This window comes from Triticum urartu, chromosome 7A (genome assembly GCF_056163025.1).
Source record: "Triticum urartu cultivar PI428250 chromosome 7A, HENAU_Tu73, whole genome shotgun sequence".
Taxonomy (NCBI): Eukaryota; Viridiplantae; Streptophyta; class Magnoliopsida; order Poales; family Poaceae; genus Triticum; species Triticum urartu.
Window position 1 is genome coordinate 492,128,850 of NC_141879.1, and position 72,089 is coordinate 492,200,938.

Below are 72,089 nucleotides of genomic sequence, written 5' to 3' on the forward strand. Positions count from 1 at the left end.
CCTAATTCCACCGCCTCAACTTTCTGTATCCACGAGATCCCATCTTGGGGCCTGTTCCAGAGCTCCGCCGGAAGAGGGCCGTCATCACGAAGGCTTCTACATTATCATAGCCTCTCCGATGAAGTGTGAGTAGTTTACCTCAGACCTTCGGGTCCATAGTTAGTAGCTAGATGGCTTCTTCTCTCTCTTTGAATCTCAATACAAAGTTCTCCCCCTCTCTTGTGGAGATCTATTCGATGTAATCTTCTTTTTGCGGTGTGTTTGTTGAGACTGATGAATTGTAGGTTTATGATCAAGTCTATCTATGAATAATATTTGAATCTTCTCTGAATTCTTTTATGCATGATTGGTTATCTTTGCAAGTCTCTTCGAATTATCCGTTTGGTTTGGCCAACTAGATTGGTAGTTCTTGCCATGGGAGAAGTGCTTAGCTTTGGGTTCGATCTTGCGGTGTCCTTTCCCAGTGACAGAAGGGGCAGCAAGGCACGTATTGCATCGTTGCCATCGAGGATAACAAGATGGGGTTTATTTCATATTGCATGAATTTATCTCTCTACATCATGTCATCTTGCTTAAGGCGTTACTCTGTTTTTACCTTAATACTCTAGATGCATGCTGGATAGCGGTCGTTGAGTGGAGTAATAGTAGTAGATGCAGAATCGTTTCGGTCTACTTGTCACGGACGTGATGCCTATATACATGATCATGCCTAGATATTCTCATAACTATGCTCAATTCTGTCAATTGATCAACAGTAATTTGTTCACCCACCGTAGAATACTTATGCTCTTGAGAGAAGCCACTAGTGAAACCTATGGCCCCCGGGTCTATTCTCATCATATCAATTTCCATCACTTTAATCTTGCTTTGCTTTTTTACTTTGCCTTTGCTTTTTACTTTGCATCTTTATACCAAAAATACCAAAAAAATTATATCTATCAGATCTCACTCTCGTAAGTGACCGTGAAGGGATTGACAACCCCTAATCGCGTTGGTTGCGAGTAGCTATCATTTTGTGCAGGTACGAGGGACTTGAGCGTGGCCTCCTACTGGATTGATACCTTGGTTCTCAAAAACTGAGGGAAATACTTACGCTACTCTGCTGCATCATCCCTTCCTCTTCGGGGAAAACTAACGCAAGCTCAAGACGTAGCACCTTACACTTATTCCATGAATCAATACAATTTTTAGGCAAGGATGAAAACCAAGTTTTAGCACGATCTCGTAGTGAGAATGGAAATAACATCAATTTGACAATATCATTATCCACATATTTTTTCTTTTGCATATCACACAATTCAACAAAAATATTAAGATGGGAAGCAACATCTTCATTAGGACTACCAGGAAATTGTTCTTTCATAACAAGATTCAACAAAGCGGCATTAATTTCATAAGATTCCGCACTAGTGGTGGGAGCAATTAGAGTACTAATAAAATCATTATTATTAGTGTTGGAAAAATCACACAACTTAGTATTTTCTTGAGACATCGTGACAAAGAAAGCAATCTAGCACACAAGCAAATGAAAAGGCAAACAGAAAGAAGGTAAATATTTTTGTATTTTTCTGAAAATGTTTTTGAAGTGGAGGAGAGGAAAACGAGAGGAAAATGGAAAATAATGTAAATACAAGATATGATAGTTTATGATGGGTACTTGGTAGGCTTGATGTAGATCATCCTCGGCAACGGCGCCAGAAATTCTTCTTGCTACTTCTTGAGCTTGCGTTGGTTTTTCCCTTGAAGAGGAAAGGGTGATGCAACAAAGTAGAGATAAGTATTTCCCTCATTTGAGAACCAAGGTATCAATCAAGTGGAAGGAACACACAAGTCTCCAATAATTGCACCTACACAAACAAACCAATACTTCCACCCAACGCGATAAAGGGGTTGCCAATCCCTTCACGATTACTTGCAAGGATGAGATCTGATAGTGATGGATATAAAAGATAAGTAAAAGTGCGAAATAAAATAAGAGTAAACAAATTGCAGCAAGATATTTTTGGGTTTTTTATTTTTTAGATATGAAAATAATATGATAAAAGATAGACCCGGGGCCATATTTTTCACTAGAGTCTTCTCTCTTGAAAGAAAACATGTGGTGGGTAAAGAAATTACTGTTGAGCAATTGATAGAAAAGCGCATAGTTATGAAGATATCCAAGGCAATGATCATGTATATAGGCCTCATGTCCGAGACAAGTAGACCGACTCCTGCCTGCATCTACTACTATTACTCCACACATCGACCGATATCCAGCATGCATCTAGTGTATTAAGTTAACAAGAACGGAGTAACGCCTTAAGCAAGATGACATGATGTAGAGGGATAGATCCAATGAATATGAATAAAACCCATGTTTTTATCCTTAATGGCAACAATACAAATACGTGTCATGTCCCTTTCTGTCACTGGGATTGAGCACCGCAAGATTGAACCCATTACAAAGCACCTCTCCCATTGCAAGAAAAATCAATCTAGTTGGCCAAACCAAATCAATAGATCGGAGAGAAATACAAAGCTATATAAATCATGCATAAAAGAGTTTAGAGAAGACTCAAATAGTATTCATAGATAATCTGATCATAAATCCACAATTCATCGGGTCTCAACAAACACACCAGGACAGAAGATTACATCGAATAGATCTCCAAGAACATCGAGGAGAACATTGTATTTAAGATCAAAGAGAGAGAAGAAGCCATCTAGCTACTAGGTATGGACCCATAGGTCTGTGGTAAACTACTCACACATCATCGGTAGGGCAACAAGGTTGATGTAGAAGCCCTCCGTGATCGAATCCCCCTCCGGCAGAGTACCAGAAAAGGTCCCCAGATGGGATCTCACGAAGACATAAACTTGTGGCGGTGGAAAAGTTTTTTTGGTGTGCCCTCTATGAAGGAAATATGCCCTAGAGGCAATAATAAAGTTATTATTTATTTCCTTATTTCATGATAAATGTTTATTATTCATGCTAGAATTGTATTAACCGGAAACATAATACATGTGTGAATACATAGACAAACAGAGTGTCACTAGTATGCCTCTACTTGACTAGCTCATTGAATCAAAGATGGTTAAGTTTCCTAGCCATAGACATGAATTGTCATTTGATTAACGGGGTCACATCATTAGAGAATGATGTGATTGACTTGACCCATTTCGTTAGCATAGCACTTGATCGTTTAGTTTGTTGCTATTGCTTTCTTCATGACTTATACATGTTCCTATGACTATGAGATTATGCAACTCCCGTTTACCGGAGGAACACTTTGTGTGCTACCAAACGTCACAACATAACTGGGTGATTATAAAGGTGCTCTACGGGTGTCTCCAAAGGTACATGTTGGGTTGGCGTATTTCGAGATTAAGATTTGTCACTCCGATTGTCGGAGAGGTATCTATGGGCCCTCTCGGTAATGCACATCACTTAAAGCCTTGCAAGCATTGCAACTAATGAGTTAGTTGCGGGATGATGTATTAAGGAACGATTAAAGAGACTTGCCGGTAACGAGATTGAACTAGGTATTGAGATACCGAGGATCGAATCTCGGGCAAGTAACATACCGATGACAAAGGGAACAACGTATGTTGTTATGCGGTCTGACCGATAAATATCTTCGTAGAATATGTAGGAGCCAATATGAGCATCCAGGTTCCGCTATTGGTTATTGACCGGAGACGTGTCTCGGTCATGTCTACATTGTTCTCGAACCCGCAGGGTCCACATGCTTAACGTTATGATGACAGTTTCATTATGAGTTTATATATTTTTGATGTACCGAAGGTTGTTCGGAGTCCAGGATGTGATCACGGACTTGACGAGGAGTCTTGAAATGGTCGAGACATAAAAATCGATATATTGGACGACTATATTTGGACACCGGAAAGGTTCCGGGTAAGATTGGGACAATACCGGATCACCGGGAGGTTATCGGAACCCCCCAGAGGTATATGGGCCTTATTGGGCCTTAGTGGAAAGGAGGGGAAAGGAGTAAGGGAGGGGCGTGCCCCCCCCCCAAGCCCAATCCGAATTGGGAGGGCCCCCCCCTTTCCTTCCTCCCTCCTTCCTCTTCCTTCCCTCTCCTACTCCTAATAGGAAAAAGGGGAGTCCTACTCCCGGTGGGAGTTGGACTCCCCCCCCTTGGGCGCGCCACCCTCCTTGGCCGGCCCCCTCCTCCACTCCTTTATATACGGGGGCAGGGGGGCACCCCAGAGACCCAACAATTGATCATTGATCTCTTAGCCGTGTGCGGTGCCCCCCTCCACCATAATCCTGACAATATTGTAGTGGTGCTTAAGCGAAGCCCTGCGACGGTAGAACATCAAGATCGTCACCACGCCATCGTGCTGATGGAACTCATCCCCAACACTTTGCTGGATCAGAGTCCGGGGATCGTCATCGAGCTGAACGTGTGCAAAAACTCGGAGGTGCCATAGTTTCGGTGCTTGATCGGTCGGGCCGTGAAGACGTACGACTACATCAACCACGTTGTTATAACGCTTCCGCTTCCGGTCTACGAGAGTACGTAGACAACACTCTCCCCTCTCGTTGCTGTGCATCACCATGATCTTGCGTGTGCGTAGGATTTTTTTTGAAATTACTACGTTCCCCAATAATGGTATCAGAGCCTAGGTTTTATGTGTTGATGTTATATGCACGAGTAGAACACAAGTGAGTTGTGGGCGATATAAGTCATACTTCTTACCAGCATGTCATACTTTGGTTCGGCGGTATTGTTGGATGAAGCGGCCCGGACCGACATTACACGTACGCTTACGCGAGACTGGTTCTACCGACATGCTTTGCACACAGGTGGCTGGCAGGTGTCAGTTTCTCCAACTTTAGTTGAACCGAGTGTGGCTACGCCCGGTCCTTGCGAAGGTTAAAACAGGACCAACTTGACAAATTATCATTGTGGTTTTTGATGTGTAGGTAAGATTGGTTCTTGCTAAGCCCGTAGCAGCCATGTAAAACTTGCAACAAACAAAGTAGAGAACGTCCACCTTGTTTTTGCAGGGCATGTTGTGATGTGATATGGTCAAGGCATGATGCTAAATTTTATTCTGTGAGATGATCATGTTTTGTAACCAAGTTATCGGCAACTGGCAGGAGCCATATGGTTGTCGCTTTATTGTATGCAATGCAATCGCCCTGTAATGCTTTACTTTATCACTAAGCGGTAGCGGTAGTCGTAGAAGCATAAGATTGGCGAGACGATAACGATGCTACGATGGAGATCAAGGTGTCGCGCCGGTGACGATGGTGATCATGACGATGCTTCGGAGATGGAGATCACAAGCACAAGATGATGATGGCCATATCATATCACTTATATTGATTGCATGTGATGTTTATCTTTTATGCATCTTATCTTGCTTTGATAGACAGTAGCATTATAAGATGATCTCTCACTAAATTTCAAGATAAAAGTGTTCTCCCTGAGTATGGACCGTTGCCAAAGTTCGTCGTGCCCAGACACCACGTGATGATCGGGTGTGATAAGCTCTACGTCCATCTACAACGGGTGCAAGCCAGTTTTTGCACACGCAGAATACTCAGGTTAAACTTGACGAGCCTAGCATATGCAGATATGGCCTCGGAACACTAAGACCGAAAGGTCAAGCGTGAATCATATAGTAGATATGATCAACATAGTGATGTTCACCATTGAAAACTACTCCATTTCACGTGATGATCGGTTTTGGTTTAGTTGATTTGGATCACGTGATCACTTAGAATATTAGAGGGATGTCTTTCTAAGTGGGAGTTCTTAAGTAATATGATTAATTGAACATAAATTTATCATGAACTTAGTACCTGATAGTATCTTGCTTGTTTATGTTTGATTGTAGATAGATGGCCCGTGTTGTTGTTCCATTGAATTTTAATGCGTTCCTTGAGAAAGCAAAGTTGAAAGATGATGGTAGCAATTATACGGACTGGGTCCGTAACTTGAGGATTATCCTCATTGCTGCACAGAAGAATTACGTCCTGGAAGCACCGCTGGGTGCCAGGCCTGCTGCTGATGCAACTGGAGATGTTAAGAACGTCTGGCAGAGCAAAGCTGGTGACTACTCGATAGTTCAATGTGCCATGCTTTACGGCTTAGAACCGGGTCTTCAACGATGTTTTGAACGTCATGGAGCATATGAGATGTTCCAGGAGTTGAAGCTAATATTTCAAGCAAATGCCCGGATTGAGAGATATGAAGTCTCCAATAAGTTCTATAGCTGCAAGATGGAGGAGAACAGTTCTGTCAGTGAGCATATACTCAAAATGTCTGGGTATAATAATCACTTGATTCAACTGGGAGTTAATCTTCCGGATGATTGCGTCATTGACAGAATTCTCATCACTTCCACCTAGCTACAAGAGCTTCGTGATGAACTATAATATGCAAGGGATGGATAAGACAATTCCCGAGCTCTTCGCAATGCTAAAAGCTGCGGAGGTAGAAATCAAGAAGGAGCATCAAGTGTTGATGGTCAACAAGACCACTAGTTTCAAGAAAAAGGGCAAGGGGAAGAAGAAGGGGAACTTCAAGAAGAACAGCAAGGAAGTTGCTGCTCAGGAGAAGAAACCCAAGTCTGGACCTAAGCCTGAAACTGAGTGCTTCTACTACAAGCAGACTGGTCACTGGAAGCGGAACTGCCCCAAGTATTTGGCGGATAAGAAGGATGGCAAGGTGAACAAAGGTATATGTGATATACATGTTATTGATGTGTACCTTACTAGAGCTCGCAGTAGCACCTGGGTATTTGATACTGGTTCTGTTGCTAATATTTGCAACTCGAAACAGGGACTATGGATTAAGCGAACACTGGCAAAGGACGAGGTGACGATGCGCGTGGGAAATGGTTCCAAAGTCGATGTGATCGCGGTCGGCACACTACCTCTACATCTACCATCGGGATTAGTATTAGACCTAAATAATTGTTATTTGGTGCCAGCGTTGAGCATGAACATTATATCTGGATCTTGTTTGATGCGAGACGGTTATTCATTTAAATCAGAGAATAATGGTTGTTCTATTTATATGAGTAATATCTTTTATGGTCATGCACCCTTGAAGAGTGGTCTATTTTTTATGAATCTCGATAGTAGTGATACACATATTCATAATGTTGAAGCCAAAAGATGCAGAGTTGATAATGATAGTGCAACTTATTTGTGGCACTGCCGTTTAGGTCATATCGATGTAAAGCGCATGAAGAAACTCCATACTGATGGACTTTTGGAACCACTTGATTATGAATCACTTGGTACTTGCGAACCGTGCCTCATGGGCAAGATGATTAAAACGCCGTTCTCCGGTACTATGGAGAGAGCAACAGATTTGTTGGAAATCATACATACAGATGTATGTGGTCCAATGAATGTTGAAGCTCGTGGCGGATATCGTTATTTTCTCACCTTCACAGATGATTTAAGCAGATATGGGTATATCTACTTAATGAAACATAAGTCTGAAACATTTGAAAAGTTCAAAGAATTTCAGAGTGAAGTTGAAAATCATCGTAACAAGAAAAAAAGTTCCTACGATCTGATCGTGAAGGAGAATATTTGAGTTACGAGTTTGGTTTACATTTGAAACAATGCAGAATAGTTTCGCAACTCACGCCACCCGGAACACCACAGCGTAATGGTGTGTCCGAACGTCGTAATCGTACTTTACTTGATATGGTGCGATCTATGATGTCTCTTACAGATTTACCGCTATCATTTTGGGGTCATGCTTTAGAGACGGCCGCATTCATGTTAAATAGGGCACCATCAAAATCCGTTGACACGACGCCTTATGAACTATGGTTTGGCAAGAAACCAAAGTTGTCGTTTCTGAAAGTTTGGGGCTGCGAAGCTTATGTGAAAAAGCTTCAACCTGATAAGCTCGAACCCAAATCGGAGAAATGTGTCTTCATAGGATACCCGAAGGAGACTGTTGGTTACACCTTCTATCACAGATCCGAAGGCAAGACATTTGTTGCTAAGAATGGATCATTTCTAGAGAAGGAGTTTCTCTCGAAAGAAGTGAGTGGGAGGAAAGTAGAACTTGATGAGGTAACTATACCTGCTCCCTTATTGGAAAGTAGTACATCACAGAAACCGGTTTCTGTGACACCTACACCAATTAGTGAGAAAGCTAATGATGATGATCATGAAACTTCACAACAAGTTACTACTGAACCTCGTAGATCAACCAGAGTAAGATCCGCACCAGAGTGGTACGGTAATCCTGTTTTGGAAGTCATGCTACTAGATCATGATGAACCTACGAACTATGAAGAAGCAATGGTGAGCCCAGATTCTGCAAAATGGCTTGAAGCCATGAAGTCTGAGATGGGATCCATGTATGAGAACAAAGTTTGGACTTTGGTTGACTTGCCCAATGATCGGCAAGCAATTGAAAATAAATGGATCTTCAAGAAGAAGACTAACACTGACAAAGCTCGACTTGTCGCAAAAGGTTTTCGACAAGTTCAAGGAATTGACTACGATGAGACCTTCTCACCCGTAGCGATGCTTAAGTCTGTCCGAATCATGTTAGCAATTGCCGCATTTTATGATTATGAAATTTGGCAGATGGATGTCAAAACTGCATTCCTGAATGGATTTCTGGAAGAAGAGTTGTATATGGTGCAGCCGAAAGGTTTTGTCGATCCAAAAGGAGATAACAAAGTGTGCAAGCTCCAGCGATCCATTTATGGACTGGTGCAAGCATCTCGGAGTTGGAATAAACGCTTTGATAGTGTGATCAAAGCATTTGGTTTTGTACAGACTTTTGGAGAATCATGTATTTACAAGAAAGTGAGTGGGAGCTCTGTAGCATTTCTGATATTATATGTGGATGACATATTGCTAATCGGAAATGATACAGAATTTCTGGATAGCATAAAGGGATACTTGAATAAGAGTTTTTCAATGAAAGACCTCGGTGAAGCTGCTTACATATTGGGCATTAAGATCTATAGAGATAGATCAAGACACTTAATTGGACTTTCACAAAGCACATACCTTGACAAAGTTTTGAAGAAGTACAAAATGGATCAAGCAAAGAAAGGATTCTTGCCTGTGTTACAAGGTGTGAAGTTGAGTAAGACTCAATGCCCGACCACTGCAGAAGATAGAGAGAAAATGAAAGATGTTCCCTATGCGTCAGCCATAGGCTCTATTATGTATGCAATGCTGTGTACCAGACCTGATGTGTGCCTTGCTATAAGTCTAGTAGGGAGGTACCAAAGTAATCCAGGAGTGGATCACTGGACAGCGGTCAAGAACATCCTGAAATACCTGAAAGGGACTAAGGATATGTTTCTCGTATATGGAGGTGACAAAGAGCTCATCGTAAATGGTTACGTTGATGCAAGCTTTGACACTGACCCGGACGATTCTAAATCGCAAACCGGATACGTATTTACATTAAACGGTGGAGCTGTCAGTTGGTGCAGTTCTAAACAAAGCGTCGTGGCAGGATCTACATGTGAAGTGGAGTACATAGCTGCTTCGGAAGCAGCAAACGAAGGAGTCTGGATGAAGGAGTTCATATCCGATCTAGGTGTCATACCTAGTGCATCGGGTCCAATGAAAATCTTTTGTGACAATACTGGTGCAATTTCCTTGGCAAAGGAATCCAGATTTCACAAGAGAACCAAACACATCAAGAGACGCTTCAATTCCATCCGGGATCTAGTCCAGGTGGGAGACATAGAGATTTGCAAGATACATACGGATCTGAATGTAGCAGACCCATTGACTAAGCCTCTTCCACGAGCAAAACATGATCAGCACCAAGGCTCCATGGGTGTTAGAATCATTACTGTGTAATCTAGATTATTGACTCTAGTGCAAGTGGGAGACTGAAGGAAATATGCCCTAGAGGCAATAATAAAGTTATTATTTATTTCCTTATATCATGATAAATGTTTATTATTCATGCTAGAATTGTATTAACCGGAAACATAATACATGTGTGAATACATAGACAAACAGAGTGTCACTAGTATGCCTCTACTTGACTAGCTCGTTGATCAAAGATTGTTATGTTTCCTAACCATAGACATGAGTTGTCATTTGATTAATGGGATCACATCATTAGGAGAATGATGTGATTGACTTGACCCATTCCGTTAGCTTAGCACTTGATCGTTTAGTTTGTTGCTATTGCTTTCTTCATGACTTATACATGTTCCTATGACTATGAGATTATGCAACTCCCGTTTATCGGAGGAACACTTTGTGTGCTACCAAACGTCACAACGTAACTGGGTGATTATAAAGGTGCTCTACAGGTGTCTCCAAAGGTACTTGTTGGGTTGGCGTATTTCAAGATTAGGATTTGTCACTCCGATTGTCGGAGAGGTATCTCTGGGCCCTCTCGGTAATGCACATCACTATAAGCCTTGCAAGCATTGCAAATAATGAGTTAGTTGCGGGATGATGTATTACGGAACGAGTAAAGAGACTTGCCGATAATGAGATTGAACTAGGTATTGAGATACCAACGATCGAATCTCGGGAAAGTAACATACCGATGACAAAGGGAACAACGTATGTTGTTATGCGGTCTGATCGATAAAGATCTTCGTAGAATATTTAGGAGACAATATGGGCATCCAGGTCCCGCTATTGGTTATTGACCGGAGAGGTGTCTCGGTCATGTCTACATAGTTCTCGAACCCGTAGGGTCCGCACGCTTAACGTTACGATGACAGTTTCATTATGAGTTTATATATTTTTGATGTACCGAAGGTTGTTCTGAGTCCTGGATGTGATCACGAACTTGACGAGGAGTCTCGAAATGGTCGATACATAAAGATCGATATATTGGACGACTATATTTGGACACCGAAAAGGTTTCGGGTAAGATTGGGACAATACCGGATCACCGGGAGGTTATCGGAACCCCCCGGGAGGTATATGGGCCTTATTGGGCCTTAGTGGAAAGGAGGGGAAAGGAGCAAGGGAGGGGGCACCCCCCCCCCAAGCCCAATCCGAATTGGGAGGGGGGTCGGCCCCCCTTTCCTTCCTCCCTCCTTCCTCTTCCTTCCCTCTCCTACTCCTAATAGGAACAAGGGGAGTCCTACTCCCAGTGGGAGTTGGACTCCCCCCCTTGGGCGCGCCACCCTCCTTGGCCGGCCCCCTCCTCCACTCCTTTATATACGGGGGCAGGGGGCACCCCAGAGACACAACAATTGATCATTGATCTCTTAGCCGTGTGCGGTGCCCCCCTCCACCATAAACCTCGATAATATTGTAGCGGTGCTTAGGCGAAGCCCTGCGACGGTAGAACATCAAGATCGTCACCACGCCGTCGTGCTGACGAAACTCATCCCCGACACTTTGCTGGATCGGAGTCCGGGGATCGTCATCGAGCTGAACGTGTGCAAAAACTCGGAGGTGTCGTAGTTTCGGTGCTTGATCGGTCGGGCCATGAAGACGTACGACTACATCAACCGCGTTGTTATAACGCTTCCGCTTCCGGTCTATGAGGGTACGTAGACAACACTCTCCCCTCTCGTTTTTGTGCATCACCATGATCTTGCGTGTGCGTAGGAATTTTTTTTGAAATTACTACGTTCCCCAACACTCTGGTCTACAGGGAATATTTAGGTATTTATAGAAGACAAATTTGGGTTGGAAGTGCCACGGGGGGACCACAAGCTTGGGGGATGCCCCCTAGGGTGAAGGAAATATGCCCTAGAGGCAATAATAAAGTTGTTATTTATATTTCCTTATACCATGATAAATGTTTATTATTCATGCTAGAATTGTATTAACCGGAAACTTAGTACATGTGTGAATACATAGACAAACAGAGTGTCACTAGTATGCCTCTACCTAACTAGCTCGTTGATCAAAGATGGTTAAGTTTCCTAGCCATGGACCAAGAGTTGTCATTTGATAAACATGATCACATCATTAGAGAATGATGTGATTGACTTGACCCATCCAATAGCTTAGCACATTTATCTTTTTAGTTTACTGCTATTGCTTTCTCCATAACTTATACATGTTCCTATGACTATGAGATTATGCAACTCCCAAATACCTGAGGAACACTTAGTGTGCTATCAAACGTCACAACGTAAATGGGTGACTATAAAGATGCTCTACAGGTGTCTCCGATGGTGTTTGTTGAGTTGTCATAGATCGAGATTTGGATTTGTCACTCCGTGTATCCGAGAGGTATCTCTGGGCCCTCTCGGTAGTGCACATCACTATAAGCCTTGCGAGCAATGTGACTAATGATTTAGTTATGGGATGTTGAATTACGGAACGAGTAAATAGACTTGACGGTAACAGGATTGAACTAGGTATTTGAGATACCGATGATCGAATCTCGGGTAAGTAACATACCGATGACAAAGGGAACAACGTATGTTGTTATGCGGTTTGACTGATAAAGATCTTCGTAGAATATGTAGGAACCAATATGAGCATCCAGGTTCCGCTATTGGTTATTGACCAGAGATGAGTCTTGGTCATGTCTACATAGTTCTCGAACCCGTAGGGTCCGCACGCTTAACGTTCGGTGATGATCGGTATTATGAGTTTATGTGTTTTGATGTACCGAAGGTAGTTCGGAGTCTCGGATATGATCACGGACATGACGAGGAGTCTCGGAATGGTCGCCATGGCTGGGGCGACCCCCTTGTCAGCTAGCTCGCCACGGCTGGGATGACCCCCTCCGCGTGTCGTGGCGCCGCTCCGACAGTGGGCTGCGACAAGGGACGTGTCGTGCTTGCGTGGACGGCCACGCCCGCGCTTGGGCGCCAGTGAGCCGGGCCCCTCGCGAGGGGCCTTCCCCTTCTCAGCGGCGAAGAACTTCCTTCATGTCGCCATTGGTGGCACATCGAGCAATGGAGCGAGGAAGAAGACGGGTTCAAGGCAGGAAGAGATGGGCAACAGGGGCTCCGCCCCCCTCCCCATTTATAGCGAGAGAAGGCCAACCGGCACCTCCGACGATCGAAGGTAATGATGGTTTTCCTTGCATGTCGCAGGGACTCGTCAAGTCGTGCAGTTGCCGAGGCAGCATGGGGAAGTGGAGACGCCCACGTCCAATCAACCACCACGCGTCAACCGAGGCCGCAGGCTTTTGGGGCCCGCGCTGCTCCATACTTGGCCCTTGGCTTCGCCGCGAAGCCAAGCCCGAGCGCGCCTTGGGCCCGGGGGCTACTGTCGGTGTCCTGGAACGGAGGTCCCCAGGCTTGCCTGCCTGCGGCCCGCGGCGTGTCTAAGCTAGCAGGTCGTACGGCCCATCTTCATCAACAAGGCATCCAAGACCCTCGCGAGGGGCCAAGCCTCGCGAGGCAGATGACACAAGACCTCCTCTGGAGTGGCCTAGTCGGACAGGCTCACGAGGAGCGGAGATGTCGAGGCGAGGCAAACCTCACGAGGCTCTCGTGAGGTGAGCCATGACAGTCGACACCAGATGGGCGCCAGCGCGCACAGCATCCTTGTTTCCTCTTTGGTGCTAAGGAAATCCGCAGGCGAGGAGTATCGAGGCATCAGGCAAAGGTTGCCATTTTGGTGCAACAAGACCAAGACCAGAAGGACGGCAAGACGGAGGTCATCGTGGAGCCCAAGACGACGTCACCACCAGAGCCTTTGGCAGGCGAAGACCACTTTTGTCAGGATAGCTTGTACTAGTTGTCCCCCTTCAAATTTGCCCGCCATTGTTGGCTCCCTTCCCGCTCAAGATTTGGGAAGAGGACCAGGACCTCTATAAGTAGGACTAGCCACCATAGGCAGAGACGACATCTTAGATCATCCCCAGCCACACAAGTTGGCCAAGCACAAGAACACCTCAACCTCAGGAGGCTGTTCTTCCCATTGTATTGTTCATCATCAGCCCAAGAGGCAATCCACCACCACCACACTGGAGTAGGGTATTACACCACAACGGTGGCCCGAACCAGTATAAATCTTGTGTCTTTCAGTGTTGCGAGTTGGTCGAGTTCGTCCGCGAGATCTTAGTGAGTTAGGGCGTAGATCGGTGGGAGGAAAAGACTTCGCGCGCACCCCAGTGTTCGAACCTTAAGGGTTTGCTGGAACCCCACATCCGACAGGCCGGCCCTCCACTCCTTTATATACGGGGGAGGGGGCACCCCATAGACACACAAGTTGATCTCTTAGCCGTGTGCGGTGTCCCCCTCCACAGATTTCCACCTCGGTCATATCATTGTAGTGCTTAGGCGAAGCCCTGCGTCGGTAACTTCATCATCACCGTCATCACGCCGTCGTCCTGACGAAGCTCTTCCCCGACACTCAGCCGGATCTAGAGTTCGTGGGACGTCACCGAGCTGAGCGTGTGCAGATCACGGAGGTGTCGTACCTTCGGTGCTAGGATCAGTCGAATCGTGAAGACGTACGACTACATCAACCGCGTTGTCATAACGCTTCCGCTTACGGTCTACGAGGGTACATAGACAACACCCTCCCCTCTTGTTGCTATGCATCACCTAGATGGATCTTGCGTGTGCGTAGGAATTTTTTTGAAATTACTACGTTCCCCAACAGTGGCATCCGAGCCAGGTCTATGCGTAGATGTTATATGCACGAGTAGAACACAAAGGAGTTGTGGGCGTGGGTTTATACATAGTGCTTGCCGTCACTAGTTGATTCTTGATTCAACGGTATTGTTGGATGAAGCGGCTCAGACCGACATTACGTGTACGCTTACGCCAGACTGGTTCTACCGACGTGCTTCACACACAGGTGGCTGGTGGGTGTTAGTTTCTCCAACTTTAGTTGAATCGGATTCAATGAACAGGGTTCTTTCTGAAGATCAAAAAGCAATCACTATACCGTGTTGTGGTTTTTGATGCGTAGGTAAGAACGGTTCTTGCTCAGCCCGTAGCAGCCACGTAAAACTTGCAACAACAAAGTAGAGGACGTCTAACTTGTTTTTGCAGGGCATGTTGTGATGTGATATGGTCAAGACATGATGCTAAATTTTATTATATGATATGATCATGTTTTTAATAGAGTTATCGGCAACTGGCAGGAGCCATATGGTTGTTGCTTTATTGTATGAAATGCAATCGCCATGTAATTGCTTTACTTTATCACTACGCGGTAGCGATAGTCGTAGAAGCAATAGTTGGCGAGACGACAACGATACTACGATGGAGATCAAGGTGTCAAGCCGGTGACGATGGTGATCATGACGGTGCTTTGGAGATGGAGATCAAAGGCACAAGATGATGATGGCCATATCATATCACTTATATTGATTGCATGTGATGTTTATCCTTTATGCATCTTATTTTGCTTAGTTCGGCGGTAGCATTATAAGATGATCTCTCACTAAATTTCAAGGTATAAGTGTTCTCCCTGAGTATGCACCATTGCTATAGTTCGTCGTGCCGAGACACCACGTGATGATCGGGTGTGATAAGCTCTACGTTCACATACAACGGGTGCAAGTCAGTTTTGCACATGCGGAATACTCGGGTTAAACTTGACGAGCCTAGCATATGCAGATATGGCCTCGGAACACTGAGACTGAAAGGTCGAGCGTGAATCATATAGTAGGTATGATCAACATAGTGATATTCACCATTGAAAACTACTCCATCTCACGTGATGATCGGACATGGTTTAGTTGATTTGGATCACGTGATCACTTAGATGATTAAGAGGGATGTCTATCTAAGTGGGAGTTCTTTAGTAATTTGATTAATTGAACTTTAATTTATCATGAACTTAGTGCCTGATAGTGTTTTGCATGTCTATGTTGTTGTAGATAGAAGGCCCGTGCTGTTGTTCCGTTGAATTTTAATGCGTTCCTAGAGAAAGCTAAGTTGAAAGATGATGGTAGCAATTACACAAACTTGGTCCGTAACTTGAGGATTATCCTCATTGCTACACAGAAGAATTACGTCCTGGAAGCACCGCTAGGTGACAAACCTGCTGCAGGAGCAACACCAGATGTTATGAACGTCTGGCTGAGCAAAGCTGATGACTACTCGATAGTTCAGTGTGCCATGCTTTATGGCTTAGAACCGAGACTTCAACGACGTTTTGAACGTCATGGAGCATGTGAGATGTTCCAGGAGTTGAAGTTAATATTTCAAGCAAATACCCGAATTGAGAGATATGAAGTCTCCAATAAGTTCTACAGCTACAAAATGGAGGAGAATAGTTCTGTCAGTGAATATATACTCAGAATGTCTGGGTACCACAATGACTTGACTTAGCTGGGAGTTAATCTTCCTGATGATAGTGTCATTGACAGAGTTCTTCAATCACTGCCACCAAGCTAAAAGAGCTTCGTGATGAACTATAATATGCAAGGGATGGATAACACAATTCCCGAGCTCTTCGCAATGCTAAAGGCTGCGGAGGTAGAAATCAAGAAGGAGCATCAAGTGTTGATGGTCAACAAGACCACCAGTTTCAAGAAAAAGGGTAAAGGGAAGAAGGAGAACTTCAAGAAGAACGGCAAGCAAGTTGGTGCTCAAGTGAAGAAGCCCAAGTCTGGACCTAAGCCTGAGACTGAGTGCTTCTACTGCAAAGGGACTGGTCACTGGAAGCGAAATTGTCCCAAGTATTTTGCGGATAAGAAGGATGGCAAAGTGAAAGGTATATTTGATATACATGTTATTGATGTGTACCTTACTAATGCTCGTGGTAGCGCCTGGGTATTTGATACTGGTTCTGTTGCTAATATTTGCAACTCGAAATATGGGCTACGGTTAAGCGAAGATTGGCTAAGGACGAGGTGACGATGCGTGTGGGAAATGGTTCCAAAGTCGATGTGATTGCCGTCAGCACGCTACCTCTACATCTACCTTCGGGATTAGTTTTAGACCTAAATAATTGTTATTTGGTGCCAGCGTTGAGCATGAACATTATATCTAGATCTTCTTTGATGCGAGATGGTTATTCATTTAAATCAGAGAATAATGGTTGCTCTATTTATATGAGTAATATCTTTTATGGTTATGCACCCTTGATGAGTGGTCTATTTTTACTAAATCTTGATAGTAGTGATACACATGTTCATAGTATTGAAGCCAAAAGATATAAGTTTAATAATGATAGTGCAACTTATTTGTGGCACTGCCGTTTAGGTCATATTGGTGTAAAGCGCATGAAGAAACTCCATGCTGATGGACTTTTGGAATCACTTGATTATGAATCACTTGATGCTTGCGAACCATGCCTCATGGGCAAGATGACTAAGATTTCGTTCTCCGGAACAATGGAGAGAGCAACAGACTTGTTGGAAATAATACATACCGATGTATGCGGTCCGATGAGTGTTGATGCTCGCAGCGGGTACCGTTATTTTCTTACCTTCACAGATGATTTGAGCAGATATAGGTATATCTACTTGATGAAACATAAGTCTGAAACATTTGAAAAGTCAAAGAATTTCAGAGTGAAGTGGAAAATCATCGTAACAAGAAAATTAAGTTTCTACGATTTGATCGTGGAGGAGAATATTTGAGTTACGAGTTTGGTCTTCATTTGAAACAATGCGGAATAGTTTCGCAACTCACGCCACCTGGAACACCACAGCGTAATGGTGTGTCCGAATGTCGTAACCGCACTTTATGAGATATGGTGCGATCTATGATGTCTCTTATTGATTTACCGCTATCATTTTGGGGTTATCCTTTAGAGACAGCTGCATTCACGTTAAATAGGGCACCATCAAAATCCGTTGAGTCGACACCTTATGAACTGTGGTTTGGAAAGAAACCAAAGTTGTCATTTCTTAAAGTTTGGGGATGCGGTGCTTATGTGCAAAAGCTTCAACCTGATAAGCTCGATCCCAAATCAGACAAATGTGTCTTCATAGGACACCCAAAAGAGACTGTTGGGTACACCTTCTATCACGGATCCGAAGGCAAGATATTCGTTGCTAAGAATGGATCCTTTCTAGAGAAGGAGTTTCTCTCGAAAGAAGTGAGTGGGAGGAAAGTAGAACTTGACAAGGTAATTGTACATACTCCCTTATTGGAAAGTAGTTCATCACATAAATCAGTTCCAGTGATTCCTACACCAGTAAGTGAGGAAGCTAATGATGATGATCATGAAACTTCTGATCAAGTTACTACCGAACCTCGTAGGTTAACCAGAGTAAGATCCGCACCAGAGTGGTATGGTAATCCTGTTCTGGAGGTCATGTTACTTGACCATGACGAACCTACGAACTATGAGGAAGCGATGATGAGCTCAGATTTCGCAAAATGGCTTGAGGCCATGAAATCTGAGATGGGATCCATGTATGAGAACCTCTAATGGAAAAGGAAGTGCCTAGGAGGCGCTTAGGCACGCCTAGGCACTAGGCAATGGCCAAACGCCTCGCCTAGGGCATAAATGGAGGTCTAGGCAAGGCAAGCAAGGAATTGCCTACCCAAGCAAGAAATCATGCCACATATTGCATTGATGTGCCAAATGGGTTATATGCAATGGCAGTAGATGGTAATTAACTTATTTATATGCCCTAAACTAATATAAGCACCCATATAATAATCACAAATACACTGTGAGTAAATACTATATTACCGCCTAGGCCGCGCCTAGCGCGCTTAGGCACTAGGCGAAGACCAACCGCCTCGCTTATGCCTACCGCTTTTTCCAACCTTGATGAGAACAAAGTGTGGACTTTGGTTGACTTTCCCGATGATCGGCAAGCCATAGAGAATAAATGGATCTTCAAGAAGAAGATTGACGTTGACGGTAATGTTACTGTCTACAAAGCTCGACTTGTTGCAAAAGGTTTTCGACAAGTTCAAGGAGTTGACTACGATGAGACCTTCTCACCCGTAGTGATGCTTAAGTCTGTCCGAAGCATGTTAGCAATTGCCACATTTTATGATTATGAAATTTGGCAAATGGATGTCAAAACTGCATTCCTTAATGGATATCTTAAAGAAGAGTTGTATATGATGCAACCAGAAGGTTTTGTCAATCCAAAAGGTGCTAACAAAGTGTGCAAGCTCCAGTGATCCATTTATGGACTGGTGCAAGCCTCTCGAAGTTGGAATATATGCTTTGATAGTGTGATCAAAGCATATGGTTTTATACAGACTTTTAGAGAAGCATGTATTTACAAGAAAGTGAGTGGGAGCTCTATAGCATTTCTGATATTATATGTAGATGACATATTGTTGATCGGAAATGATACTGAATTTCTGAATAGCATAAAAGGATACTTGAATAAGAATTTTTCAATGAAAGACCTCGATGAAGCTGCTTATATATTGGGCATCAAGATCTATAGAGATAGATCAAGACGCTTAATTGGACTTTCACAAAGCACATACCTTGATAAAGTTTTGAAGAAGTTCAAAATGGATCAAGCAAACAAAAGGGTTCTTGCATGTGTTACAAGGTGTGAAGTTGAGTCAGACTCAATGCCCGACCACTGCAGAAGATAGAGAGAAAATAAAAGTCATTCCCTATGATTCAGCCATAGGTTATATCATGTATGCAATGTTGTGTACCAGACCTGATGTGTACCTTGCTATCAGTTTAGCAGGGAGGTACCAAAGTAATCCATGAGTGGATCACTAGACAGCGGTCAAGAACATCCTAAAATACCTGAAAAGGACTAAGGATGTGTTTCTCGTTTATGGAGGTGACAAAGAGCTCGTCGTAAACGGTTACATTGATGCTAGCTTTGACACTGATCCGGATGACTCTAAGTCACAAACCGGATACGTATTTTTATTGAATGGTGGAGCTGTTAGTTGGTGCAGTTCCAAGCAGAGCGTCATGGCGGGATCTACGTGTGAAGCGGAGTACATAGCTGCTTCGAAAGCAACAAATGAAGGAGTCTGGATGAAGGAGTTCATATACGATCTAGGTGTCATACCTAGTGCATCGGGTCCAATGAAAATCATTTGTGACAATACTGGTGCAATTGCCTTGGCAAAGGAATCCAGATTTCACAAGAGAACCAAGCACATCAAGAGACGCTTCAATTCCATCCGCGATCAAGTCAAGGAGGGAGACATAGAGATTTGCAAGATACATACAGATCTGAATGATGCAGACCCATTGACTAAGTCTCTCTCACGAGCAAAACATGATCAACACCAAGAATCCATGGGTGTTAGAATCATTACAATGTAATCTAGATTATTGACTCTAGTGCAAGTGGAGACTGAAGGAAATATGCCCTAGAGGCAATAATAAAGTTGTTATTTATATTTCCTTATATCATGATAAATGTTTATTATTCATGCTAGAATTGTATTAACCGGAAACTTAGTACATGTGTGAATACATAGACAAAAAGAGTGTCACTAGTATGCCTCTACCTAACTAGCCCGTTTACCAAAGATGGTTAAGTTTCCTAGCCATGGACAAAGAGTTGTCATTTGATAAACGGGATCACATCATTAGAGAATGATGTGATTGACTTGACCCATCTGTTAGCTTAGCACTTTGATCATTTAGTTTACTGCTATTGCTTTCTCCATAACTTATACATGTTCCTATGACTATGAGATTATGCAACTCCCGAATGCCGGAGGAACACTTAGTGTGGTATCAAACATCACAACGTAACTGGGTGACTATAAAGATGCTCTATAGGTTTCTCCGATGGTGTTTGTTGATTTGGCATAGATCGAGATTAGGATTTGTCACTCTGTGTATCGGAGAGGTATCTCTGGGCCCTCTCGGTAATGCACATCACTATAAGCCTTGCAAGCAATGTGACTAATGAGTTAGTTACGGGATGTTGCATTAAGGAACGAGTAAAGAGACTTGCCGGTAATGAGATTGAACTAGGTATTGAGATACCGACGATGGAATCTCGGGCAAGTAACATACCGATGACAAAGGGAACAACGTATGTTGTTATGCAGTTTGACCGATAAAGATCTTCGTAGAATATGTAGGAACCAATATGAGCATCCAGGTTCCGCTGTTGGTTATTAATCGGCGATGAGTCTCGGTCATGTCTACATAGTTCTCGAACCCGTAGGGTCCGCACGCTTAACGTTCGGTGATGATCAATATTATGAGTTTATGTGTTTTGATGTACCGAAGGTAGTTCGTAGTCCCGTATATGATCGCGGACATGACGAGGAGTCTTGGAATGGTTGAGACAAGATCGATATATTGCAAGCCTATGTTTGGACATCGAAATGGTTCCGGGTGAGTTCGGGCATTTACCGGAGTAGCGGGGGGTTATCGGAACCCCCCGGGGAGTATATGGGCCTTATTGGGCCTTAGTGGAATAGAGGAGAGGAAGGCCAAGGAGGAGGGCGCCCCCCTAGCCCAATCCGAATTGGGTGGGGGTCGGGCCCCCTTCCTTCCTTCTCTCTCCCCTTCCTTCTCTCGTACTCCTACTAGGGAAAGGGGGGAATCCTCTCCCGGTGGGAGCAGGACTCCCCCTAGGGTGCGCCATAGAGAGGGCTGACCCTCCCCTCCTCCACTACTTTATATACGGGGGAGGGGAACCCCATAGACACACAAGTTGATCTCTTAGCCGTGTGCGGTGCCCCCCTCCATAGATTTCCACCTCGGTCATATCGTTGTAGTGCTTAGGCGAAGCCCTGCGTCGGTAACTTCATCATCACCGTCATCACGCCATCATGCAGACTTAGCTCTTCCCCGACACTCAGCTGGATCTAGAGTTCGTGGGACGTCATCGAGTTGAACGTGTGCAGATCGCAGAGGTGTCGTACCTTCGGTGCTAGGATCGGTCAGATCGTGAAGACGTACGACTACATCAACCGCGTTGTCATAACGCTTCCACTTACAGTCTATGAGGGTACGTAGACAACACTCTTCCCTCTCGTTGCTATGCATCACCTAGATGGATCTTGCGTGTGCGTAGGATTTTTTTTTGAAATTTCTACGTTCCCCAACATAGGGTGCCCCCTCCAAGCTTGTGTCCATCTCGTGGCTCTTCTGGCCTCCTCCCAAAGCTTCCAGGGTGTCTTGTGGTCCAAGAAAAAACATCAAAAAGTTTCGTTCCATTTGGACTCCGCTTGGTATTATTTTTTGTAAAGATAAAAATAAGGAAAAAACAACAGCTGGCTCTGAGCACTAGGTTAATAAGTTAGTCCCAAAAAATGATATATAATAGCATAATAATGCATATAAAACATCCAAGGTTGATAATATAATATCATGGAACAATAAAAAATTATAGATATGTTGGAGACGTATCACTCGGCCCACATCATCAAGACCGAGCACATTAACTAGTTAAGTCGCTTTCATGCTCAACTTTTTTCAATTTTTAATTTCTGTGCGGTTCAACCAAGCATTATATTTGTGTTAAACAAAGAGTTATTTGTCAAAATCTTAGTTTGTTAAAAACACTTCCTTTACCCAATTTAACTGGGGGCTCTTAATTTATATGAGCCGTTTTATAATAAATGTTTTCTGTTAGTTGTTGCAAAGCCTTTTTCTACTACTCCTTTTTCCGACGCGAGTGTGTGGTCAATAGCTGGATAGCCTGGTTTCTCTCTAAAGACGCTCGCATTTAGTTCACTAAACTGGCATAATGAGAAGCACTCCGCCTTCGGGAAAGGAGGTTAAAGCTGAAGGCTGCCTCACTTGAAGTCTAGAGATCGGATGTTTCATGTTAAAGCACGACGGAAGTGCAAACTAGTTTTAAGACCAATTTTTTGGATTGGCACCAAAAAGACTTGATCTAATTCAGACGTAAAGTGTTTTACACAAGTTTTCTGGTTATTCGAACTGATGACACCTTTAACCTATTTTATGTTTCTCTTTCAGGAGGAGGGACATCCTCTTGACCAAGGTGCCATGCTTAATAATTCAGCTTGGGAAATCTTTTCTGACCCGCAGCTCGGCATCTTTCCTACTGACCTACACCTCGGTGATGACAACACTCAAACACCGACTGAACAAGTTCCCAAGGAGATATGATCTTAGGGTCATCCATGTGCCCAACCCAAGTCTTGGGGGCTACTGCATTGTTGATTCAATGCAAAAAAGTCAATGTGCAAAATAGTTTTTGAGGAGATTATGATCCTCAAGTTGGTCGCACACACCCAACCTAAGTCTTGGGAGCTATTGCACACCATATTTCTGTTCCTGAACTATGTTGTCGAGCAAGGACTTGATCCTTAGGACGATTTCGCGAATCGACCTGAGTCTCAGGGGCTACTAGGATCAGTGGTTTTGTTTTATCCTTCAGGCGCATCCCGGATTTTAGGTTGACACGCACCTGGAGGGATACTGGTTATACACCTCAGTAGAGAATAATTTGCACCAATTGGAAAAAATCCACAAAAATCAGCCCACGGGCGAGGTGGTGCACCACCTCGGAAGCAGTCGAATATAAATCTCGGATGCAATTGGCTGGCTCCATAGAGGGCATTTCCGGCATTAAGCTCGGCTGAACTCCTTCAACTTTTTCAAACCAAGGTGATCCATGACACCTCAAATGCAGACCGTCATTGGAGCTCGGCTGCAAAAGGACACCTCAAATGCAGTCCGGCGTTGGAGCTCGGATGCAAGAGGACAGTGTCATACGCAAAAAACTTCAAACCCGAGGTGTGGAGTAAAGATAACAAGGCAGTGATAAAGGCCGAGAACTTAAAGGGCTCCTCGGATACCCGACGTGTAAACTCTTCGGATTCACCTCGGCGATCCTCAAGATCGAAGATGGGAAGATTTGTTGAACCAGTTTTCAAGACCAACGACCGAAAACAAAGAACAGTTCGGAAGAACTGAGGAGCGTCCCCAACTTGAATAGCGGTTCAGGGGGCTACTGACGGTGTCCTAGACTAGGGGTACTCACCACATCATCTCCCAACTAGGTGGGTCGAGACGAGGACCCCCATGGCGGCTCACTAATGGGCCACTTGGGGCAGCCCATGACATATACGAGGAAGATTCCACAAGACTTGGTAATCAAGACAAGGACTCCTCTCCACCTACGTATTCGACTAGGACTCTTGTTATCCTTGGCCTCCGGTACATTATATAAGCCGAGGCCAGGCTAGTCGACAGAGGAGATCCATCCATCCCAAACACAATTACATTCTCCTAGCCTTAGAGTTGGGTCTCTCCTTATGATCTCGAGGTAGATCAATCTTGTACTCAATACATCATCATCAATACAATCAAAGCAGGATGTAGGGTACCTCTTCGAGAGGGCCCGGACCTGGGTAAATACTATCTCCTTCGTCCCTGTTACCACCGATCCGAGATCCGCAGCTTGGGACCCCCTACCCTGAGGTCTGCCGGTTTTATCGCTGACACTATGCCAAAAGACTCGATAGGTTTCGATACTAAGAATACAAAATGCATCAAAAACATATGGAGGAAACATTGTCAGCAACTCTTGTAGCCGAATACCCACTACAAGGTCGTAATGAAAGATAACACAAACACAAGCACAAGCAATCAAGTGAGGAAAAAACTACCCCAAGCAGAAGACATAAGGCCCGAGAATAGGGACAACCACAAACACATGTAGTAAAAAACATGAAAAAAGACCACTGTGAGCAAGAAGGCTGATCAAGCATGGGTAAGAGGCATAACAATCCTAAGACTCAGGCGGTGCACGGAGGAAAGGAGATGAATAGCCAGAACCGACACAGAAAACAACTAGCGCAAATGCCTGCAAACACGAAGAGGAGAGGAGCGACACAATGAGCAAAGGCATCATTGTTGGGGAACGTAGCATGCAATTTCAAAAATTATCCTACGATCACGCAAGATCTATCTAGGAGATGCATAGCAACGAGAGGGGGAGAGTGTGTCCACGTACCCTCGTAGACCAAAAGCGGAAGCGTTAGGTTAACGCGGTTGATGTAGTAGAACGTCTTCGCGATCCAACCGATCAAGTACGGAACGTACGACACCTCCGAGTTCAGCACACGTTCAGCTCGATGACGTCCCTCGAACTCTTGATCCAGCAAAGTGTCGAGGGAGAGTTTCTCAGCACGACGGCGTGGTGACGATGATGGTGATGTGATCCATGCAGGGCTTCGCCTAAGCACTACGGAAATATGACCGGAGGAGTAAACTGTGGAGGGGGCACTGCACACGGCTAAGAACAATTGATGTGCTTTGGGGTGCCCCTGCCCCCGTATATAAAGGAGGAGAGGGAGGAGGCCGGCCACAGGGGGCGCGCCATGGGGGGGGGCGACTAGGACTCCTAGTAAAAGTCGGCCCCCCTTCCTTCTTTCGAAGGGGGAAAGGGGGAAGGAGAGGGAGAGGGGGAAGGAAAGGGGGCCACGCCCCCTTCCCCTTGTCCAATTCAGACAACCCATGGGGGAGGGGTGCCACCCCTTGTGGGCTCCCCTCTTTTTCCCCTATGGCCCATGTAGGCCCATTACTTCCCCGAGGGGTTCCGGTAACCTCCCGGTACTCCGAAAAATACCCGAAACGCTCGGGAACCATTCCGGTGTCCGAATACCATCGTCCAATATAATAATCTTTACCTCTCGACCATTTCGAGACTCCTCATCATGTCCGTGATCTCATCCGGGACTCCGAACAAACTGTTGGAAATATGCCCTAGAGGCAATAATAAATTGGTTATTATTATATTTCCTTGTTCATGATAATCGTTTATTATCCATGCTAGAATTGTATTGATAGGAAACTCAGATACATGTGTGGATACATAGACAGCACCATGTCCCTAGTAAGCCTCTAGTTGACTAGCTCGTTGATCAATAGATGGTTACGGTTTCCTGACCATGGACATTGGATGTCGTTGATAACGGGATCACATCATTAGGAGAATGATGTGATGGACAAGACCCAATCCTAAGCCTAGCACAAAGATCGTGTAGTTCGTATGCTAAAGCTTTTCTAATGTCAAGTATCATTTCCTTAGACCATGAGATTGTGCAACTCCCGGATACCGTAGGAATGCTTTGGGTGTACCAAACGTCACAACGTAACTGGGTGGCTATAAAGGTTCACTACAGGTATCTCCGAAAGTGTCTGTTGGGTTGGCACGAATCGAGACTGGGATTTGTCACTCCATGTAAACGCAGAGGTATCTCTGGGCCCACTCGGTAGGACATCATCATAATGTGCACAATGTGACCAAGGAGTTGATCACGGGATGATGTGTTACGGAACGAGTAAAGAGACTTGCTGGTAACGAGATTGAACAAGGTATCGGATACCGACGATCGAATCTCGGGCAAGTACAATACCGCTGGACAAAGGGAATTGTATACGGGATTGATTGAATCCTCGACATCGTGGTTCATCCGATGAGATCATCGTGGAACATGTGGGAGCCAACATGGGTATCCAGATCCCGCTGTTGGTTATTGGCCGGAAAGTTATCTCGGTCATGTCTGCATGGTTCCCGAACCCGTAGGGTCTACACACTTAAGGTTCGATGACGCTAGAGTTGTTATGGGAAATAGTATGTGGTTACCGAAGGTTGTTTGGAGTCCCGGATGAGATCTCGGACATGACGAGGAGCTCCGGAATGGTCCGGAGGTGAAGATCGGTATATTGGACGAAGGGTATTGGAGTCCGGAATTGTTCCGGGGGTACCAGGTGATGACCAGCGTGTCCGAAAGGGGTTTCGGAGGCCCCGGCAAGCGTTGGGGAGCCTTATGGGCCAAGGGGAGAGGGCACATCAGCCCACTAAGGGGCTGAGCGCCCCTCCCACCCCATCTCACGTAACCAGGAGAGGTGGGGGCGCCACCCCTAGGGCAGCCGCCCCTCCCGGCTTGGGGGGCAAGTTTCCTAGGGGGTGGGGCACCCAAACCCATCTAGGGTTTCCCCTGTGGCCGCCGCCCCTCCCCTAGGGAACCCTAGGGCGCCTCCCCCCTCCCTTTCCCCTATATATAGTGAAGGAGAGAGAGGGCAGCCGCACCCTTCCCCTGGCGCAACCCTCTTCCTCCTCCAACACCTCATCCTCCTCTGTAGTGCTTGGCGAAGCCCTGCCGGAGAACCACGAGCTCCATCACCACCACGCCGTCGTGCTGTCGGAGTTTTCCCTCAACTTCTCCTCTCACCTTGCTGGATCAAGAAGGAGGAGACGTCTCCCAACCGTACGTGTGTTGAATGCGGAGGTGCCGTCCGTTCGGCGCTAGGATCATCGGTGATTTGGATCACGACGAGTACGACTCCATCAACCCCGTTCACTTGAACGCTTCCGCTTAGCGATCTACAAGGGTATGTAGATGCACTCTCCTTCCCCTCGTTGCTAGATTACTCCATAGATTGATCTTGGTGATGCGTAGAAAATTTTGAATTTCTGTTACGATCCCCAACAGTGGCATCATGAGCTAGGTCTATGCGTAGTTTCTATGCACGAGTAGAACACAAGTTGTTGTGGGCGTCGATTTTGTCAATTTACTTGCCGTTACTAGTCTTATCTTGATTCGGCGGCATCGTGGGATGAAGCGGCCCGGACCGACCTTACACGTACGCTTACGTGAGACTGGTTCCACCGACTGACATGCACTAGTTGCATAAGGTGGCTAGCGGGTGTCTGTCTCTCCCACTTTAGTCGGATCGGATTTGATGAAAATGGTCCTTATGAAGGGTAAATAGAAATTGGCATATCACGTTGTGGTTTTGGCGTAGGTAAGAAACGTTCTTGCTAGAAACCTATAGCAGCCACGTAAAAACTTGCAACAACAATTAGAGGACGTCTAACTTGTTTTTGCAGCAGATGCCTTGTGATGTGATAGGGCCAAAAGGATGTGATGAATGATATATGTGATGTATGAGATTGATCATGTTCTTGTAATAGGAATCACGACTTGCATGTTGATGAGTATGACAACCGGCAGGAGCCATAGGAGTTGTCTTAATTTATTTATGACCTGCGTGTCAACTTAAATGTCATGTAATTACTTTACTTTATTGCTAAAGTGTTAGCCATAGTAGTAGAAGTAATAGATGACGAGACAACTTCAAGAAGACACGATGATGGAGATCATGGTGTCATGCTGGTGACAACGATGATCATGGAGCCCCAAAGATGGAGATCAAAAGGAGCAAATGATATTGGCCATATCATGTCACTATTTGATTGCATGTGATGTTTATCATGTTTTACATCTTATTTGCTTAGCACGACGGTAGCTTAAATAAGATGATCCCTCGTAATAATTTCAAGAAAGTGTTCCCCCTAACTGTGCACCGTTGCGAAGGTTCGTTGTTTCGAAGCACCACGTGATGATCGGGTGTGATAGATTCTAACGTTCGAATACAATGGGTGTAAGCCAGATTTACACACGCAATACACTTAGGTTGACTTGACGAGCCTAGCATGTACGGACATGGCCTCGGAACACGGAAGACCGAAAGGTCGAGCATGAGTCGTATAGAAGATACGATCAACATGAAGATGTTCATCGATGTTGACTAGTCCGTCTCACGTGATGATCGGACACGGCCTAGTTGACTCGGATCATGTTTCACTTAGATGACTAGAGGGATGTCTATCTCAGTGGGAGTTCATTGAATAATTTGATTAGATGAATTTAATTATCATGAACATAGTCTAAATTGTCTTTGCAAATATGTTGTAGATAAATAGCTCACGTTGTAGCTCCCTGTTTCAATACGTTCCTAGAGAAAGATTAAGTTGAAAGATATTGTAAGCAATGATGCGGACTAGGTCCGTAGTCCGAGGAGTGTCCTCACTGCTACATAGAAGGCTTACGTCTTTGATGCACCGCTCGATGTGCAAACCCCTACAACGTCGTCTGTGGATGTTGTGAACACCTGACAGACACATCCTGATGACTACTTGATAGTTTAGTGCACCATACTTTACAGCTTAGAATCGGGATTCCAATGACGTCATAGAACATATGAGATGTTCCAAGAGCTGAAATTGGGATTTCAGGCTCATGCCCGTGTTGAGAGGTGTGAGACCTCTGACAAGTTCTTTTGCCAACAAGATGGAGGAGAATAACTCAGCTAGTGAGCATGTGCTCAGAATGTCTGGGTGCTACAATCACTTAAATCAAGTGGGAGTTAAACTTCTGGATAAGATAGTGATTGATAGAGTTCTCTAGCCACTATCACTAAGATACTAGATCTTCGTGATGAACTATGACATGTAAGGGATGGAGTTGATCCCGGAGCTGTTCGCGGTGCTTAAGACCGCAAAAGGTAGAAATCAAGAAGGAGCATCAAGTGTTGATGGTTTAACAAGACCACTGGTTTCAAGAAGGGCAAGGGCTAGAAGGGAAACTTCATGGATGGAAAACCAGTTGCCGCTCCAGTGAAGGAACCCAAGGTTGAACCCAAACCCGAGACTAAGTGCTTCTATTGTAAGGGGAACGGCCACTGGTAGCGGAATTACCCCAAATGCATGGTAGATAAGAAGGCTGGCAACTTCAAAGTATATACGTGTTATTAATGTGTACCTCACTAGTACTCCTGGTAGCACCTGGGTATTGGATACCGGTTCAGTTACTATTATTGGTGACTTGAAGCAAAAGCTACAGACTAAACGGAGACTGGCTAAGGGCGAGGTGACGATGTGTGTTGGAAGTGTTTCCAAAGTTGATGAGATCACCATCGCACGCTCCATCTGCCTTCGGGGTTAGTATTGAACCTAGATAAATGTTATCAGGTGTCTACGTTGAGCATGAATATGATTAGATCATGTTCATTGCAATACGGTCATTCATTTGAGTTAGAGAATAATGGTTATTCTGTTTACATGAATGATACCTTTCATGGTCATGCACCCTATGTGAATGGTTCATTGAATCTCAGTCGTGGTAATACACGTGTTCACGCCAAAAGATGTAGAGTTAATAATGATAGTACCACTCTCTCGTGGCACTGCCGCTTAGGTCATATTGGCGTAAGATGCATGAAGAAACTCCATGTCGATGGATGTTTGGAGTCACTTGATTTTGAATCACTTGACACATGCGAGCCATGCCTCATGGGCAGGATGACTAAGACCCTGTTTTCAGGTACAATGAAATGGGCAAGTGACTTGTTGGAAATCATGCATGCTGATACGTGTGATCCAATGAGAATTGAAGCGTGCAGTGGATATCGCTATTTTCTCATCTTCACTGACGATTTGGGTAGATATAGGTATATTTACTTAATGAAGCACAAGTCTGAAACGTTTGAAAAGTTCAAGCGATTTCAGAGTGAAGTTAAGAATCATCATAACAAGAAGATCATGTTCCCACAATCTGATAAAAAAGGGGATTTTCTAAGTTATGAGTTTGGCAAACACTTAAGACATTGTGGAATTGTTTCACAGTTGAAGCCACCTGGAACACCACTGGGTTATGGTGTGTCCGGATGTCGTAATCGAACCTTATGAGATATGGTGCGATCTATGATGTCTCTTACCGATCTACCGTTTTCATTTTGAGGATATGCGTTAGAGACAGCTGCATTCACTTTATATAGGACACCATATAAGTCCGTTGAGACGATGTCGTATGAACATTGGTTTGGCGAGAAACCAAAGTTGTCGTTTCTTAATGTTTGGGGCTGCGATGCTTAAGGCTTCAGCCGGAGAAGCTCGAACCCAAAGCGGACAAACACATCTTCATAGGATACCCAAAGGTGACAGTTGGGTATACCTCCTATCTCAGATCCGAGGGCAAATTGTTTGTCGCTAAGAACGGGTCCTTTCCCGAGAAGGAGTTTCTCTCGAAAGAATTGAGTGGGAGGAAGATAGAACTTGATGAGGTTGTCGAACCTTTACTTCAACCAGAGAGTGATGCAACATAGAAAGATGTTTTTGTGGAGCCTACGTCTGTTGAATAGGAAGTTAATGATAGTGATCATGAAGCTTCGGATCAAGTTGCTATCGAACCTCGTAGGTCGACAAGGATATGTACTACTCCTGAGTGGTACGGTAATCCTGTCTTAGATATCATGTTGTTAGACAACAATGAACCTATGAGCTATGGAGAAGCGATGGTGGGCCTGTATTCTGACAAATGGTTAGAAGCCATGAAATCCGAGATAGGATCCATGTATCAGAACAAAGTATGGACTTTGGTGGACTTGCCCGATGATCGGCAAGCCATTGAGATAAATGGATCTTTAAGAAGAAGACGGACGTGGGCGGTAATGTTATCATCTATGAAGCTCGACTTGTGGGAAAGAGTCTTTTCACAAGTTCAAGGAGTTGACTACGATGAGAATTTCTCACCCGTAGCGATGCTTAAGTCCGTCGGAATCATGTTAGCATTAGCTGTATTTTTTGATTATGAAATCTGACAGATGGATGTCAAAACAAGTTTTCTTACCAGTTTTCGTAAGAAAAGGTTGTATGTGATACAATAAAAGGTTTTGTCGATCCTAAGGATGCTAAAAGGTATGCTAGCCCCAGCGATCCATCTATGGACTAGAGCGAGCATCTTGGAGTCGGAATATATGCTTTGATGGAGTGATCGAAGCTTTTAGGTTTATACAATGTTTGCTAGAAACTTGTATTTACAAGAAAGTGAGTGGGAGCACTACAACATTTCTGATAAGTATATGTGGATGACATATTGTTGATCCGAAATAATGTAGAATTTCTGGAAAGCATAAACGGTTGTTTGAAGAGTATTTTTCAAAGGAAGACCTGGATAAAGCTGCTTACAAATTGGGCATCAAGATCTATAGAGATAGATCAAAACGCCTGATGATACTTTCAAAGAACGCACACCTTGACATGTTTTTGAAGGAGTTCAAAATAGATCAGTCAAAGAAGGGGTTCTTACCTGAGTTGTAAGGTGTGAAGTTGAGTAAGACTCAAAAATTGACCACGGCAGAAGAAAGAGGAAGGACGAATGTCGTCCCCTATGCTCTTGTCATAGGCTCTATACGGTATGCCATGCTGAGTACCGCACCTGATGTGTGCCTTGCCACATGTCTGGCAAGAGGGTACAAAGGTGATCTAGGAGTAGATCACTAGATAGCAGTCAAAAATTATCCTTAGAGGAATAAGGAAATGTTTCTCGGTTATGGAGGTGATAAAGAGTTCGACATAAAGAGTTACGTCGATGCAAGATTAACACCTATCTGGATAGCTCTGAGTAGAGATGACCGGATACGTATAATGGAGCAACAATTTGGAATAGCTCCAAGTGGAACGTGGCAGCAGCATCTACGATATAAAGTTTTGCGAAATACATAGGGATCTGAATATGGCAAGACCCGTTGACTACAACCTCTCTCACAAGCATAACATGATCAAACCCAAAACTCATTGAGTATTAATCACATAGTGATGTGAACTAGATTAGTGACTCTAGTAAACTCTTGGATGTTGGTCACCTGGCGATGTGACCTGTGAGTGTTAATCACATGGTGATGAGAACTAGATTATTGACTCTAGTGCAAGTGGGAGACTGTTGGAAATATGCCCTAGAGGCAATAATAAATTGGTTATTATTATATTTCCTTGTTCATGATAATCGTTTATTATCCATGATAGAATTGTATTGATAGGAAACTCAGATACATGTGTGGATACATAGACAGCACCATGTCCCTAGTAAGCCTCTAGTTGACTAGCTCGTTGATCAATAGATGGTTACGGTTTCCTGACCATGGACATTGGATGTCGTTGATAACGGGATCACATCATTAGGAGAATGATGTGATGGACAAGACCCAATCCTAAGCCTAGCACAAAGATCGTGTAGTTCGTATGCTAAAGCTTTTCTAATGTCAAGTATCATTTCCTTAGACCATGAGATTGTGCAACTCCCGGATACCGTAGGAATGCTTTGGGTGCACCAAACGTCACAATGTAACTGGGTGGCTATAAAGGTTCACTACAGGTATCTCCAAAAGTGTCTGTTGGGTTGGCACGAATCGAGACTGGGATTTGTCACTCCATGTAAACGCAGAGGTATCTCTGGGCCCACTCGGTAGGACATCATCATAATGTGCACAATGTGACCAAGGAGTTGATCACGGGATGATGTGTTACGGAACGAGTAAAGAGACTTGCCGGTAACGAGATTGAACAAGGTATCGGATACCGACAATCGAATCTCGGGCAAGTACAATACCGCTGGACAAAGGGAATTGTATACGGGATTGATTGAATCCTCGACATCGTGGTTCATCCGATGAGATCATCGTGGAACATGTGGGAGCCAACATGGGTATCCAGATCCCGCTGTTGGTTATTGGCCGGAAAGTTGTCTCGGTCATGTCTGCATGGTTCCCGAACCCGTAGGGTCTACACACTTAAGGTTCGGTGACGCTAGAGTTGTTATGGGAAATAGTATGTGGTTACCGAAGGTTGTTCGGAGTTCGGATGAGATCCCGGACATGACGAGGAGCTCCGGAATGGTCCGGAGGTGAAGATCGGTATATTGGACGAAGGGTATTGGAGTCCGGAATTGTTCCGGGGGTATCAGGTGATGACCAGCGTGTCCAAAAGGGGTTTTGGAGGCCCCGGCAAGCGTTGGCGGGCCTTATGGGCCAAGGGGAGAGGGCACATCAGCCCACTAAGGGGCTGAGCGCCCCTCCCACCCCATCTCACGTAACCAGGAGAGGTGGGGGCGCCACCCCTAGGGCAGTCGCCCCTCCCGGCTTGGGGGGCAAGTTTCCTAGGGGGTGGGGCACCCAAACCCATCTAGGGTTTCCCCTGTGGCCGCCGCCCCTCCCCTAGGGAACCCTAGGGCGCCTCCCCCTCCTCCCTTTCCCCTATATATAGTGAAGGAGAGAGAGGGCAGCCGCACCCTTCCCCTGGCGCATCCCTCTTCCTCCTCCAACACCTCATCCTCCTCCGTAGTGCTTGGCGAAGCCCTGCCGGAGAACCACGAGCTCCATCACCACCACGCCGTCGTGCTGTCGGAGTTTTCCCTCAACTTCTCCTCTCACCTTGCTGGATCAAGAAGGAGACGTCTCCCAACCGTACGTGTGTTGAACGCGGAGGTGCCGTCCGTTCGGCGCTAGGATCATCGGTGATTTGGATCACGACGAGTACGACTCCATCAACCCCGTTCACTTGAACGCTTTCGCTTAGCGATCTACAAGGGTATGTAGATGCACTCTCCTTCCCTTCGTTGCTAGATTACTCCATAGATTGATCTTGGTGATGCGTAGAAAATTTTGAATTTCTGCTACGATCCCCAACACAAACTTTGGTCACCAAAACACATAACTCATAATACAAATCGTCATCGAACGTTAAGCGTGCGGACCCTACGGGTTCGAGAACTATGTAGACATGACTAAGACACATCTCTGATCAATAACCAACAGCGGAACCTGGATGCTCATATTGGTTCCTACATATTCTATGAAGATCTTTATCGGTCAAACCGCAATGACAACATACGTTATTCCCTTTGTCATCGGTATGTTACTTGCCAGAGATTCGATCGTCGATATCTCCATACCTAGTTCAATCTCATTATCGGCAAGTCTCTTTACTCGTTCCATAATGCATCATCTCATAACTAACTCATTAGTGACATTGCTTGCAAGGCTTATCATGATGTGCATTACCGAGAGGGCCTAGAGATACCTCTCCAATACTCGGAGTGACAAATCCTAATCTCGATCTATGCCAACCCAACAAACACCTTCGGAGACACCTGTAGAGCATCTTTATAATCACCCAATTATGTTGTGACGTTTGATAGCACACAAGGTGTTCCTCCGGTATTCGGGAGTTGCATAATCTCATAGTCAAATGAATATGTATAAGTCATGAAGAAAGCAATAGAAATAAAACTTAACGATCATTATGCTAAGCTAACAGATGGGTCTTGTCCATCACATCATTCTCCTAATGTTGTGATCCCGTTCATCAAATGACAACACATGTCTATGGTCAGGAAACCTAACCATCTTTGATTAACGAGCTAGTAAGGTAGAGGCATACTAGGGACACTTTATTTTGTCTATGTATTCACACATGTATCAAGTTTCCGGTTAATACAATTATAGCATGAATAACGAACATTTATCATGATATAAGGAAATATAAACAACAACTTTATTATTGCCTCTAGGGCATATTTCCTTCAATCATATCCCTGAAAAGCAAAGGGGAAGCATCCAAACCTCGGCCAGTGGGAGGAGCAAACGGGAAGTCAGCCGACGAAGCAACGAACAAACGACTAGCAACAAAGTTAGACAAACCACGAGCAAGTGTGTTCCACGCCCAGCCCGCGGCATAAAACAATGAATTAATAAGAAAACACAATCGCCTTAAGGAAAAGACCAAAAAGCTCACAAAGCACCCTTACTCGTCAGACCACAACTCACACGAGACAACATGGACCGTTTGCCAGCGCCTTCACCCCTAGCCGGGTAGGTTCGACCATGTGAGCTGGATGCGGGCGTGCGTGGGGGCATGCCCGGATGTGCGCCCTTAACCGGACAAGCCGTGTCGTTGGGCTCGCACTGCTCGCCTCGCACACACATGAGCCAAATGGAACAACTTGAACCAACCCGACATGGATAGCCGGTCCTGATAGCATGGCCCCACTCATAAGTTGACTAGCCCAGTAGAGGCTGAGCAGGCGCACATGGGCATCGCACCACGCAAGCCACCCATGCGTACCCGCATGAGGCCAACAAAACCTGGCCGGCTAGCTTCACACATGCTCGACCCACTCCCCCACACATGAGCCGACATAGGCGGTCGCGGCGCATGACGATGCAAAATACCGCCAGATCCCTCGGTAGGGGTCCAAGCGCAGCTAGAAGTCTTAGATTGGAGGTCACACGAGGGGTTTATCGAGGTTTGGGCCTCCAGAGAGTAATGTCCTACGTCCTGCTTGTGTTTGGTTATTCATGGTGGAGGGATACCTCATACGAGGGGATACAATGGTGTGTGACATTGCTACCGGGAGTTTTTATCTGAGAATATATGGGAACGAGAGCTCCCTAGCCTCTCCTTATACAAACGATGGAGGCTAGGGTTTACAGGGAGGGAGACGCGATCTATGCCGCCGCCGCCCTTGACTTTGAGGGAAAGAAGGCTTCCTGCGCCCTCCTTAGGGTTTCTCCCTTGCCCCGGGCCTCATGGGCCCCTGGTCAAGTCCGAGGTCGGGCTCCCTTGGGTGAGCCACCCCCGGTGTATGACACCGTCAACGCACGCCCCACCTATTGCGACCGGACCTGCCTGTAAGAGGCGAAGGATGTCGACAGGGGGGGGGGGGTTCGACCATGCCATCGTGCATGAGGCAACGCGGGGGAGGGCTATCAAGTTCACGACCGAAGGAGCCCCATGACGATGGCCTCGAGTGCGCCCGTGGTCCAATCGCTATGGACCGCCGAGGTGGGTTGCCCGGGTGTGCACCAACGTGTAGATGGGATGGCACGGAGAGTCCCGAGAGTCCCCCGTAGCACGCCATCTGGGAACGAAGCACATAGAGGGCACTCTCGCCCGCGAAGCCCTCCCCGGGAGGCGGGTACTCCAGCATCCTTTTTAAGAGTAATGCGTTGGTTGTGCAACACCCAAATTCAAATTCTATACACAAAGGAAAAACTAAACGCCTCTCAGTAGATTTTTCTTCTTGCCTCAAAGCGCATGAGAGTCATTTTGACTCGACATCTGATCGTATCGAAGTATCATTTTTCTGATTTTTTGGCCAAACCAACGTCATATTAACGATTTAAAATCTTTGATGGCATTTTAACAATTCAGAGGGTCCACCCAATCGAGATGGACTTGGGTATTCCGTAAAACAATGTAAGCCTATCGCGGTTTTCGGTGCGATTCACTTTTGGTCCAGTGATGTTAGCGAGATATACCGATGAGGCTATATAAGTTAAGATACCACTAGAGAAAAAAGTCGCCACGTATTAATCAACCCAATCCCCCTCTCCCCCTCCCCGCAACCAGTCGCTCTTCGTTAGGTCCCAACCATAGCGGCTGATTTGGGGGCGCAACCTCACTAGCCAGTCTCGTCATTCATCTGGCGTAGCTAGTGATACACTGAACGGCCTCTCCCCTCCTTCTCCAGCATCTGTATTCCCTACTGGAGATGTCGTTCTTGTTGCATCTGACCACTCCAAACATCCGCGTCTCCTAGTTGTATACTACGGCTCATCCCTGTCAATGGCTGGCGCTTCGTGGAATGCTAAAGCAAGATGAAGACCATGAGCAAAATCAACGTCAGCTTTGGCGAGGGACAAAGGTAATTCGAACTCTTGCAACCTTGGTTCTAGATCCAAAGCCATATTTTCTGATTAGCATTTGCAACTTTGGTTGGTGAATTTTATCTTCATGGTTTTTCTCTTTTTTTTCTTCGATGCAAGACAGTAGGTAAGGTTGGCATCTGGTGGCAAAAGTGTCTATGTTCATGCTTAGCCCAAAAGGAAAAGAAGAGAAAACAAAAGGAGAAAGAAACGCAAAATGCTGAGCTGGTAGAGATAGTATTTGCATCACCAGCGTCATAAATGAGTACCGGAAGTGACAAGGAAACCCCAGGTGTTCTCCAAACCGAACGGCGCCGCATCAACAACCTATCGCCGCCGTCCGATTCAGATCGCGCGGCTGGTCGCCAGCGTGACACCTCTCCCCGTCCACGAGGTCCAGGCGGAAGAAAAAGGAGAGATTTTTCCTCCTCCTGGTTATTCACATCGTCTGGTTATTCACATCGTCTGGTTATTCACAATCATCACATTGAGCAGAGGGGAGAAAATTGCGAGGAGGGGAGGAGGATTCCGAATCGCAGTTGCAACCCAGTAATCCACTCCACCACCGCACGGATTCGATCGCCGCCGCCGCCGCCATCGCCTCCCCCCACCGCTGTAGGAACCCTCACGGCCGGCGCCGCTACCCTCCCCCTTCCCTTCGACTAGGGTCTCCTTTCGTCCCGCACTGCGAGCTGCTAGGGTTCCCCTCGCCCTTGCCCTCGCCCTCGCCGGTTAGGGTTCCCCCGTTGGCCCCCTCCTCTTCAACGGGGTGCGGGCGGACGCTGGGGAAGAAGGGCGCCTAGGGCCTCGCCGCCCAATGGCTCCCGCCGCAAAGCGGGGCGCCAAGGGCACCAAATGGAACAGAGACCCGCAGCTCGGGGACCTCGTCCTCGCCAAGGTCAAGGGCTACCCTTTCTGGCCAGCCAAGGTCCAGCCTACACTCCTGCCTGCTACCTAGGGTTTTCTTCCCCCATAGCGAGCCAGTTCCCTCCCTTTCTGCATCTTTCTTGGCCACATCTCTGCCTGCCTGAATCTTGATATGTCTAGGATACTGACCGTGTGCTTCAGCCTTGGAGGTTAATGCTTCTTATCTATGCAGGTGAGCAGGCCGGAGGATTGGAATCAGGAGCCCACTCCGCGCAAGTTCTTTGTCCTCTTCTTTGGCACCAAAGAGATGTAAGACCATCCTCATGCTCATTAGTTACTAGCTCCTTTTGTCGCCATGTTTAACGGTATTCTAACGGCCAATTCTACCCTGGATGATTTATCGGATAAGAGATTTAAGACCGTCCTCGTGCTCATTAGTTACTAGCTCCTTTTGTCGCCATGTTTAATGGTATTCTAACTGCCAATTCCACCATGGATGATTTATTGTATAACAGATGTAAGGCCGTCCTCGTGCTCATTAGTTACTAGCTCCGTTTGTCGCCATGTTTAACGGTATTCTTACTGCCAATTCTACTGCGGATGATTGATCGGATACATGAATGCCACATGTCGCCACGCTCTTGATGAATGCGCCACTTCATACTTGCCTTTTTGTGTTTGTATTCTTTACATTTATCACACAGCCAAGATCATGTGCAGGAGACACCAACACTCTTTTGTAGTTATTCATACCCAATTTATTGCCTCAAATTCCGCTAAGTTCATCCGTTAAGGTATGCCACGTGTGGGTAAGTAGTTTACGTATTTTTTGCTTTGGGAACATGGCTACTCTGTCTCCTATAGTGACAACATATTTCTTATTGTTGGCAAGATGGATTTTACACGTGTACTAGGGAAAAAAATAGGACAGAGCGATCATTTGATTCTGATTTAAATAAATGCTTGTACTGCATAGTTTGCAGTTTTTAATTCTGCCTATTTTATTTTATCTGAGCTTTACTTAATCTGACTTTCGGCTTGGCTGGGTAGATTAGTATATACTAGATGATGCCCCGGGCGTTACTGCAGGAACCTTGCTAAAAGAAATGCATAAATAGTCGCTGCAAAATCATCTCTTTTATTTTACCTGAGCTTTACTTAATCTGATTTTCGGCTTGGGTCGGTAGATTGCTATATACTATATGATGCCCCGCACGTTGCTGCGGGAATCTTGCTAAAAGAAATGCATAAATAGTCGCTGCAAAATCATCTAAAACTAATGGAAGCAAATTAAGTTATTAAACAATAAAAACACGAAGCATATAAAAAATAAAAATAAATTACAGTTAAAAGACTGTCGTTTCTAACAAAATGGGAAGGGTGAACTACATAGGTATGCTGCAATTTCCCAAAACATATATTGTCGACATAAAATCTAATGCAAAAAATTAACTTATGACTAACATGCATGAGTTTATCTGACAGCGCTGCATGTATGGAGTAATGCAAAAAACTGTAATTATGACTTGCATGCATGACTAGCTTATGTGGCATGGTTCCATATCTTGGAAAAATAGGTAGTGGGTTGTAGCTATTTAGGAATAGTATAGAAGATGACTTGCATGCATGACTTGCTTATGTGGCATGGTTGCATGGCTAGAAAAAATAGGTAGTGGGTTGTACTTATTTAAGAATAGAAGATTCCTATATCTATACTAAAAAATCCCTTTGGTGTAAAAGTTTAAGTCTTGTGATTATTGTTTCCACCAATGATCTAAGGTTACACATTGCTGTGCAAGGTCAGTCTAGGAGGTACAATTCTTCACAGACTGAGTCTGAAAGATGAAAGCAGTACTTTCACTCTTAGTTGATTTATTATGAACTTCTCACTCTTTATTTCTAGTTTTCAATTATTGATAAGTACTCTTAACCGCTCCTACAGCCTTTCATTTTCTTCCAAATAGTAAGAATGAGAATGTTATTAATTCTATTGTAACTTGAGCCTGTGCAGCAAACTGATCTACATATTGTTAAGTATGTTATTCTCCATAAATTGTGGTAGGTAATGATCTTTAGACCTCTTAAATTACTTTGGTGCTAATAGAGCAATTAAATTACTCCACTTGATTGATTCAGTCGGTTGCTTTAGCTTATAAGGTATTCTCTACGCGGAGCATTTCTTTAATTGCTTTAAAACCGTGTCACCATTTTGTCTAGATACAATATTGATTTGTTACCCTTGCTGTCTTCCATGCCTGCGTTTTCTTTGCTATTTTGAGCTTATCGCGACAACTCTTTAAAGGCTAAAGTAAAAGAATCACTTGATTACTAATGAATGAATATCTCCGACAGTGCTTTCGTAGGTTTGCCAGATCTCCAGCCATTTACAGAACAGGTGAAGAATGACTTGGTAAATCAAGCTCGAGAGAAAAGATTTCCGAAAAGACATGCGAAAGGTCTTGAAGAAGCCTTGGTGGAGATATGCAAGGCCTATGACGAGCTGCCAAAATCATCTGAAACTGCCAATGATGTGTTGCCTGATCAAACTCTTGATATGAGTGAGAAACCTACAGAATCCCTTGTAAAGCCACCTGATGATGGTGAGACTCCAAGAGTGGAACAAATGGAAGTTGATAGTTCTGTGGACAACTTGAATACTTTAAGGCACGGTTCAGGAACCGAGGAGAATGTGAAAGATGGTGGTCATGACAGAAAGGACATTGTTCCAGCAGTTATTAATAGGAAAAAACCTGCAGAAAAGGATTCTGACCATCCCAAGAAAAAGAAGCCTGTGACATCGAAGTCAGCTACCAACATGCACCTTGAACAAATGGAAGTTGATAGTTCTGTGGGCAACTTGAATAATTTAAGGCACGGTTCAGGAACTGAGGAGAACGTGAAAGATGGTGGTCATGACAGAAAGGATACTTTTCCAACAGTTACTAATAGGAAAAAATCTGTAGAAAAGAATTCTGACCATCCCAAGAAAAAGAAGCCTGTCACATCGAAGTCAGCTATCAACATGCACCTTGAACAAGCACGCTCACCAACCTCTCTGTTCTCAGGAAGAGAGACTGAAGGCCAAAAAGTTGGGAAAGAGGGCCGTCCAACTGAAGGTATCCTTTTGGACCCTAATGTAGAGATAGTTTGTGCCCTTGAAGTGCCAAAGAAAGATAAATCCAAGATGCAGTTGAAGACTGCTGACAGGGAGGAAAACAAGCATGTCGATGGCACTGGTATTTCTGGGAGGACTACTCCTGAGGCTCTACCTGGTACTGTACCAGCCAATAGTGCTGACAAAGAGAGCGGAGGATTTAGAAAGCTGAAACCGATGATGAAACAATCACTTATGGACAAATCAGAGAGAAGGTGCCCTAACAAAGTAATGGTTGACAAGCCTAACAAGCAGTTGACTGTAAAATCACCTGTTGTCTTGTCTTCCAATAAGAAATCTCTGCCTGGTAGTGGTCAGCGCAAGCCGGAGGGTAGCACTGATATGCGTCCGGCAAAGAGGCCAAAACTAGTAGACAGAGCCAATGAAACAGTTAAGACAGGGGCAAAGAGTGAACTTAGGTTACCTGTTGATAATGGAAAAGATAATTCTGTGAAAAATGAGAAATCCACTTCCGTTGGAGCCAGAAACAACACATTTCCCGAGACTGTAACCGCTGATGGTAGGACAAGGAAATCAGGTGTAGTTGTATCACCCCTACCAAGGCCGCATTCTGAGCGAATGGAACAGGCACCTGGTTCTGCAACCAAGTTAATTGGTTTTGATACTGCTAAGAAGGGCTCCAGCATGAGGGAGGATGGCTCACGTGTTGGTAGGCCATTGGCACAACCCAGGAGAAGAGCATGTCGTTTCGATGATGATGATGAGGAAGAACAACGAACCCCACCTCATAAAACTGTGGCCAAATCAATCTCCACTCATGTAACCCCAACAGACAAGATCCATCAGACAGGTATTCGGGGGATTCCTTCATCACAAGTTGGCAATGTTTCTGCAAAAAAATCTGGTTTGGCAAGAGAAGAGAAACCCAGAAGTGTTGGAAGGTCACCTGTGAAGCACGAGCCAATTTATTCACCAAGTCAAGGTAAAGTGCACGCTAGACCACAAATGACTGGGCGAAAATCGGCCACTATCTCAGTTGACACTTCTTCTGCTTTGGGTAACAAGATTAACCCGGCAGACCGCAAATCCTCCGACCAATTAAAAAATCCAGGATCATCTGAAGTGAAGAAACCGCAAGGTAGTTCTTCTAAAGTAGTGCAGCAGACATCTGGGAACTCTCACTCTCAAAGCCATGCTACCTTAGAAAAGAATGTACTTCTGTCTAAATCAGAAAATGCCAAGGTTAAAGCTAAGCCCAGCACACAGATAGCTATGACTGCCGAGAATAGGTTAAGTGCCACTTTGTCAGATGAACGAAGTGGGAAGCTGGATCACTCTAAAGAGGACAGGTATACTGCTTTGAATTTGCTAAGTTTCTTTCTTATGTTTTTTTTTGTCTACGTTTATACATGTTTAGCTATGCACTTTGTTGATGTTGCAATTTCCTCTTATGCAGATCAAATTTTGTTGATAAAGCAGATTTCGCTGAGTCTAATGCTGACTCTGACAAGTCAATTAAGCGTCTTATTGCAGCTGCCCAAGCAAAGAGAAACCATCTTGCGTCTGGTCAAGGAAATTCTGATGGCTCTTCTGCAGATAATGCTGTTCTTGCTTCCGCAGCGTATGGCTTGCCTGGACTAAGTCCTAGTCCTGTTTTTCACATTCCTTCTGCATCAAGAAATGCTATTTCAGAGGGTGACATCATGCAATCTCAAGATTCCATCTGTGAACCTGGTCACCGAGTTGATCTGAAAAAGCCAGCAGAAACTGACCATGAACATGAAAAGAGTCCGAAACCTAAGCAATCCAGCAGTTCACTGGGTGGTGGTACTGATGCAGCAATTGCACGTGATGCCCTGGAGGGAATGATAGAGACTCTGTCGAGGACAAAGGATAGTATAGGTCGTGCTACACGTCATGCAATCGAGTGCTCGAAACATGGCATTGCTGAAGAGGTACCCCCTGCACACCCACACCCACACATGCATTCATAGACACACACATTTTTCAATCATGTACATTCATTAATCCACATGCCATCAGCATTGCCTTTTCATCACAAGCAAAGTACCCTTATTAATTAATTCATTATATGTCATCAGATTGTTGCGCTTCTCATAAGGAAAATCGAGAATGAGCCTAATTTGCATCGCAAGGTTGATCTCCTTTTTCTTTTGGACTCCATAACACAGTGTTCTCACTCTCAGAAAGGTAAGTTCTCTTTGTATTATGTTGCACCAATTCACAGAACTATACGTTTCCTTAAGCCCAAGATTTAATTACCTGATTTCTGAATGCTTAGGCGTTGCTGGGGCTTCATATGTTCCCACTGTTCAAGCTGCATTACCTCGTCTTTTGAGTGCTGCTGCTCCACCTGTAGCTGGTGCTCGTGAAAACCGACGCCAGTGCCTCAAAGTACCAACTTTAATACTAATTATCGAGTTGTTATTTCCACAGACAATTTTCATTTCTGTCCATTTGCTTTGTAGGTTTTAAGATTGTGGCTAGAGAGAAAGATTATGCCAGAAAATGTACTGCGAAAATACATGAATGACATAGAGGTGCCAAATGATAACACACACGCTGGTTTCATGCTCAGGCGACCGTCCCGAGCTGAACGTTCTGTTGATGACCCTATTAGGGAGATGGATGACATGCTTGTTGATGAATATGGCAGGTATTTTGTGATCTGATAACTGATATACTCCCTTTGTCCTTTTTTGTTTGATGTTTTAGAATCCTTACAAGCTACAATTAAACCTGACCACCAGGCCACCATTATATGGTTAAAACTCTCAAGGGAAGGTACAGAGCTATGTACTAGCTTTGTCATCCGAAGTTATTGTTCTATTAATTTAATATATAATACTAATAGGAATAGGAAGTTACATAAAGGCAATGGTCAAAGCCACATTTGGTTTTGGATACACAAGTCATCAAAACATAAAATAGAAAAAGAACGGAGAGCAGGGGGTATGTACTAGCTTTGTAACACGGTATAACTTCCGTTTAATAAAACTCAGTATAACTGGTTTTATTTTGTGGCTGAAAGTCATAAGTTTGTATGATGGGTTTCTTAACAAATATTTTAAATCTATAATGAGTACCACTTAATGAACCACTTCAGAGCATCTCCAGAAGACTACATCCAATATAGGGCGAGCCGGCGAGCGAGTCCTTATATAATGCGAGATCACTGTTTGTGCTCTTCCACCAGCGGCCTACCAATACCTCCACCTTATTTTCTTGTCTACGTAGATAATGGCAAGTGGAACCCACCCATCATTGGGTCATAGTTTTTCCTTTATTTTTCACCCGCAGTGCCCGGGAGCTCACGATGGTTGAGCTTGGAGGTGGGTGGCGGATGGCAGATGGCAGTGGCGGGTGACTGAGGCAGGTGGTGCAGCAGAGGTGACTGAGTGGGCAGTGCGGGCGGCCGTGGCTCCGCTTGGGGAGGCGGGCGGTGGTGCAGTTGACATGATGTTATGGGCTTTGAGTTCTGTGCAACAGCCGTGTTGCAAGACCACAAGCCACAGCGGCAGTGGTGTGGGCTTGACAAGTGTGCATGCTCGCGGCCTTGTATGGGCATACGGGGAGGTATAGGATAGGTTATGTTAGAGGAAGTAAGAGTCGAGCAAATCAAGTTATATCCGTGTTGGGCGTGGCTGGGTCTTTTAAGTTTAGGAAGATATAGTTATGGTTTGGTCAAGAGTCTAGTTGTGATCTGGCTTGTGAATCAAGTCGCTTGCCTGGATAAAGGTTATGTGTATTAATTACTGAACGAAGACTCAACAGGTCAACTAAGCTTCAGAGTATCACTACCATGATGGTGATTAGGCCCTGTGATGGTTAGATGAGGTGAATACCCTACCCCTGGTCTTTGGACCCTTATCCCTATCAAGATCCATGACACATGAATCAGTTTCACTGATACTTTTCATCTTATAAGAAAGCCAGTAAACTCAGCAGTTTCTGTGTCGGATAGACAGATACATGTTCTGCTCAAGACATAAATCAATGAACTATGTTTTATAGTTATTACCTTGTTGCTGTTCTGTAAAATCATGTATGACCATATCTGTATCGTACTTGTAGTATTCTATGAGAATGTCAGTGCCACATGCTTTGACCATAGTAAGGCCCTTAGGTACTCTAGGGACCTTCATCTTGTTTCGATAATCCAAGTGCGTCAGCTGATTTTATGTTCACCTACCTCTGCTGGAACCTATTAAATTGAGTTCCTTGAGATTTTAGTGGCCGTATGTGTGGTATCATCTTAATTCAACTCATTGCTGACATATGTTATGTGTTCTTTTTTGTGTTTTGTGCAGTAATACAACCATTGAGTTCTCTGGAATATTATCATCAAATGTCTTTATAAATGATGAGGATTTCCGTCGGATTGATGGGTCATTGCCAGTTATTTCACTGCGAGTTGGAGGGGGTGGGATACAAGAAAGTGAAGAGATTATTGCTCCAAACTCTGTTGAGGAACACATTACGGTACTAGAAAGTGCAACTAGTGATGCTGTAATGGAAGATGCTTCAGTTTTACCAAGGAACAGTCAACAGATAGAGGGATCTACCCTCATTGAGCATGATTCTAAGCAGGAAGCAGGTTCAGAGGAGGCATTGACTAATCAGTACGAGCTTCCCCCTCTACCTGAGGGTCCTCCACCTCTTCCACTGGATTCATTACCTCCCCAGCCTTTACCTGAGGGCCCTCCACCTCTTCCATTGGATTCACCGCCTCCCCCACCTCCTTTGCCCCCTTCACCACCACCTGCTACACCACCTCCGCCGCCACCACCACTTTCACCATCTTCGCCACCTCCACCGCCACCCCTGCCATCTGGACCACCTCCGCAGCCTGCTCCACCACCTCCTCATCCTTCAATCCCGCCACCTGTTCCGTCATCTCCATCATCACTGGGTTATCAGCATGCCATGCCAGAATATTTTAGGCCTCCCAATGTAATTGTTTTTTCAATGCGTACTTTATTTAGCAGGTCCTGTTGTGTTCTTCGTTTAATAATAAAGATTTTTGGATGCAGGGTAACCAACTAACAGGAAATTCATCAATTCAAGGTGTTGGAAATACGCCGAACTTTATGCCTGCTATACCAGTGAATGCACAAGCTCCAGTTAATTATGCCCCATCATTGCCACCGGATTATGGAAGCAACAATATCTTTCTGCCACAGCAAGCTTCTAATGGTAATTATCAGTTTCAGCCTGGTGTATCTTTTCATCAAGGGGCTTTCAGTGCTTTCCCATCGGCACAAACACCACCAGTTCACCCCCACACTCATCACACACACATTAACCCCATGGGCCAACAATCTGTACCACCTCCATGCAATTCTTATGGTGTACAGCCCTTTCCAAATAGTCAAAGCCAGTATACATCGGAAGAACAGTGGCGAATGACATCTGGTAACTTCAGTCCAGATGACCAGCATAATACCTGGTTACCAGGTGGCAGATCACTATCTTGTTCAGATGGGTCATTCATGCAGGATGGTATGTTTGCCTGTAACCTGGTTTATGTATGTTATATTTGAGAAACTTGAGATGATAATGATTCACTTTTCTGATAGGGTATCCGAGGTCGAACATTGACAGATCTTCAATGAATCCAATGAGTCATCAACATGCTGTACTTAACCATTTGCCGTCTGGAGCACCACATCCAGGTTTTTGGCTTCTTAAAGTTCACATTGTCACTATTTTTTCCTTCTGATAGCTTGTGCATTCAAATGAATCTTAATGAAGCTTAGTAAGATCCATTGATAATAGATGCCATGTACCCCATTGTGCTGTGATACCTCCTTGTCGGCTAATCTTGTGAATTTCGTTAAATAATCAGTTCATGTATATACGCTATATCTTTCCTTTTTTTTAAATCCTTTTGTTTCTATTCTTGTTTTTTGACAGGCCATGTTGTTCCTCACATGCTGCCAGCCAAGCCTGATATTCATGCACTTAATTGCTGGAGGCCTTCTGGATGAACCTGTATAATTAACTCTGCGGTAATCTCCTCTCTGTTGATACTTTGTATCACTTTTCTATTTGTCTCTTTGTTATCTTCATTGATCTTTAGATTAGTTGTCTACGACACTTCCATCTATCTAGTACTGCAGTTGAGTTGACTTCTCAGTTCTTCACATACAGGTTTTGACATGGGAAATTGGAGACGTTGGGAGCCATTTTAAATGGGGATTCAACAAGAGGTGCTTATGTTAGCCTGTTCTGCGATGAGGATGCACTTTTGCCTGGGAGTAATGATGAGATCTGATGTTAGTAATTGGAATGGACATTTTACATTGTAATTAGTCTTGACAGCAGCATCCAGCAGACTAATCTCTCTTAGTGTAAGCGCATGTTTTACATGAGACAAGTACTCTCCTGTTCATTTAGATGTTGCTTTTGGTGTGTTTCTTTGAGGAGTGCAAACTGCGGTTAATGTATTTTGCTCAGACGGTGTGTTAGACATAAGTATCAGTTCTTATAGTAAAATATTGGGAACTTATATATACAAGGGCATACTGATGGTATCTATGGCACTTTCTACAGTTTGCTGTACTTGGACTGTTGTGCCTACTGTGCAACACATATCAAGTTTCACGTAGACAAATCTAAGTCAAAACAGAAAAGCTAAAGTACTGTTCTTACTCTTGTTCTCTATGCACTGCGACTTTGCTCTTTAGATAAAATTATATATATCTCCTATCCAGTTATGTGTTAGCAGACAAGGCTAAAACTATGATGGGTTTATGTGGACATCATTTGGGTTTCCATAGATTGGTTGATATTGTATGCTGGTATTCATTTCCTGGAAATTACCTGGTGACCTATTGGGCGTTTGTGATAAATTTTAAGCCATTAAATTGTTATTTATAGTTCCATGGATGCATTGCATGTAGTATAGTACAGATATGCCAAATTTGTCCACACCTTAGACCTCCTGCAGTGGGAGTATTATAGCTAGTATCATGCATGCCAAATAAGCATTTTTGGTGAGGTGGCATACAATTAAATGAAGAAAGAGAGGGTTGAGTATCATATCATGATACCATATCATAATAAATGCTATGCTACTATATGTCATGCATGGCAATAAATAAGGTCATCTAAGATAATCTATGATACAATGCATTGCGGAGGTAGTATCATATATGCATGATGCTAACTTCTAATACTACCCACTGCGGAAGGTCTTGTTATCACCAATATTAAATAAGCACCTTTCCATGCAATGCTTGTCTTTTTTCATTTTCTAGTATATATTTCCGACATATTGGCCCTTCAAATTCTGTGTGCATGTATGATATATACTGCATCATTGACATTTCAAATAGTGCATCTTGCTCTTGAAGAAATGGATGTGTGGTGCCCATAGGGACAGTAAATCTGTATTTGTTTCCCAAAAAGATGCACTAGTTATAACTCCTGTACAAAATTGGTCTTCCGTTATCCAGTCTAAGTAAACAGTGCAAATTCACAGCACAACTTGCATTGAGAGAAGTAGTTTAATGGAAATAAAATAGGCATACAAGGTACTCCCTCCGTCCCATAATATAAGAACATTTTTCAAGCTATTATGGGACTGAGGGAGTAGATTCTTAGTTTTGAAGTGGCAATATGTGTTCCTGGTGTTCTTATCTGATTCATAACCATGGAAAACTGATCTTTTAGAAGTATATAAATCAGTGAGAAACTGGGAATTATGAAACTTTAGAAATTCTGCTATGTATCTTCTGATTTTGTCCTGCTGAAGATTTTCTGTGATGAGCATTATTTATAAAATTTAGGAACTGTACTGTGTGTTTCATACTTCAGATCTGATTTTGTGCTGTTCTATTTTTCCATGATGTATATTGACTTTGTCATTGTATTTTTTATTCCCGCGAAGTTGGTAGCGGGTGCTGGGTACTAATTATCCCAGTGATACACAGATTTGTCTAAATTCTGTACACAGTTGCTCCTTCCAGTTTATATGTGCAAATTAAAAATAGATATTATTTTTCTTCATTTGTCAAATTATACATGTCAAGTCGCAGAAAGATTATTAAGCTGTGACAATATTTTATGTTTTGAGTGTTAATTTGTTGAATATAGTTCTGTAGTCTGTGGAGCGATTGATTTGAGTATGTTCTGACTGACTTGTTTCTGAGTGCTCCTTTGAACTTCTTTAACACTAGAATTGCTGCTTTCAGTTTTATGTATGCAAAAAGGAAATATACATCCTCTTTTTTAGGTCAAATTTGTTACATGTATCCATTGGAGATTAGTTGAAGCTTCAAGAGTACTTTGGTTTCGTATGCGTATGATTTCTGTAGTCTGGGGAACGAATGGTGTGAACATGTCCGGTGCTGTCTTATTCGTATCTAAGGCATTAATCCAAGGTCCTTTGTTTGGTCTCTTTTAATTCGGTGGCTGCACTAGTAGCTGATTTTAGGGTTACAGCAATTGACAATTCGTTTCTCAGCCTGAAATATAGTTTCATAATTGATCACTGGTTGACTAGAGTTAATTTAGCTTAAAATCTGGTTGGCTGCAAGGCTGCCAGCTGAACATTGCACACGCTTTTTACGTCTGGACTGCTTGTGGGTATGGGTGATTTTACATGTATGTGCTATATTGTCTGAAAAATTACCTTGTCTGACTAAAATTTCTGTTCATATGGCAGGTCTGGAAACTATACAAGTCGGCGGCGTGTGTTATGATGTGGTTGCGATGGCTGTTACCTGTTGGTGGAGTTGAGGGGAGCTCATGTGGTGAGTCGAGTGTTTTCTTTTTACCTGAGGGGATGGATGTTGAGTGCTTAGTTTGTAGAGAGGTAAGCCTCACTGAAGAATTGTACAAAAGAGATACTCAATGTACAGCTTTTTGGGCAAAACTTTTAAAAGGGAAGTTGATGTATATGTTGTTATGCGTAGGGGTAGTCCCTTGGCACAAGCTAGGGATGATAGATGTTGCTTCATTGTTTTGTTGGACAAAATGGAAGAAAGAAATGTTGTGATGATGAGTCCAAACCTGGGGTGCAAAGGGTGGCGTAGCTCAAGTTTTCCTGTGATGGTTCATCTTTCTGGAAAAGGGAGGCATGCACCGCACAGCAGGTTGTTATTAGTATCATCAGTAACTGTGCGGGGATGATGTTCTGTTGGACCGTAGCCGTGTCGATTCGGTTAGGGTATGAGAAATATATGTTGCCCTGGTGGTTATTGTAAGCAGGATGTGTGGAGGTGTATATTCAGTGAAGTGTTTGTTGTTGTTGTTGAGATGGGGACAGTGACTGTAGAGCACTAGCTGCTGCATCTGCATCTTCATCTGGGTAGTTAAATAGCGAATGGAAGGGGCATTCAGATCAAGCCTAGGCTGAATAATCCATCTACATGCTGCGCTGTGAGCAGTACGTAGTAGAATTAGTGCTTTAATTTTTTTTGTGTGGATGAGAATTAGTGCTTTCCAAGGTAATCCTGTGTTGAATGCATGCTCTGTGTCAACCAAATCCCATTTAGGATTCGGGTGGGAAGGCCGCATTCATGCCAGGCAGATCAGGCAGGCGTGTTCTTGGCTGCTGCCGCAGATATCACAAAGCCGAACCATCCATCCCAATGATTAGGGACCCTTACCTATTTTGGGCAGATACCATTAACAAGCAAGGCAGTCGCACGCCTATACACATTTTGCTAAGAAAGTTTTCTATACGAAGAAATAGATAGAGTATACGATATTAATACGCATGCTTGTCTTGCAGAGAGAAGAAAAGAAGAGATTGCTTTTTCTTTCATAAAAAGGTTGAGTTCTCTATACCAGGAGGCAAGAGATAGAGTATGATATCAACAAGCACACCTTTTCTTATCTTGCCGTTATAAGAAAACACATATAAAGTATGTTATCAATACGCATACCTTTTCTTTTATGTAGATAGATAGAGAAATAAAATGATTTAAAAAATAGTATAGAAAAAAAAAGAGAAGAGAAGAGAAAATCAGCAGCAGCCCAGCACCGTAGCAACAGCAGCAGTCGGTCCGGTCAGGTCCGGTCCGGGTCCGGTTGGGTCCGGTATATTCCTTTGCGTTTCCTCTCACCTACCAGCTCCCCCCTCTCCCTCTCTCTCCCCGTCACCCACCCCCCCTCCCCATTCCCTCTCTCTCCCCACCTTCCCTTCCGATTGTATTTGACAGACGCCCACGCAGAGAGCGAGACGCACACAGAGAGACAGACAGACAGACAGACAGAGAGAGGGCTCCCAATTCCGCCCGCGGCCTCCGTCGATCGATCCACCCATCCGCCGAGAGTGGGATCGGAGCGGCAGCTCCGCCCTCCCCTGCCGCGGCGGCCACCGTGCGTGCTACTCCATCCCTCTCCCTCCCTCCCTCGCTTTCCCCTCCCACGCTCCGATTAATTTTCCGCCTGCTTCGGGGATTGCTCTGCTTCGCTTCGCTTTGCTACGGACGCTGCGTGCGCGTGCGCGGGGCGCGGCCGATCCTGCGGATTCCGGCGCCAGCTCTAAATCTCCACGCTAGGTTTTGCGCTTCGCAATCGATCCGCATCCCCCCCCACACCTTCGATGAGTGCGATGGGTGCTGCGATCCGTATCTCGTTCCTTGTTAGGCACGCCGATTATTTTTTCTTTTTGATCTGCGAGGGCCGCCTGCTCCGCCAGCATTTCGGGCCCCGTCCTGGATCGCTTCGCTCCAGCTTCTTAATTCCCTCGTTATTGATTGGTTAGGGCTGCCATCTACGAATTTACTTTCCGTGCTTGCCTTCTCCTCTTCCGGCCGCACGGATTTAATGCTTGCTTGGTTGGTTGATTGATTGCTTCTCGTGATTCACGCGGAGTGCTGCTTTTGCTTGCCACATCGCTAACAGGCAGATGCTGGATTGGATTTGCTGCTGCCTAGTAGCTTTACTTTCTCAGCTTCACTTGGAAACTTCTTCTGTTTGTTTATTATTGTTTGTATCAACAAATCCATTATGCCTTCATCCTCTCGGAAGCATTTTTAAAGTTCGGTTAGGGTTTTAATATTGGGAGTTGGGATCAAACTAGCACTCCTTGACTGGATGAATAAATCTTGGGCTGCAAGTTGCTGTTTGGTCAAACATGTACTGAACCTCAATGGTCAACATGCTACCGTCACCTGGAATTACAATATGTGGTGCCGTTTCATCTGCTTCGCTCTCTGTGAAATCATGCCTGATGTATATGCAACATCACTAGTCTTCTGCATTGCCTTCTCTTCTACTTTTGCCGTCCCTATCAAAACATCGTCTAGCTTTGCCACAAGTCCAGTTTAATGGTTTGACACATTAGCGCACGCTTGTAGTCGTCGGGTCACACTTGTAATTGCCGTTTCGACTATGTATGTATAATAAATTGTCCACAAAACATGCTGCTTGACTTATTTATGTCTGGATGGTATTTTTGCCGTTTCGACTATGTATGTATAATAAATTGTCCACAAAACATGCTGTTTGACTTATGTATGGCTGGATGGTATTTTTGCCGTTTCGACTATGTATGTATAATAAATTGTCCACAAAACATGCTGTTTGACTTATGTATGGCTGGATGGTATTGTTCGGGTATAAAAACAAGGGCCTTTTCTCTTCCGGATCACTGCACATCCTTTTGAGGTTCTGATGTGTTTCTCCTACGTCTAGCAGGACTGATGCAAAATGGTAACTGTACATGGATTTGCCAATGGTACTAATGATGGCACCGCCAACAGGAAGATCAAGCGCCTTTTTAACTCATCAGAGAGGAAGAACCCCACCAATTTCCAATTTGTACGTGCCAAATATATATGCAAATTATTTCCCCCTTTTCTCTTTCTTAGAAGCAGTAACATCTTTTTGTTTGTATACCGTATAATGTTTTCTTTCCTACACATTTTCAGGAGCGTCATGTAGCTCGTCTTGAATCTAGACAGCAGCAGCAACCCAGGTATAGTTATTTTTCTTTCTGTGTCCATATATTTCTCCTTTCTGAATTGGCAAAATATCTTCCTTTTTTAATATCGTTCTTTTACAAGTTCAATTACAGTGGCACCTTTTTTGCAAGAATTTTGTCCTTCTGAACTGCTACCAGAAAAGAGTTATTGAATGTTGCTTGTCGTAATTCTTTACTGCTTTGTTCAGGCGGTGTATCTTCACGACGATCTTACCAATTGAGTTCTTCCACACCTCATCTGAACCTACATCTCCAGAAGATAGCCTTGGCCCGTCATCCTCCTCGCCATCAATTATTTTCTTGCATTTTAGTGTGGCAGATGAACCTCTCAGAAAATATTCATCTAATCAAAGGCTGCTGGCAGAGCGATCCACATCATCCAATAGTATGTCCAATTCAGGTTTCTCAGACAATACCTCTACCAAGACAAGGGTGGATGCAAGGCATACTACAAGAAGGAAGAGCAAAAAGAAAAACAAGAAGCAGAAGAAACACTTCAGAAAGCCAGCTGATGGATCTGAAATTACATGCGCAGAGAGCAACGGCTCTACCCCTTCAGTCGATATGGTTGATTCTTGTGAAGGTTCGACACTTTCACCTAAGCATGTTGGTGATATACTGTTTGAGGAAACCTTTTCTCCTAGTTCTTCGGTGAAAGAAGCCTCTGAAAAGGCTCCTGACAGTGAAAATGATAATGAGTACAATGGCTGTTCAGTTGCTTCTGTTTCAAGCGCGTCTTACTCTGATGAGACAGAACTGTCTAGACCAACTACATCAGGCCTGGAATTGTTTGGACAATGTAACAGCAGTGACTGCAGGTGCTTGGATGATACTCCAAATTGTGACCTGATGGATTCATCTCAAGAGCTTCATTATGCCAGCAGGAGTGGGAACTGTAGTGATATGACCAAGACACTGTTCAGAAATGATTGTGTACATGATCCATGTGAAACAGCAGAATTTTGCAGCTCTAGTGATGGAGTTGATGATAGTTGGCTAGAGAATTCCAACTGCAGTAGTAGCTTTTGTTCTGAAAATGGTAGCAGAGGCAGTGATTTTCATCTAGTAATTTCGAGAAAGAGAGCTAGAAAAGAGAGGAAAATGTCAATGTGGAAGAGCTTTACTGGGGAGCATGCATCTGCTGTTACGCATGGTCCAAATGAAAAATATACTGGCCGCTCTTCTAGGCAGATGATTAAGGAACTCAACACTAAGGAGTGGTCACATAGACCAGATCATGTTGGTAGCATACAGCCTCAGCATGGGGTTGCGTTGAAACGCTCCATCAAGAATTTCATCCATAGGAGGAGTAACGAAGTTCCACTGAAGGACTTTGAATCAGGAGCAAGTCACAATCATTTTACAAGTCCACAAGAAAACATCAATAGCAAATCAAATGGTGATTTTGACAAAGAGCAGAACATTGATTTAAACAAAAGGCTACCCAATGCTGTGTACTGCAGTGAGTCAAGTTCTTGTGAGATGTTATCAAATTCAGCTTCTGAACCTACAACTTCCGAGTCTGCGCAGGACAACTGTACTTCAGAATCTGGTGAATCAACAGATCATATTGTAGGAGATTTTCCCATGCGGAAAACAGGATTACAAGGTTCATTCCAAGCCAATGATGTTACCGGGACAGGTTCTGGACCACCATCACCTGGTATGGCTGAATCTGCAGTTCTTTTGCATGCTTTTTTTCTTTTCTTTCTAATGTCCAGATCTTATGATAAGATTTAACATACTACACTAAACAGACTTTCTAACATGCACCACGATCATTTTGCAGATCCGAAGTCCACTCAGACTGACTTAGTGATTGGATGTGGTGTAACTCCTTTTGTTGAAGGGAATCACAGATTAGGAAAGTTTTGCAGTTCTGAAATGCATCTAATTGAGATGATCAAGGTTGTTAATGATGCCTATGAGGTGCAAGTTGCTGCAGATGCCTACATGTCTGCTGGTTATCCGATTACTGATCTCGAGACATTTATATACTCTGCAACTCCAGTCATTGGTCATGTTCCTTGTGTGAAAAACAGAAACTGTTCACAGGATCAAGTTGTCAGGAACTCAGCTTATCAGCAGTACATGTCTAATATTAACCTAAGGAATATATGGGAATGGTATGAAGAGCCAGGGTGCTATGGGTTGGAAGTAAGAGATCTCAATGATCTCAGTTCCTTGACATCACACCACAAGAGTTCAGAGTTCTGTGCATATTTTGTACCTTACCTGTCTGCTATTCAGTTGTTTGGGTGGTCTACGAAGAATATGGATAATGGTTTTGATGTACAAGAGGGACATTTGTTGGGGGCATCGAATACCACAAGCGTTTTGAGTTCTCAACCTGTGCCTGCGAAACTGCATAAACCATTTGAGCAAAGTAACACATCCTTTTCAGAATCATCTTCCTCTGCGCATGCTCATGGAGAACTCATTTTTGAATACTTCGAAACAGAGCAGCCTTCTTTTCGACCTCCGTTGTTTGAAAAGTAAGTTGTCTTGAGTCTTTCGTCGTGTTTACTGATTCTAAGCATGGCTATTGAAATTGTCTGATTTGAACCGCTTGTTGTTACTTTATCCTGAAGTTCCTGGTGCCGTTTCTTGTAAAGTATTCATGTCTCCTCAATCTGTCCTGTGTGTCTCAGAGATGCTTATATGGTTTTATGAGTGCAACGGATTCCCATCTATTACTTCGGTAGAAACAGGCAATGATGTTTGACAGTTCTTATTATGAACAGTGTAATGCGGGCAAGGAAGCTTAATACTTCTGTCATGACCAGTGTAACATATAAATTAATATTGAGTTTGTGAACAATGGTGCTCATGGCAATGATGAAGGGTGCAAGAAACCGTTTTTCCTGTGAAATATGGTCGACATGTTTTGGTGATGCAAATAGTTAAGGGATGATTCTGACCAAAACCAATGCAAGTTATTTGTGCCCAAGTGAGTACTCCCTCCGTCCTGAAATACTTGTCCTTGAAATGATAAAATAGATGTATCTATAACTAAAATAAGTCTCTATACAACCATTTCGAGGACAAGTATTTCCGGACGGAGGGAGTAGCTTAGAGACATGATTTATAGGTTGCTAACAAATCAATCATAAATATGTTGCTGACATGCATCATATCTTCATTTGATGCAGTCTTTCTCATGTGAGCATTATCTTGCCTGTGTCAATTTTTTTTAAATGTGAAACTTGTGTGGAAATTAATTATTATTTTCTTGTAACGTCTTTTTTGTCTCCATATTTTTTTGTACTAATATTGGTACAACCAAATGCAGAATCAAGGAGCTTAGCTGCCTAAATGTATCTGGTGACTCTGAAAAGCTACAAAGTGCGAAATTGCGTGATCTGCATCCGGCTTCTTGGTTTGTTCCCAATCCTAGATATTTTTTGCTCCCCAGTGCTTTCTGAACTTCTGTTTGTTTTGTTATTGGATACTTGTTGATCATGGCAGTTTTTATTTCTAGGTACTGTGTTGCTTGGTATCCTGTTTATCGCGTACCTCATGGGAACTTCCGTGCATCATTCTTGACATACCATTCACTGGGTAAACTGGTTCCACAAATATGCTCCCCAGATTCTAGTGGTGGTCAGGACACCCGAATTGTTTGCCCGGCTGTTGGTCTGCAGAGTTACAATGACAAGGTACCATTCTAACTTTTTTCCCTATGAGGGTAGCGATTTTTTTCAGTACTGAGTGTATCCAGCATGTAGCTCTAAACGAAGTGAAAATTCCAGAATGTAAGGTGCAAGCTGAACTTGCTGCCTGGCCAAAGTTTGTTTCTAGTGCTTGGTTCGTTTTGGGTTATTGAGTCAGTACATGACAGACTCCCCAGTCTAACATGCAAGGTCCATTTTGTAGGGTGAGCAATGGTTTGAGCTGAGATGTCGAGATTCCTCGAAGCCCAGTGGCGCTGAAGTTGTGGAGGAGAGGCTGAGGACACTGAAGCGAGGTGCATTCGCGATGGCAAGGGCTGTCATTCCTAGGGGATCCGAGGAGTCGTCTGCGAACCACCATCCAGATTATGAGTTTTTCCTGTCCCGGTCTACCTAGGCGGCTATGCTACATCCTGGAGAAGACTATGTTCCTTTGCCTGCTATGCTAACGCGCCGCAAGAATCCCATGAAGAAATTTACAAAAAAATTAGAGCATAATAGATATGACATTCCACTAACCAGTGGTCGGCAGTAGTTTACCCTAGAAAGAAGAGGAGAAGAGAAGGGAAGGGAGGGGATACTATAAGTGACATTCTAACCTACTAGACACCTGATGATGCAAACAGGGTTGAGTTTTAGACCTTGAATGTTGTACAAGTGTGCCAAGGGGATCAAAGAGTTTGGCAACATTTTCGTTTTACAGATCATGCAGGTAGGCAGGCAGGCTGGTTCTGCTTCTGCAGGTGCTTTTTTTGTACAGACAAAGAAAAATGAGAGCAAGATGAGATTTGCTACTCAACCTTTTTCCAATGTCGATGAAATGCGGAACTAGTATTTCTCTCTACCTGGCTTTTCCTTGATTAATCATATCCAAGCAACATTGGTAGGCATTTGCATTTGCTAGTTAGCCTTGTGTTGCTGCTACGGATGATCAAGTCGAAACCTCTTATGTTTGCCTCTCTTGTCAAGGTTCTAAACGGTCAACAAGATCACAAGTGTTTTTCTTTTGAGAATGTAACAAATTTTTGTTGTTGTTGCCGAACGTGTTATTTTGAAGAACCACACCTCACAATGAGTGTAAAACAGGTTGTTCGAAGGTCGTCACCCCACCTACTCACTCTCTTCCGGTCTCTTGACATACACGTCCTGAAGCTTTAAAGCCGTTCTTTTCGGTAGCGTCGACTTTTAAAGCAGTTCAAATAAGGTCCGAAAGCATCGAAAAGGACGGCTTGAGAAAATCGGGTCCTTCCTCGGAAGAGAACCCCACTTTTGACTTGACCTCTCAAATGTGGTCTTTGTTTAATTTACACGTCCAACTTCGTAATCCGACTTGATTTTTCTTAAACACAATATAGACGTAGACATTTGTACATATGCACGTACATTCATCCTAGGTGCGTACGTGCACCGTCTTGAGCTTTCCGGCAGTGGAAGTAAGTAATGATGAACCAGGCCAGGTTAGATCTGCACGTGCACCCTCATGTTCCCGGAGCTTTCTAGTGAGTTCAAGTAATTAATGATAAACTAGGCCAGGTACACACATTCGTGAGTTTAGGTAACTAATGATGAATTAGATAAGGTATGCACATGCACCACTGTCTTCCCCGAGCTTCCCGGGGCGGAAACAATTAATGATGAAATAGGTCAGGTCAGATCCGCACGTGCACCTCGGCTTCCCTGAGCTTCCTAGCGAGTTCAGGAAGTTAATGTTGAACTAGGTCAGGTACGCACGTTCATCTCCATCTTCCTGGAGCTTCCTCGTGAGTTTAGGTAATTAATGATGAACCAGGTAAGGTACGCACATGCACTGCACTATCTTCCCCGAGCTTCCTTGCGGTGGAAGTAATTAATGATGAACCAGGTCAGGTTGGATCCGCACGTGCATTCTTGTCTTCCCGAGCTTCCTAGCGAGTTCAAGTAATTAACGTTGAACTAGGTCAGATACACACATTCACCTTCATCTTCCTCGAGCTTCCTGGTGAGTTTAGGTAATTACTGATGAACTAGCGGGTGCGCACGTGCACCACTGTCTTACTCGAGCTTCTCGACGGTGGAAGTAATTAATGATGAACCAGGTCATGTCAGATTCACACACGCACCCTCATCTTCCTCGAGCTTGCTAGCGAGTCCAGATAATTAATGTTGAACTAGGTCTTGCATGCACGTTCACCTCTATGTTCCTCGAGCTTCCTCCCGAGTTTAGGTAATTAATGATGAACCGGATAAGGTGCGCACGTGCACCACTGTCTTACTTGAGCTTCCTGGCAGTGGAAGTAATTAATGATGAACCAGGTCAGATTAGATCCGCACGTGCACCCTCTTCTTCCCCGAGCTTCCTAGCGAGTTCAGGTAATTAATGTTGAACTAGACCAGGTACGCAAGATCACTTCCAACTTCTTGGAGCTTCCTAGTGAGTTTCGGTAATTAACGATAAACCAGGTAAGGTGCGCACGTGCACCACTATCTTCCCTGAGCTTCCAGGAGGTGGAAGTAATGACGAACTAGGTCAGGTTAGATCTGCACGTGCACCCTCGTCTTTCCCGAGCTTCCAAGCGAGTTTAAGTAATTAATGTTGAACTAGGTTAGGTACACACGTTCACCTCCATCTTTCTCGAGCTTCTTGCCAAGTTTGGGTAATATATGATGAACCAGGTATCCTGTCTTCCCCATTTCCTGGTGGCGGAAGTAATTAATGATGAACCAGGCCACGTCAGATCCGCACGTGCACCCTCGTCTTCGTTAAGCTTCCTAGCGAGTTTAGGTAATTAATGTTGAACTGGGTCAGGTACGCACGTTCACCTCCATCTTCCTCAAGATTCCTCGTGAGTTTAGGTAAATAATGATGAACAAAGTATGGTGCGCACGTGCACCACTGTCTTCCCCGAGCTTCCCGGCGGTGCAAGTAATTAATGATGAACCATGTCAAGTTAGTTCCGCACGTGCGCCCTCGTCTTCCCCGAGCTTCCTACAGAGTTCAAGTAATTAACTTTGAACTAGGCTAGGTACGCACGTTCACCTCCATCTTCCCCGAGTTTCCTAGTGAGTTTAGGTAATTAATGCTGAACCAGGTAAGGTGCGCACGTGCACCACTGTCTTCTTTAAGCTTCCCGGTGGTGGAAGTAACTAATGACGAACAAGGTGAGGTCTGGTCCGCACATGCACCCTCATATTAGCCGAGCTTCCTAGCGAGCTCAAGTAATAAATGTTGAACTATGTGAGGTACACACATTCATCTCCATCTTTCTACGCAGGTAAGGTGCCCATGTGCATACCTGTGTTCCCCGATCTTGCCGTGGTGGAAGTAATTAATGATGAACCAAGTCAGGTCAGATCCACACATGCACCGCCATCTTCTCCGAGCTTCCTTGCGAGTTCAAGTAATTAATGTTGGCCTAGGTTAGACACACACGTTCACCTCCATCTTCCTCAAGCTTCCTCGTGAGTTTAGGTAATCAACGATGAATCAGGTAAGGTGCACACGTGCACCACTATCTCCCCCGAGCTTCCCGGAAGTGGAAGTAATTAATGATGAACCAGGCCAGGTTAGATCCGCATGTGCACCCTCGTCTTTCCCTAGCTTCCTAGTGAGTTCAACTAATTAATGCTGAACTAAGTTAGGTAAGCATGTTCACCTCCAACTTCCTTGAGGTTCCTAATGAGTTTAGATACTTAATGATGAACCAGGTAAGGTGCGCACGTGCGGCACTGTCTTCCTTGAGCTTCCCGATAGTGGAAGTAATTAATGATGAACCAGGTCAGGTCGGACCCTTATCTTCCCTGAGCTTCCAAGCAAGTTCAAGTAATTAATGTTGAACTAGGTCAGATACGGACGTTCACCGACATCTTCTTGAGCTTCCTTGTGAGTTTAGGTAATCAATGATGAACCAAGTAAGGTTTGCATGTGCACCACTGACTTCCCTGAGCTTCCCGGAGATGGAAGTAATTAATGACGAACCAGGCCAGGTTAGATCCACACGTGCACCCTCGTCTTCCCCGAGCTTCTTATCGACTTCAAGTAATTAATGTTGAACTAGGTCAGGTACACACGTTCACCTCCATCTTCCCTGAGATTCCTAGTGAGTTTAGGTAATCAATAATGAGCCAGATTAGGTGCACATGTCTACCCCTGTTTTCCCCGAGCTTCCTGGCAGGTGGAAGTTATATGATGATGTTAGGTCAGATCCGCACGTGCACCCTCGTCTTCCTGGAGCTTCCTAGCGAGTTCAGGTAACTACTGTTTAATGAGGCCAGTACCGACGTTCACCTCCATTTTCCTCGAGCTTCCTAGTGAGTTACGTAATTAATGATGAACCAGGTAAGGTGAGCATGTGCACCTCTCTCCTCCTTGAGCTTCCCGACGGGTAGAAGTAATTAATGATGGACTAGGTCAGGTACACACGTTCACCTCCATGTTCCTGGAGCTTCATAGTGATTTTAAGTAATTAATAATGAAGCAGGTAAGATGCGCATGTGCACCCTTGTCTTCCCTGAGCTTCCCGGCGGGTGAAAGTGATTCATAGTGAACCAGGTCAGGTCAGATCCGCATGTGCACCCTCGTCTTCCCCGAGCTTCCTAGCGAGTTTAAGTAACTAATGTTTAATTAGGTTAGTACTCACATTCACCTCCATCTTCCTAGAGCTTCTTAGTGAGTTACGTAGTTAATGGTGAACTAGGTAAGGTGCGCATGTGCACCTCTCTCTTTCTCGAGCTTCCATGTGCACCCCGGTATTCCTCGACCTTCCTAGCAAGTTTAGCAAATTTATGATGAACCAGGTCAGGTGCGCACGTGCACCCCCATCTTCCTCAAGCTTACCGACGAGTGCAAGTCATTAATGCTGAACCACATCAGGTGCGCATGTGCACCCTCATCTTCCCCGAGCTTCCTAGCAAGTTTAGGTAATTAATAATGAACCAATCCAGGTGCGCATGTGCACCCCCTTCTTCCTCGAGCTTTCTGGCAAGTGCGGGTCATTAATGTTGAACCACGTCAGGCGCTCATGTAACCACCATCTTCCCCTGAGCTTCCTAGCAAGTTTAGGTCATTACTAATGAACCACTTCAGGTGCGCACGTGCACCCTCAGTCTTCCTCAAGCTTCTTAGCGAGTTTAGGTAATTTATGATGAACCAGGTGAGGTGCGCACATGAACCACCGTCTTCCTCGACCTTACCGGCGAGTGTAGGTCATTAATGTTGAACCAGGTTAGGTGCGCACGTGCACCCCTATCTTCCCCGAGCTTCCTAGCGAGTTTAGGTAATTAATGAGGAACCAGGTCAGGTGCGCATGTACACACCCCTCTTCCTCGAGCTTTCTAGTGAGTGCAAGTCATTAATGTTGAACCATGTGTGGTGCGCACGCGCACCCTCATCTTTCGCGAGCTTCCTTGCGAGTTTAGGTCATTGATGATGAACCAACTCAGGTGCGTGATAACCCACAAGTATAGGGGATCGCAACAACTTTCGAGGGTAGAGTATTCAACCCAAGTTTATAGATTCGACACAAGGGGAGCCAAAGAATATTTGAAGGTATCAGCAGCTGAGTTGTCAATTCAACCACACCTAGAGATTAATTATCTGCAGCAAAGTGATTAGTAGCAAAGTAGTTTGATAGTTTGATAATAGTGACACCAGCAACAGTAACAGTAACAGTGATAGCAGTAGTTTGTAGCAAGTGTAACAGTGATGATAGCAATAGTAACACAACAAGATCAATAAGGATAAATTCGTAGGCATTGGATCGGTGACTTGTTGGATGATATTCATCACGAGACAGTTATAACCTAGGGCGATACAACACTAGCTCCAGTTCATCGATATAATGTAGGCATGTATTCCGTAAATAGTCATACGTGCTTTATTAAAAGAACTTGCATAACATCTTTTGTCCTACCCTCCCGTGGTAGCGGGGTCCATATTGGAAACTAAGGGACATTAAGGCCTCCTTTTAATAGAGAACCGGAACAAAGCATTAACACATAGTGAATACATGAACTCCTTAAACTATGGTCATCACCAGGAGTGGGCCCGATTGTTGTCACTCAGGGGTTGCCGGATCATAACCGTAGTAGGTGACTATAACTTGCAAGATCGAATCTAAAACATGGATATAATGATGAATTCATAAACGGTTCAGATCTGAAATCATGGCACCCGGGCCCAAAGTGAGAAGCATTAAGCATGGCAAAGTCATAGCAACATCAATCTAAGAACATAGTGGATACTAGGGATCAAGCCCTAACAAAACTAACTCGATTACATGATGAATCTCATCCAACTCCTCACCAACCAGCGAGCCTATGAAGGAATTACTCACTCCCGGTGGGGAGCATCATGGAATTGGCGACGGAGATAGGTTGGTGATGACGAAGATCGAAGATCCCCCTCTCCGGAGCCCCAAACGAACTCCAGATATGCCCTCCCGAGGAAGAGCAGGGCTTGGCGGCGGCTTCGTCTCGTGGATCGCGATAATTCTTTCTCCCTGATTTTTTTCTGGATAATGTGAATTTATAGTATCAGGGGGTCATTAGCGGGGCCACCAGGTGGGTACAACCCAGCTGGGCGCGCCAGGAGAGGGGGGCGTGCCCTGGTGGATTGTGCCCACCCAGGGGGCCCTCTCCGGTGGGTCTTGGCTCCATAAATTCTTATTTTTGATATAAAAAATCCTCAAAAAGTTTCGTTCCATTCCGAGAACTTCAATTTCTACACAAAAACAACACCATGGTAGTTCTGTTGAAAACATCGTCAATCCGGGGTTAGTTTCATTCAAATCATGCAAATTAGGGTCCAAAACAAGAGGAAAAGCGTGAGAAAAAGTAGATACGTTGGAGACATATCAACTCCCCCAAGCTTAAACCTTTGCTTGTCCTCAAGCAATTCAGTTGATAAACTGAAAGTGAGAAAGAAAAACTTTTATGAACTCTTTTGCTCTTATTTGCATAAATAAGCTTAAACATCACCCAGGTTTTGAGCCAACATTATAACTAACCATGTGGAAAATAACTCTTAAAGATTATAATGATTCATATCAATGACATAATCAGCTAGCGAGCAATAATAAGATATCTCAAACAGCAACACATTGTCAAAACAACCATGATATAATATGATAATAATGGTATCTCGCTAGCCCTTTCTGAGACCGTAAAAGATAAATGCAGAGCACCTCCGAAGTTCAAGCAGCGACTAAACATTGTAATTCATGGTAGAAAAGATCCAGTCATGATGCACCCAACATTAGCTATACACAATGCATAAATCATGACCGATGTGCTCTACTCAGTTTATGGCACTTGTTTATAGAAGGTGATGACACAACATAAAAGTAAATAGAAAGTCCCTTCATAGAGGGAAGCAGTGATTTGCAGAGGTGCCAGAGCTCAGTTTTTAAAATAGAGATAGATGATATTTTGAGACATGCACCCTTCTCATTCACTTCACGACCATCAGTTATCAACATATTCCATGCTAAGCATGCTAGTGGCAGTTCCCAAGCAATAAAAGTAAAGGTTTACTCCCCCTCTACCAACAATCACATTCCACGGCTTGTCCGAAACAACGGGTGCCATCCAAACCAACAACAATCCCGGAGGAGTTTTGTTTAATTATTTGCATTTTTGAGTTCGGGACTGGGAATCCCTATTACCGCCCATTTCCTCGTGCGATGGCGAGTGAATAAACACTCGACCTGAGGATAACATGCTTAGCATGGAAGATATCGAGCACCTCCGTCGTTCCATGAACGATCCAGGCACACAAAAAGGATAATTTTTTAGAAGTTTTTAGAGGTGGCACATGCAAATTTACTTAGGACGGCATAGTAATACCGTATATAGGTAGGTATAGTGGACTCATCTGGAATAACTTTGGGTTCAAGGTTTTGATGTACAAGCAGAATCCCCACTTAGTACAGGCGAATGCTAGCAATTTTAAGATTGGGAAGCGGCCAGCTAGAGAGCAACAACGATCATGACCAGGCATTATGCATAAGTAACATTGGACACTAGCATGAGTAGGACATGAACACCACGAACATAAACATTATAGAGGCTATGTTGGTTTTGATTCAACTAAATTTTTATTCACCACATGATATGTGTTTTGCTTGGATCGTCATTTTATTTTATTCGTATTTGCTTGCTTCTATTTAGAGTAATGTTTTGCATCTTTTAGTTCAATAAAAAAGTCAAGTATAGCCTTTACCATGCTTATTTTTCAAGTCCTTATGTTGCTGTTTTAGAAAACAGAAAGTTTGCTGTTATGTTTTGAATATTTGTGAATAGTCAGAACATGATAAAATCTTCAAATTTTTACACAATCAGCGACAACAAATTATCTACAGTGTGGTAAGTTTTCAGAATTTTTGGAGTTAGGAAAGTATGATTCCTCTTGCATTTCTTACAGACTATCCTGTTTAAACAGATTGCTGTTATGTTTGCATTGTTTGCATATGTTTGCTTGTTTAATGATTCTATTTAAGGATAGGAATCTTAAATATGCAAAGGCATTTAGTACGCAATGTCAAATTATAATTTTAATGATTTTCTACAGTAGAGAATGATAAGGTTTAGCATGGATTTATACTAACTTATCTCACGAGTTCTTGTTGAGTTTTGTGTGGATGAAGTTTTTTAAGATTTAGGGAAACCGCGATATGAAAGGAATTAAGGAGACACAAAAGCTCAAGATTGGGGATTCCCAAGGCATCCCTAGTCAATATTTCAAGAAGTCTCAAGCATCTAAGCTTGGGGATGCCTCGGTTGGCATCCCACCTTTCTTCTTCAACAACTATGGGTCAATTTTGGTTGAGCCTAAGTTTTTGCTTCTTCACATGATATGTGCTATCCTTGCAATGTCATTTTATTTTGTTTTGCTTGCTTTTTAAATAAAGTACTTAAGATCTGAAATCTTATTTATGAGAAGGAGTCTTCACATAGTTACATAATTATTCGACTACTCATTGATCTTCACTTATATCTTTTGGAGTAGTTTGTCATTTACTCTAGTGCTTCACTTATATATTTTTAGAGCACGACGGTGGTTTTATTTTGAAGAAATAGATGAACTCTCATGCTTCAATTATATTATTTTGAGAGTCTCTAAACAGCATGGTAATTTGCTTAGGTTATGAATTTAGTCCTAATAGGACGGGCATCCAAGAGGGGTATAATAAAAAATTTCATAATAAGTCCATTGAATACTATGAGAAGTTTGATTCTTTATGATTGTTTTGAGATATTAAGATGGTGATATTAGAGTCATGCTAGTGGAGTAATTGTGAATTTGAGAGATACTTGTGTTAAAGTTTGTGATTCCCGTAGCATGCACGTATGGTGAACCGTTATGTGATGAAGTTGGAGCATGATTTATTTATTGATTGTCTTCCTTATGAGTGGAGGTCGGGATCGCGCGATGGTTAACTCCTACCAACCCTTCCCCTAGGAGCATGCGTGTAGTATTTTCTTTCGATGACTAATAAATTTTTGCAATAAGTATGTGAGTTCTTTATGACTAATGCTGAGTCCATGGATTATACGCACTCTCACCCTTCCACCATTGCTAGCCTCTCTTGTGCCGCACAACTTTCGCCGGTACCATACACCCACCATATACCTTCCTCAAGACGGCCACCATACCTACCTATTATGGCATTTCCATAGCCATTCTGAGATATATTGCCATGCAACTTTCCACCGTTCCGTTTATTATGACATGCTTCATCATTGTCATATTGCTTTGCATGATCATGTAGTTGACATCGTATTTGTGGCAAAGCCACCTTTCATAATTCTTTCATACATGTCACTCTTGAGTCATTGCACATCCCGGTACAATGCCAGAGGCATTCATATAGAGTCATATTTTTTTCTAAGTATTGAGTTGTAAGTAAATAAAAGTATGATGATCATCATTATTAGAGCATTGTCCCAATGAGGAAAGGATGATGGAGACTATGATTCCCCCACAAGTCGGGTTGAGACTCCGGACGAAAAATAAAATAATAATAATAATAAAGAGGCCAAAAAAAGGAGAGGGCCCACCAAAAAAAGAGAAAACAAAAAAAAGAGAGGAAAAGAGAGAAGGGGCAATGCTACTATCCTTTTACCACACTTGTGCTTCAAAGTAGCACCATGATCTTCATAATAGAGAGTCTCCTATGTTGTCACTTTCATTTACTAATGGGAATTTTCCATCATAGAACTTGGATTCTATATTCCAACGATGGGCTTCCTTAAATGCCCTAGGTCTTCATGAGCAAGCAAGTTGGATGCACACCCACTTAGTTTCTTTTTGAGCTTTCATACACTTATAGCTCTAGTGCATCCGTTGCATGGCAATCCCTACTCACTCACATTGATATCTATTGATGGGCATCTCCATAGCCCGTTGATACGCCAAGTTGATGTGAGACTATCTTCTCCTTTTGTCTTCTCCACAACCACCATTCTATTCCACCTATAGTGCTATGTCCATGGCTCACGCTCATGTATTGCGTGAAAGTTGAAAAAGTTTGAGAATACTAAAGTATGAAACAATTACTTGGCTCAAACCGGGGTTGTGCATGATTTAAATATTTTGTGTGATGAAGATAGAGCATAGCCAGACTATATGATTTTGTAGGGATAGCTTTCTTTGGCCATGTTATTTTGAGAAGACATGATTGCTTTGTTAGTGTTCTTGAAGTATTACTGTTTTTATGTCAATATTAAACTTTTGTTTTGAATCTTATGGATCTGAATATTCTTGCCACAATAGAGAAGATTACATTGATAAATATGTGAGGTAGCATTCCACATCAAAAATTCTGTTTTTATCATTTACCTACTCAAGGGCGAGCAGGAATTAAGCTTGGGGATGCTTGATACGTCTCCAATGCATCTATAATTTTTGATTGTTCCATGCTATTATATTATCCATCTTGGATGTTTTATATGCATTTATATGCTATTTTATATGATTTTTGGGACTAACCTATTAACCTAGAGCCCAGTGCCAGTTTCTATTTTTTCCTTGTTTTTGAGTTTTACAGAAAAGGAATATCAAACAGAGTCCAATTGACGTGCCAATTGTTGATGATTTTTTATGGACCAAAGAAGCCCCCGGAGTAAAATAGTTGGGCTAGAAGAGTCTCGAGCCATCCACGAGGGTGGAGGGGCACCCTACCCCCTGGGCACGCCCCCCTGCCTCATGGATGACTCAAAGACCCCCCTGACGTGAGACCGACGCCAAAAATTCCTATAAATACAGAAACCCCCGAAAAGAAACCTAGATCGGGAGTTCCGCCACCGCAAGCCTCTGTAGCCACCAAAAACCAATCGGGACCCTGTTTTGGCACCCTGCCGGAGGGGGGATCCATCACCGGTGGCCATCTTCATCATCCCGGTGCTCTCCATGACGAGGAGGGAGTAGTTCACCCTCGGGGCTGAGGGTATGTACCAGTAGCTATGTGTTTGATCTCTCTCTCTCTCTTGTGTTCTTGATTTGGCACGATCTTGATGTAACGCGAGCTTTGCTACTATAGTTGGATCTTATGATGTTTCTCCCCCCTCTATCTCCTTGTGATGGATTGAGTTTTCCCTTTGAAGTTATCTTATTGGATTGAGTCTTTAAGGATTTGAGAACACTTGATGTATGTCTTGCGTGGGATACCCGTGGTGACAATGGGATATTCTATTGATTCACTTGATGTATGTTTTGGTGATCAACTTGCGGGTTCCGTGACCTTGGGAATCTATGCATAGGGGTTGGCACACGTTTTCGTCTTGACTCTCCGGTAGAAACTTTGGGGCACTATTTGAAGTTCTTTGTGTTGGTTGAATAGATGAATCTGAGATTGTGTGATGCATATCGTATAATCATACCCGCGGATACTTGTGGTGACATTGGAGTATCTAGGTGACATTGGGGTTTTGGTTGATTTGTGTCTTAAGGTGTTATTTTACTACGAACTCTAGGGCTGTTTGTGACACTTATAGGAATAGCCCAATGGATTGATCGAAAAGAATAACTTTGAGGTGATTTTGTACCCTACAATAATCTCTTCGTTTGTTCTCCGCTATTAGTGACTTTGGAGTGACTCTTTGTTGCATGTTGAGGGATTGTTATATGATCTAATTATGTTATTATTGTTGAGAGATCTCGCACTAGTGAAAGTATGAACCCTAGGCCTTGTTTCAATGCATTGCAATACCGTTTTCGCTCACTTTTATCATTAGTTACCTTGCTGTTTTATATTTTTCAGATTATAAAAACCTATATCTACCATCCATATTGCACTTGTATCACCATCTCTTCACCGAACTAGTGCACCTATACAATTTACCATTGTATTGGGTGTGTTGGGGACACAAGATACTCTTTGTTATTTGGTTGCAGGGTTGTTTGAGAGAGACCATCTTAATCCTACACCTCCCACGGATTGATAAACCTTAGGTCATCCACTTGAGGAAAATTTGCTACTGTCCTAGAAACCTCTGCACTTGGAGGCCCAACAATGTCTAAACGAACAAGGTTGTGTAGTAGACATCAGAGGGTAGTGTGGATCCTGAGGACCAGGCATCCACTCATCCCACTGCTGAGGAGCGGGCACCCACTAATCCCACTGTGGAGATGCCTGTGCAGCCTCTGCAATAGCGTGAGCGTTCTAGCAGGCGAGGATGTCCGCAGTCATAATCCGGTATCTGCCCCTGGCAACAGAATCAAACAAAGCAGGTGCATGCAAGGGGATAACTGAAAGTGCAACTATCCCTAGGTGGTTTTGGTAATTCATAACAACATATAGCTCATTGAGCTAATGCTATTCCAAGATGACTATTTCAGGAAAGCTCAATGATTGGCATGGCATGGATGTGAAAGTGGAACCCTCAAAATGCTAAGGACAAAGGATTGGCTCAAGCTCAAAAGCTCAAGACTCTTCATTTTATATTTTAGTGATCCAAGATCACATTGAGTCTTTAGGAAAAGCCAATACTATCAAGGAGGGATGAGGTGTTGCTTAATGAGCCTTTTGCTTCATGTGCTTAGTGATATGCTCCAAAACCCTCAACTACTTTCCCATATCCACATATGACCTAAACCCTAAGCCAAACTCGGTCCTACCGATTCTTTCTATCCGGCGCCACCGAGTTTCACTTGTCATAAGCCACTGCCAAACCCTAGCAATTCGGTTCTACCGATAGGGATCTCGGTCTCACTGAGATGGGATTGCAAACTCTCTATTTCCCTTTCGTAACTTTTCGGTCTCACCGAAAGAGCGAATCGGTCCCACCGAGATTGCAATGTAAACTCTTTGTTTCCCTTTTGTAACTTTTCGGTCTCACCGAAAGAGCAAATCGGTCCCACCGAGTTTGCCTGACCAACTCTCTGGTTAGCTTATTACCAAACTCGGTCTCGCCGAGTTTGTGTAATCGGTCTCACCGAGATTACGTTATGCCCAAACCCTAACCATATCGGTCCTACCGAGTTGCATGTCAGTCCCACCGAAAATCTCTAACGGTCACTAGGTTTACCTTTTCGGTCCGACCGAGTTTGTTGATTCGGTCCCACCGAGATTGGAAAACTATGTGTAACGGTTGGATTTTGTGTGGAGGCTATATATACCCCTCCACCTCCTCTTCATTCGTGGAGAGAGCCATCAGAACACATACACAATTCCAACTCATATGTTCTGAGAGAGAACCACCTACTCATGTGTTGAGACCAAGATATTCCATTCCTACCATATGAATCTTGATCTCTAGCCTTCCCCAAGTTGCTTTCCACTCAAATCTTCTTTCCACAAAATCCAAATCCTATGAGAGAGAGTTGAGTGTTGGGGAGACTATCATTTGAAGCACAAGAGCAAGGAGTTCATCATCAACACACCATTTGTTACTTCTTGGAGAGTGGTGTCTCCTAGATTGGCTAGGTGTCACTTGGGAGCCTCAGACAAGATTGTGGAGTTGAACCAAGGAGTTTGTAAGGGCAAGGAGATCGCCTACTTCGTGAAGATCTACCGCTAGTGAGGCAAGTCCTTCGTGGGCGATGGCCATGGTGGGATAGACAAGGTTGCTATTTCGTGGACCCTTCGTGGGTGGAGCCCTCCGTGGACTCGCGCGACCGTTACCCTTCGTGGGTTGAAGTCTCCATCAACGTGGATGTAGGATACACCACCTATCCGAACCACGGGAAAAACATCCGTGTCTCCAATTGCGTTTGAATTCTCCAAACCCTTCCCTTTACATTCTTGCAAGTTGCATGCTTTACTTTTCGCTGCCAATATACTCTTTGCATGCTTGCTTGAATCGTGTGATGATTGCTTGACTTGTCCTACAATAGCTAAAATCTGCCAAGAACTAAAATTGGGAAAAGGTTAAGTTTTTATTTGGTCAAGTAGTCTAATAACCCCCCCTCTAGACATACTTTCGATCCTACAATAACATCACAAGTGTCAATGACCAAGTTATAAGGAATGGCAATGTCAGGACGATTATGTGTAAGAAAGTGATGGTGATCCATGGCTGCACGGTCTAGGTACACCTTGGTGAGAGGGTAATCATGAGGGCGTATCTCAACCTCGAAGTGAGCCGCCAAACGAGTAGCATAAATACCACCATGTATTTTGCCCTGAGATTTATTAAGGTGCAGGCGATGAGCCACGATAGCTCCCAAGCTATACGTGTTGTCGCGCTCAATGGCACGACATAAAACAGCAACGTCCGGTGAACTAAGTGCACCCACCTTCTCCCTAGCAAGCAAGCATTTGGTAATGAAATATGCAAAATAACGAACAACAGGAAAATGTAAACCACCAGCAGTGATGGCTGACACTCTCCTCTCATCACCCACTGTCAAAGTGCGACAGAAATCCTCAAACTTAGCTGGCCTAGGCTCGGCCAAGCTCCCGTCAGAAGGGATCAAGCATATGTCACAAAACTCAGTAAGTGGTATCTGATGATTTTCATCATATAGATCAAATCTCACTTCAGGAGGATTATTTCTAGGCGAGAAAGTAAAGCTTTGAACAAACATATTTGTGAGGATTTGGTGCTGGTTACACTCATCTGTGATGAAGTCGGTGAGACCAGCATTGGCAATGAATTGCATGAACTCATCATGAATTCCAGCTTCTTGCAGGAAAGAGATGTGCGGCCATTCGCAAGGCCGTACCTCTGCCAACCCCCTAGGGTGGAGATCATTGTCAGAAGACTCCCCAATAACACCCTTGGAGTTCTTCCTTGAGCCGTATTTCCTGAAGATATTCATGTCCGCATACAATTTTTCCTATGAACAAAAATCTGAATTTTTAGTTCACAAATTTTTTCCAACAGAACTTCACAAAACTAATAGCAACTACTCATAGGGATACATAGAGGCCATAGCAAGCATTCAAACAACTTAGAACACTAAGAATTCAACATGCAAGCACATCTACAACAGCACCAAGAGTAGCTAAT

At 44.0% G+C, this 72,089-nt stretch overlaps 2 protein-coding genes across 13 annotated transcripts; both read left to right on the forward strand.

Moving 5' to 3' along the window:
• The first annotated feature begins 36,758 nt into the window (after nucleotides 1-36,758).
• HUA2 (Tudor/PWWP/MBT domain-containing protein) lies at nucleotides 36,759-50,311 on the forward strand. 9 transcript variants are annotated; one of them, XM_087538047.1, is made up of 14 exons: nucleotides 37,292-37,660; nucleotides 38,145-38,221; nucleotides 40,265-42,376; nucleotides 42,484-42,982; nucleotides 43,130-43,238; nucleotides 43,330-43,442; nucleotides 43,517-43,704; nucleotides 45,359-46,001; nucleotides 46,082-46,550; nucleotides 46,628-46,723; nucleotides 46,965-47,059; nucleotides 47,202-47,401; nucleotides 49,720-49,869; nucleotides 49,970-50,311. In XM_087538047.1, the coding sequence occupies exons 1-11, from the start codon at nucleotides 37,307-37,309 to the stop codon at nucleotides 47,036-47,038; spliced, it is 4,734 nt and encodes a 1,577-aa protein (XP_087394173.1). In that variant the 5' UTR covers nucleotides 37,292-37,306; the 3' UTR covers nucleotides 47,039-47,059; nucleotides 47,202-47,401; nucleotides 49,720-49,869; nucleotides 49,970-50,311. The 9 variants fall into 9 exon arrangements, with proteins under 9 accessions (XP_087394179.1, XP_087394173.1, XP_087394174.1 ...); XM_087538048.1 differs by having other exon boundaries at nucleotides 49,720-49,807; XM_087538050.1 differs by having other exon boundaries at nucleotides 47,202-47,326; nucleotides 49,720-49,807.
• Nucleotides 47,359-57,504, forward strand: LOC125518030 (uncharacterized). 4 transcript variants are annotated; one of them, XM_087538054.1, is made up of 9 exons: nucleotides 47,359-47,401; nucleotides 49,720-49,807; nucleotides 52,704-52,826; nucleotides 52,937-52,983; nucleotides 53,178-54,652; nucleotides 54,779-55,484; nucleotides 56,282-56,368; nucleotides 56,471-56,648; nucleotides 56,866-57,504. In XM_087538054.1, exons 3-9 carry the CDS (start codon nucleotides 52,716-52,718, stop codon nucleotides 57,055-57,057), a joined length of 2,796 nt encoding a protein of 931 aa, XP_087394180.1. In that variant the 5' UTR covers nucleotides 47,359-47,401; nucleotides 49,720-49,807; nucleotides 52,704-52,715; the 3' UTR covers nucleotides 57,058-57,504. The 4 variants fall into 4 exon arrangements, 3 of the variants coding, with proteins under 3 accessions (XP_087394180.1, XP_048538955.2, XP_048538954.2); XM_048682998.2 differs by lacking the exons at nucleotides 47,359-47,401; nucleotides 49,720-49,807 and adding an exon at nucleotides 51,173-51,380 and having other exon boundaries at nucleotides 52,701-52,826; XM_048682997.2 differs by lacking the exons at nucleotides 47,359-47,401; nucleotides 49,720-49,807 and adding an exon at nucleotides 51,178-51,380.
• The last annotated feature ends 14,585 nt before the right edge of the window (nucleotides 57,505-72,089 follow it).

Coding starts and splice junctions, on each gene's coding strand:
- LOC125518030 (XM_087538054.1), top strand. CDS start 52,716: ATGGTAACTGTACATGGATTTGCCAATGGTACTAATGATGGCACCGCC. Junction 54,653..54,778: donor TTCTGGACCACCATCACCTG/GTATGGCTGAAT, acceptor ATCATTTTGCAG/ATCCGAAGTCCACTCAGACT. Junction 56,369..56,470: donor GATCTGCATCCGGCTTCTTG/GTTTGTTCCCAA, acceptor TTTTATTTCTAG/GTACTGTGTTGCTTGGTATC.
- HUA2 (XM_048682994.2), top strand. CDS start 37,307: ATGAGTACCGGAAGTGACAAGGAAACCCCAGGTGTTCTCCAAACCGAA. Junction 37,661..38,144: donor CATCGCCTCCCCCCACCGCT/GTAGGAACCCTC, acceptor TTATCTATGCAG/GTGAGCAGGCCGGAGGATTG. Junction 43,239..43,329: donor GTGTTCTCACTCTCAGAAAG/GTAAGTTCTCTT, acceptor CTGAATGCTTAG/GCGTTGCTGGGGCTTCATAT.